The sequence below is a fragment of the Nymphaea colorata genome, chromosome 2 (genome assembly GCF_008831285.2).
Source record: "Nymphaea colorata isolate Beijing-Zhang1983 chromosome 2, ASM883128v2, whole genome shotgun sequence".
Taxonomy (NCBI): Eukaryota; Viridiplantae; Streptophyta; class Magnoliopsida; order Nymphaeales; family Nymphaeaceae; genus Nymphaea; species Nymphaea colorata.
The window spans coordinates 22,151,943-22,224,031 of record NC_045139.1 but is presented as its reverse complement, the minus strand read 5'-3'; the positions used below and the strand labels follow the sequence as shown (position 1 = coordinate 22,224,031).

At 39.5% G+C, this 72,089-nt stretch overlaps 2 protein-coding genes across 2 annotated transcripts; both read right to left on the bottom strand.

Annotated features, from left to right (window-relative positions):
• Positions 1-16,056: 16,056 nt before the first annotated feature.
• LOC116247276 (acetyl-coenzyme A synthetase, chloroplastic/glyoxysomal-like) lies at positions 16,057-35,128 on the bottom strand. Its single transcript, XM_031619343.2, has 18 exons — positions 34,579-35,128; positions 34,305-34,448; positions 32,979-33,134; positions 32,685-32,807; positions 31,988-32,156; positions 31,259-31,341; positions 28,273-28,374; positions 28,105-28,193; positions 24,181-24,271; positions 23,666-23,779; positions 18,688-18,764; positions 18,489-18,567; positions 17,743-17,811; positions 17,478-17,653; positions 17,258-17,314; positions 17,060-17,150; positions 16,879-16,977; positions 16,057-16,374 (listed from the first exon to the last, which is right to left on the bottom strand). The coding sequence occupies exons 1-18, from the start codon at positions 34,945-34,947 to the stop codon at positions 16,189-16,191; spliced, it is 2,274 nt and encodes a 757-aa protein (XP_031475203.1). The 5' UTR covers positions 34,948-35,128; the 3' UTR covers positions 16,057-16,188.
• Positions 35,129-48,173: 13,045 nt separating this feature from the next.
• LOC116246719 (NADH dehydrogenase [ubiquinone] 1 alpha subcomplex subunit 2) lies at positions 48,174-52,124 on the bottom strand. Its single transcript, XM_031618549.2, has 3 exons — positions 51,921-52,124; positions 51,557-51,663; positions 48,174-48,423 (listed from the first exon to the last, which is right to left on the bottom strand). The coding sequence occupies exons 1-3, from the start codon at positions 52,004-52,006 to the stop codon at positions 48,323-48,325; spliced, it is 294 nt and encodes a 97-aa protein (XP_031474409.1). The 5' UTR covers positions 52,007-52,124; the 3' UTR covers positions 48,174-48,322.
• Positions 52,125-72,089: the final 19,965 nt, after the last annotated feature.

Sequence of the window (72,089 nt, the reverse complement as noted above, 5' to 3'; positions counted from 1 at the left end):
CTGACCTAGCAATCTCGATACCCAGAAAATATCTTAGTTTGCCAAGGTCCTTGAGATCAAATTCGGCAGCCAGTAAACCCTTTAACTGTGTTATATCTTCTTCATCATCACATGTAACAATCATATCAACAATATAGACTAACAAAAGAGTAACTTTGCCCTCCTTCCTTTTTACAAACAGAGTATGATATCTGTTTCCTTGATTGTAGCCATGTTGTCTCATCACAAATCTAAGACGTCCAAACCATGCTCAGAGCGATTACTTGAGCCCATATAAAGCTTTCTTCAGTTTACAACATTTTCTCGGTTCCTCAAATCCTGGGGGCATATACATGTACACTTCCTCTTCAAGGTCACCATTGAGAAAAACATTCTTAACGTCAAGTTGGTACATCTTCCACTCCTTCAACAATGCTAGAGAAATGATAACTCTAACATTCTTCATCTTTGCAACAGGAGCGAAGGTCTCCAAGTAGTCAATATCATACTTTTGACTAAACCCCTTAGCGACAAGGTGAGCTTTGTACCTCTCAACATTCTCATCTGGTTTGTACTTAATAGCATAGACCCACTTGGATCCAACTAGACGAGCACCTTCATGGATCACTACCACTTCCCACGTCTAGTTTCTACTCAAGGCTTCCATCTCTTCTTGCATGGCATGAGTCCACTTGGGATCACTTTGAGCCTCTGAAACAGTCCTAGGAATCATAGCCAAAGAAAGAGATGATACAAAGCATTTGTAATTCTTGCTCAATCTAGAATACGAAGTTACCAATCGGGTATTGAGTACATGACCTGACACCCTTTCTCAGGGCAATGGGCAGCTCTTCAAGTACAAGTCCCAGTAGAGCACCCTTCATCCTTCTCATGCTCAAACACATATGCAACAATATGATTTTCTTCCCACTTATAATCCAAAAAATCTGTGAATTGAATCTCTTGACTTTGAGAATACTCTTCCCTTGACATAGACTTCTCTCCCTGAAGAGGATTCTCACATAAGCAAGAGACATGTTTCAAGAAAGTAACATCCTTGGTAACATAATCTCGACCAGTGATAGGATCAAAGCACTTATACACCTTTTGAGTAGGAGAGTACCCAACAAAAACATCCTTAATAGACATTGGATCAATTTTTTTAATATGAGGACTATAATAATGAATCAAGCAAACACACCCAAAGATACGCGGTGGGAGAAAAAAGGGTTGACGACTCTCTGGAAGCATAGAGTGGGGAGTCCCGCCCATTTAGCACACGACTGGGCATACGATTGATCAGATATGCACTAGTGAGAACAACATTACCCCAATATTGTTTTGGAAGATTCCTTTGAAACAAGAGGGCCCTGGTGACATTGAGTAACTGATGATTTTTCTTCTTAGCTACACCATTTTTGTGGAGAGTTATAACTGCAGGATGTCTCATCAACAATCTCCCTTTCTCGAATGAAATCTTCAACAGATTGACACACATACTCACGAGCATTATCAGACCGAAAGGTCTTAACAGAACTGTCATATTATGTCTCCACAAGAAGAATGAAGGTCTCTATGACATGAGGCACTTCACTACGGTCTTTTAACAAATATAGAAAGGTGCTTATGGAGAAATCATCTATAAAGGTTATAAAGTATTGAAAACCTTGACGGGTATGAATTCTCGAAGGCCCTCACACATCAGAATGAATCAAAGAGAAAACTTCATTGGCACGACTAGTGGAAATAGGGTATGAAGCCCTAACATGTTTAGCAAATTGACATACATCACAAGATATAATAGACATGTCCAAACTGGAACATAAATAAGGAAATAACTGTTTCAAAATTCCAAAAGAAAGATATCCAAGGCGTTCATGCCAATACAAAAACAACTGAAGACAATCCCTTTCCTTTCCTTTGTTCTGTTGACAGCTGTCATAAGAGCGGAGGCCACACAGATGGGTAATCGATATAAGCCTTCAGACACCAAACCAATCACAATCCTCTTCTCTGTCACCAAATCCTGCAACACACAACAATTTGTAGAAAATATGAGTTCACAGTTCAGTTCTTTTGTAATTTTGCTGACAGACAAGAGATTCAAGGGAAGATGAGGAACATATAAGGCACCATGCACTAAGAATTTGTTTAACAAAGAAAGAATTCCTTTTCCTGCCATCGGCAAGAGAAACCCGTTCCTTTCCTGATGAGAGCTTATACTCATGGAAGTGCTTAGGATTGCCAGTCATATGGTGGGTAGCACCACTGTCAACAATTCATTCTCCCACACAATAATTACCTTTTTCTCCAGAGATGGCAAGAGCATGGTTAACCATCACATCATCTGACACTTTGGCCTAACCAACATCAATCCGACTCAGATAAGCACGGAGCACATGAATCTGTTCAGTAGAGATAGAAGTTTTCCCTCCACTAGAGTTGGTCGCATCAGAAACAAGTTTCTTCCTACTAGAAGACCTCCCTCTACTGTTCTTCTTTTTAGGATGCAGATCCAAATAAAACTCCATGGTGTGACCTGTTTTCTTGCAATACGTACATTTTCGAGGAGGTCGAGCAGCTCCTATAGGGCATGGCTAACCAGAGCAGACCTTTCATTATATGAGGTATGATCCCCCTTTATTCAACTTATGACTAGACGTCTTTGCTCTTCAGCTTCAACATGGGAGTAGACATCTTCAACAGTCTGCTTCATACGACCAATATGAGGATCTGATCACGCCTTCCACATAGCGTGATCAGGTCCTCCTCCACGCGGCACGCCCAACTCCTATTCCCTCACCGTCTCCTTATTGGGTGATAAGAGGGAATAAAGAGTAGCGATGACAAGAGAGAGGATGATAAAAAAAAGAAGCAACTCACTTGGCTGTTCGTCGAAAAGATGGTCGTCGGAGATGTGGTCGCCGAAGAAGGTCATCGGAAAACGCACCTTGCCGTCGATGCCAACTCCTGCTCTGATACCATGTTGTGAGAGAGAGAGAGAGGCAGAAAAGATTGCTTCATTACGTGACCCTAATCTCTATTAAGAGATTAGGGTTAGGGAAATTACAAAAGAAGTCCAATAAAAATAACAAAACATTTAAAGAAATCCTCCCTAACTTCCTAATATTTCAGAAAACCCCTTTTGTATCTTTAACAATATATATATAAATATATATGCATCTATATATAAGGTACGCATATAGATCTGCAGTATATACTTATACATACTTATATGTAGCTGTGAATTCAATTTGCGGGACATATGTTGCAGTAGCTGGACTGAATACAAATGTGCTTGCATGTTGAAATGATATGGGTGGTAAGTTCCTTCGTGAATGGGTCTGGTGATGATAGGAAACTGTAGATGTATATCACCAAAAGTACATAGGAGTAGGATATATCAACCATGTCTCTTAGCTATTATGTTTATATCATATCCTTCTAAGGATCTCATGCATTATGTTAGTGTTTAAATCATAACAAAACACAGGAAAGAAAAAGAGAGACAGTCTTGCATCAACATTAACTAGACCTATGCAAAACATAACACGATTGATACAAGGCCTACTTTGCAGGGGACTGCTTCGTACTCTATGATTGTCACTCAGTTGAAGTTAGTAATACTAGATATGTAGGGGAATATTTAATCGTAATATAAGCACGCAGCTCTTATACATTGGTATGTTTATATAATAACACATAAAAGAACTCAATCTGATTTGGGTGAGGAAATTCTGAAATACTCAGTCATCCCTTGATGACATGCTGAGCAACAGTGAATAGCTGCACATGCTTAGAAAGGTTGGAAATAAAAATTATTTAGTAAACCTGTAGATTTGATTCAAGAACAGTAAGATTCTTATGTTATCTACGAATTAACCAGAAGAGATCAATGGGATGAATCTAAAGAGATAGAATCGCCTTTTTGAGTAAGGTTAGCCTAGGAATGTCATCAAAGGAATGATTGTTTTGCCTAATACAGAAAATTCATTCAAGAAGCAAAACTAACAAGAACAGGGGAACCAGAAATAGAATCAGGATAAAAAATTTACAGAAATTTTCAGGTCAGGAAATGAGAATACACCAAATGGAAACTAGTAGAAGTCGACAATCAAACTTCTAAAATATCTGGTTGAAACTGTTGGCTGAAACCACCAAGCTCCAGAAGAGTTAAGCTATTATTGTAGGGTGTGTGTAGTGTGGGGCTGAATGGAGAAAAACTATAAAAAATGTGGTTTCAGAGATCGGTGTAGCTGACTTGGACATGTGGTTCTTCCTACTAAAAGTGATAAACATGAATACGAAGGTAAAATGTTGAGAGCAACTACTGAGAACAAAGAAATTTCTGTAGAGGAGGAAACAAAAAAAAAGCTAGAGATGTAATATACAATTGTATATGAACGCTACAGTTCTTTAACACAGAGCTGAGGTAACTCAAACGTTGCTATCTCATGTGCTTAAATTAAGTTGGTTGTGCCCTCAAATATGAACAAATTGTGAGGGGACGATAGCCTGAATCGTTAGTATAAAGCCATAGGGTGGTTCAGCCATAAACATAGATATGGATAAGAGGGTATGTACGTGTGTGTATATGTGTGTGTGTGTGTGTGTGTGTGTGTGTGTGTCTATATATATAGATATACATATATATGAATTGATAAAGGACCATAAATAAACAAAGTTTGGTAGTGTATTCCTGATACTTGTGTTATAGTGGTTGTCCCTAATTCTTGAGAATTTAAATTGGCTAAACTGGTTTTGTTTTGGGATTGAGGCCCAAAGTTGGCTTTCAGGGGAGTTAATAAACTATGTCTAGTAAGGATAACCCCCACATTTGAATGCATAGAACAAGGCGTGGACTATGTTTTATACAATGGTACATACGAGTGCGAGCATGAGCTTTGGTCTAGTAGTTGGTTTTGTCAAGGGAGATGGTGATGTGCACGAGCTTACTTTAGTCACACACTCCTTCGTCTACACTGGATGACCCACAGGGTATTGGGCAGCATAAGGGCTCGGGATTTTGTTATGCTTTTGGTTGGAGAGCAGGGTGTCTCCTGATCCCTCAACCTGAGTCCCTAGAGGGGCCGGTCTACCACTTTGGGTAACACAAGTGGTTGGACCTTGCTGCTACAGCGGCGATCTGGGATATCTCAGGAGGTTTGATCGCATGGTGAAAATATAATCCGTGCTACCCGTGAGTTGTGCCCACACGGTTTTTTGTTGTTGGTTCGTCACGATGACCATGATCATTGTTAATGGACCACGGTTGTAGTTCTACAAACATATGGAGGTCAGGTACACCTCATTCATAATGATAAGATCTAACCCTAAGGTGCATTATGGATTGATGACATACGGACGTCGACCATAAAGTCCCGATATGTATTGTTTGACATAATTCTAAACTTATTTTATCAGACCATGTTCCATGAATGGCTGGATGTTTCCATACTCAGAGGAAATCTTACCCTTCTTTCTATCCCTATAGGTAGTTCTTAAGAGATCGTGGTTACAGGAGTGACATCCTCATTCTTTGTGATGGACCGACATTGGCAATCTGGACACTACGTCGAGTGTGGCTTTAGTTGTTTGAGTTTCAGTGTTCTATGTGGAGTCAAAAAGGGTGTCTCTTTTGTTGGCATTTGATTTGTTTTCTGTTTTGGTCATTGCTCAAGTTTGTTTGGAATAAGACTCAATGTTGCTTTCGTTATTATCTATAAAAAAAATGGTGTCAAAAAGCTTGGGTCATGACAACCCAAAGCTACCTATATAGACTACCCAACAAGCCCTTGGAAGGGAGGCAAACAGCTAGATTTTCTTTCTCCAATTAATAGTTGTACTCTTTCTTTGAATCCTCTCCCAAATCTGGCTTTTGGATGTGATTGGAGGGCTGTTGTTACACCAACACAAGGTGTCATGACCCTAGATCAGTTGAATATTACACCTTTCTCCGATAGAAGCAAAAGATCTTCCTGCCAATTAACGAGATTGTGTAACTCTAAAGGAAAGAGAGAACTTCTATTTTTCTATTTGTGCTTTTCTGTCGCACTACTTTACAATGAGCACATCTATGCTTTGTATACTAAAAACAAAAGAATATTCTTAAAAAGATATTTTCTGTTATAACAAATAGTTGTTGCTCTGCTCCACCACGAGTTCCAGCATGCCTAGCCACTTCTAATCTTTCACGCAAGGCCTGATATCAAAAATATTTCATAATACATCTAATGTATACTGATTTTCTTCGGACTGTATTTTAGCCGAGTTAATATTCCCCGTCAAACTGGACTGGGTGTTGTAGCTTAGTCCAAGTTTGTTCCTTAAATAAAGAAATCGAGCTCGTCCCAATGGTTTTGTGAAGATATCAGCCACCTGTTCTGCTGAAGGGATATATCTGGTTTCAAGGAGTTTGGATGCAACTCTTTCTCTGATATAATGGTAGTCCAATTCGATGTGTTTGGACCTGCTGTGCATTATTGGGTTAATGGTCATGTGTAATGCAGACATATTATCACAGTATAATATTGGTGTCTTGGATAGACTAACCCCAATATCGTGCAATATATAAGTGATCCAAGTTATCTCTGTTGTTGTCGAGGCTAATGCACGGTACTCAGCTTCTGAGCTTGAACGTGCTATTGTCAATTGTTTCTTAGCAGACCATGAGATGCAGTTTAGCCCAAGATAAATGCCATATCCAGTTGTTGAACGTCGGGTGATTTGACACCCAGCCCAATCAGCGTCAGAGTACCCTTGAAGAAGCATGCAACAGTTGGTTGTATCCGTAGTCCATGTTCTATAGTGGCCTTCACATATCTAAGAATTTTCTTAACTAATTGAAAATTGAATTGAGATGGTGACTGCATATACTGTGACACAAAATTGACATTGTATGCCAAGTCTAGACGAGTGAAGGTAAGATATTGCAAACAACCTACTATGCTTCGAAAAAATGTGGCGTCTTGGAAACATGAGCTTGGCTAATTGCAATAAGGAGTTTCTGCCATAAGTGTGTTGCTAGGCTTACAATCACTGAAGTTTGCACGTTGAAGAATTTTCCTTTGCATATCTTGTTTGATTTAAGAATATGGCATCTTCTTCTTGTTGTACTTGTATGCCTAGGAATGATGGACATCTCCTAGATCTTTCATAGCAAAAGCTGAACTGATATATGCAATAAAACTTGTGATTGTATCTTGTCTATCACCATTAATTAGAATATCATCAACGTATAAAAGCAGCCATATGGTTCCATGCTCACCTTTGTAAATGAACAGCGATGAGTCTGCTCGTCCTGATTTAAGGTGTGAACATCTATACCCTTTATGCAAAGCGTTGTAACCCAAAAATATACAAGGTAATGATCTTGGTTCTAGCTTATGTCTGGCATAATCTCTCAAGTATGGGTAGCATAAGCGCCCGAATGTTCTCATGTAATCATACTCAGGCCTAACACCAAACAACTTCTCATAAGGCGATTTCATATTCAATTGTGTTGTAGGAATTCTGTTCTGAACCAAAACAGTAGTGTTAAATGCATCCACCCAATACTTTGGGGGTAAATTTGCATAGAATAACATCGCTAGACCCAACTCAGTAACAATTCGATGTCTTCTTTCAGCCTGCTCATTCTGCTGTGGTGTGTATGGGCAAGACATTGTATGACGAATTCCATTGTCATCAAAAAAAAAATTCATTCTATTATTATCAAATTTTGTTCCCCCGTTTGAATGAATGATCTTGATCATTTTATTGAACTGATTCTTTATTTATACAATAAACTTCTCAAAACAAGACACAAAATCCGATTTCTCTCTTAGAGAAAAAATCCAGCAATATTTTGTGGAATCATCAACAAAAATTGCATAATATCTCATCCCTTGTACTGAAACTATTAGTGATGGCCCCACAAATCATAGTGGAGCATATCAAAAGGTTGTGTCTCTTGTTTATCTATAGTATAGAATGGTAAACTAGAAGATTTTGCCATAGAACATCCAACACATATATTTTTCTCTTTAACGTTCAAACTACATATTTGTTTTTTCTCTATTTAGAAATTTCAAAACACCATAGTTAACATGAGCTAGCCTTCTGTGCCATATCTCCAAACTGAATACATTTTGACGGTTTGAAAAACACGCCTCCTTTATTCCTGCTTCAAGCATGTAAAGATCACCATGATGACGTCCTTCAGCTAACACTCGCTTTGTTTCCATGAACTTAATTTGGAAATGGTCATGCGAAAAACAGAAATCCACTGGTAAGTCCCTTGTTAGTTGACTTACTGAAATCAAATTTCTTCTAATTTCAGGAACAACTAAAACATTCTTCAACTCTAACCTATTTTGGTTAGAGCTGATTTTTGCTTCTCCAACATGTGTAATCTTAAGAGACTGTCCATTTCCCACTATAACTCTTTTTGTACCTCTATATTCGGTTGTGTTCAGAAGCATAGCTAAGTATGATGCTATGTACGAAGTCACTCCAGAGTTTGGAAACCAGGCGTGATCCTGGTTATCAGCCATAGTTATTGTTGCTAAAGCTTCTGTAGCTTTTTCTACCTTATATGCATTATCAAATCTGTGCCAGATCTAAGAGCAGAGTGATTCAGTTTAAAGCAAATCTGGCATACCATACCTTTTGCTTTGTTCGTTGTGGTGTTTCTTTTGGCATCTGTAAATTTCTTGTGATTTGTTGAAGCCTTGGCAATGTTTCTTTGATTATCTTGTTGCCCACGGTTATATGGATAAAACTCCCTGCCTTGAGAAGAGAAGTATTGTCTTCATCTTCCTCCATGTTTACCATAGAACGTCTGACTTTGGGCACAAAATGCAGATTGGTGCTAGATTTCTCCTTCATATTGATTGAGTGACTTCAATGTTTCGCGGCTTTGTAGCAATGGTATAACGTTCTTATAAATAGGAATTGGGGGCTTTAGCATTGACGTCACAAACGACCCATATTCAAGAGAATAAAGACCTTTGTATAGTCATTCACCAGTCTTCCAATGGCCTGCAATTCATCACAGGTACTTTTGAAAATCCGTATGTAATCAGCCATAATCATATTCTTCTTTTTGTGTGTCTGCAATTTTTGCAGCAGACAACATTCTCTTTCTTGAGAATCCAAAGCGTATGCCTCCTCGAGTGCCCTCCATACCTGTTCTGATGTTTTCAAACCAACAACGAGCCCTAGGACTTCTTCAGATAGGGTGCCCATGATCCACCCATGCAGGAGTCGGTCTGATTTCTTCCATTGCAAGTAGTCTAGGTTAATCTCTCGTTTATCTCCATTGATAATGTACTAATCAAGAACAGAGACTTCGCTGTTGATAAATCCTTGTAAATCTTGATTCTCGATCAAACCAAGAACCTGGGTCTTCCAGAGAAGGAAATTCAATTGGGAAAGTTTTATGGACACGAAGTTTGCCACATTCAGCATGGACGGGTAGGAGTACTTCTGGTTTGTGACTGCTGCTGCAATGGGAGACGCCATGGATGCTGCTCTCTCGAGCTCTGATACCATAAAGGAAAGAGAGAACTTCTATTTTTCTATTTGTGCTTTTCTGTCGCACTACTTTACAATGAGCACAACTGTGATTTATATACTAAAAACAAAAGAATATTCTTAAAAAGATCTTTTTTGTTATAACAAATAGTTGTTGCTCTGCTCCACCACGAATTCCAGCATTGCTCTGCTCCACTACAAGTTCCAGCATGCCTAGCCACTTCTAATCTTTCACGCAAGGCCTGATATCAAAAATATTTCATAATACATCTAATGTATACTGATTTTCTTTGGAGTGTATTTCAGCTGAGTTAATAAACTCTATGCATTCCAATAGAATTCCATTATTCCATGGATAAAAAATTAGCTTTCTTCTCATCTTTCACCTGCCAACAAATATTGTTTCAAACCCTCTTCCATATTTTCATATGTCCTTCCAAATTAGAGACTCTTTGCTTCCAATCCTGCAAGTCCAAGCACTCATAAGACTAAGATACATTTTGTCTATAGGTGTTTTGCCCATGTATTATCCTCAGTTAATGCCTTATATAAAAAAAAAACAAGATTAGCCACATTCTTATCTTTTAATCTGCAAAAAACCAGCTCCTCCCTCCAAGTGAGGTCTAGCCAAAACCTCCAAAGCAACCAAATGGGACCTATGGCCAACTTCTGAATTATCTCACAAAAACCCAGACATGAGCATCTTTAAATTTTTAACTATGGCATCCGGGCAAATGTCTTAGCAATTTATCATTAGCCTTCATGAAGAACAACACATCATCAACATACGGAATAGAGCCATACCTAGGAACACCTCTTCCTAGAATAGGAATATCATTTTTCCACCTCTTGATCTTAGCTTGGAGGTTCCTTGAAAAATTCTCCATCAAATCAAAAAAAGAAAAGGTAATAAAAGACTGCATTGCTGAAGACCTCTACCACTTTTCATGAGCTCCCCTTGTTTTCCATGAATGACCAATGCATAGGAAGCATTAGCCACACATATCATAATTTTTTCAATCCTTTGGGAGAAAAATACCAAATAGCTCATAGCATGACGTAGAAAGCTCCAATTCACTCAATCATAGGCCTTGGATAAGTCAGCCTTGATGCAAACATTACAGCCCTATTGAATGACAATGCAAACAGCATCTCATGAGCTAACAAGTAGGAGTTATGAATTACCTTACCCCACAAAAAAGTTCCTTGATTGCTAGAGATAATCATCCCTAAAATTTCCTTCTTTCGAATAACCATGATATGGGAAATGAACTTCAATATGTTGTTTTCTAAGGCAATTGACTGTAAATCATTTATACAAGAAAATTTTCCTTCTTCAGAATGAGAATTAAATGACTTTGTCCCACCCTTCTAACGATCTTCCCTTTTAGGAAAAAAATCCTCAATAGAAAGCTCACCAAATCTCCTACTATTTCCCAATGTTTTTGAAAAAATCCATCGGGAAAGCCTTCATGCCCCAAAAAGCTATCCACCTTCGAGCCTATTACAGCCTGTCTGATCTCCTCCTCTGTCACTGGTTTAAGGAGATACTCATTGTCCTTATCAGAAACTAATACGCCAGGCCATACATCTTCAGGCAGGGATCCTTTTGAGTCATCTGTACAGATTTTTTTTTTAATGGTTTTTTCAACTGATTTGAATTTGCATGGTGTCATTAAATGAGCCCTCATCAATTGAAGTTTCAGCAAGCCTTCTCTTCTGAACCATCCTTTTCACCATAGAAAGGAAAAATCTATTATTTCCATCTCTTGTCCAGTTGTTCTTAACCACTACATGTGGGACCTCTGCTTCCAATAGATCTCTTTTTCTTCTAGGGTCTTATTCAGCTCAGATCTGATTTTTTCTTCCTTCTCAAACCATTGGTTTGAACCCTATCATCACAAAAATGAATATCATCCAGCGCTTTCTGCAAACGATCAACTTTTAGATCTATTTTTTCTAAAGCATTCCTGCTCCAACAGCATAGACCCTTTCTTACTTTGTCCAGCTTCGCACATGGCTGCATCATAGGGCATCCCTTGTCTTCAACCTGCCATAATCTAGATATAATATTTTGGCAACTTAGGTGTTTGTCCCAATAAAAGGAACATTTGAACATCTTCTTGCCAAAGTCATGTTGAATCTGTGAAACAGAAAAATCCACCAACGTCGCATGATCAGGAGAGGCTCTAAATCTCACCTTCAACTTCAACGATTCACCAAACATCTCAGCCCAAGTTTTATTGCAGAAGCATCGTTGCTTTTACTCATACCTAGCTCCGCGGATTTACAATGATTCAACCAAGTGAAAGAATCTTTCCCATCAATTAATTCTTCTACACCAACACATTGGATGAAAGAATTGAAGGTCATGCAGCCCTGCAATGTTGGTGCCCTACCAACTTCTCAAAAGATTTTCTGACTGCATTAAAATCCCCCAAGATCAGCGTTGGACTCTGCCTGCCCGTCAACATAGCTGCCAACATAATTCACTGGCCATGTCTGACCCTAAAATCAGTATGCAAATAGACCCCAGTCACATCGATCCTCTTCCCTCTTCTTGTCTTTTCCATGAAGATACAATCCATTCAATAGAAATTAAACTGACAACTCAGAAATTCGAACTCATTTTTCTTCTAGGCACAACTAATCCTTGCCCAATTACCTTCTACTTCCAGTATGAGATTCCATATCAAAATTTTGAAATCGCCTAAAAAAGCTTAACAGACACTCTTCAGTCAGCATCAAATCAAAGAAGAAAATAGTATTAAGATTCTCATGACTAACCAGATTTAGTCAGTCTGTTTGTGCAGCCTTACTAGACAATGCCCTGACATTCCATAATACCCCTTTCATCCCTGATTAGACTAGAGATTAAAAGTTTGTCCCCTAGTGGGTTAGATAACCCTGTGATATTCCCCTCCTCTCCTGCTAGGTTGAATTTCATATTTTTTTCCTCAGGCCAAACATTCACCTCTGAATTTTCTTTGAGAATATAATTAGGATTCTTAGCATTTCCTTTCTTCTTTAACAGACTCAACTCCTTGTTACTGCTTGCTTTAGAATTCTTACTTTTGGAGAATTCTTACTTTCGAAACTCTTATCCTGCACAACATGTACAACCATGTTTGAACTCTGTGTTTGATCCTCTGTGTTCTTATCTGACCGAGTCTGATCCTCACCATAGAAAATCTCCATCCCCACCATTAGGATTCAAGCCCGCATCTGATTCTCCCTCAAAGTCTTATTTCATAGATGATATTCCACCCATCTCCACACCCCTTTTACTTCCTCCTTTTCTCTCTTTGGTTGTTCCCTATCAAGATCAGTTTTTTGCGTGTCTTGATCCTTATTACCAAGCATTGACAACATATTCCCCCTCTGATTGCTTCCTTTAATATGAGACCAACCAGATTTTGATTTACGTCACACCACTTTGACATGGGTCCACTTATCAATTAGTGGAGGAACTGCTGGTGGAAGTACTTCCAAGGAAGCTGCCTGTAACTGAGGGCAAGCCCCTTCACCATGTGAAGAAATCCCACATCTATTACAGAACCTAATTCTTGCCTCGTATTCTTCCAATTGCTCAAGAACACAATCACCATCTACTATGCACACAGAATTAACAGGAGAAAAATTGAGAGGAACTGAGATTCAGATTCGAGCAAATCAATTCCTTGCAATTTATCTAGTTAAATTGTCTTCAGCCACCTAGTGGCTGCCAATCATTTTTTACTATTTTGTCCTCTGCTTCTTAGTCAACTATTAGGAAACCATAGAAACCAACCAGTTTAGGACAATTCCACCATAATTAGGAAGGCTCTAAGCCCAATTTAGCTTGAAAAATAGTTATTTTCAGCTCATGACTCCCCAATTCAGTCTGAATTACCTTAATTGAGCTGAAAAAGTTCTACTTTAGAAAAAATGATCCAATTATGGCTCAACTCTGCCTCCTTATTCCTAATTAAAACATCAAATCAAACTTATTACAGCCAGCTTAATTTGCACTTACTTCCTCTTGAGTAATCGGCACCTAGTATTGGCTTAAAGCTAGTAAAACCATATTAGTATGATTCTCATTTTAGTAAGTGAAACCCTAATTTCATTTCCAACTCAACCTAGTATGATCAACTTAGGTTGTATTTTTCAATTAGTTTCACCAAGTTTAGATTGAGCTTAAATGCTTCAGAAGCAGCTCAATCCACTATTATTGAATCACTAGGCTCATCCATCTTATTCTTTTAGTCACTTGTGTCACTTTTGACAATTCCTTCAGCTTACTAGAAGAAACTCCACCAGAAACCTTTTCAGAGTCCAATTTCCTTAGTTTTCTATACGACTCTATTAGTTTACTATTGTTTTAGTACCACTAAGGCTGCTCAATTTAGAAGATTGAATTTTTTACCACACCAGAAGGAAAGGAAACAAATCTGTGATACACCACACGGCCTAGTTTCCAAGAATAAATATTTCAAATTTTAAAAATGTGTGAAGAGCAAAGTGGTGATTTTACATGGACAGTTTGGAACTTGTTCCAGATGTCATATTTTAGCACTTATTATATGAGAGTTAAGTTTTCTTGAAACATTGAAGTTTTAAAAAAACTGAGCAAGCTCTGCTACCCAACTCAGCTATCTGAACAGGCCTGGCTCATCCAAAATTGGGCTCAAACTTAGGGCATACCCCTGAGGACCCAAAATTAAAACATCTAATTCTACTTTCTTCTAGGTCTGAACCTATTGAACCCAATTTGAGTCAACTGAGCTCAGTTGAACCCAGTTCTAACAAACTAAGCCCATCTGGTAAGAGCTTAGTTCGCTCGTGTTGAACCCAGTCATGGCTAAACCCACTACAACCAGTCTCATTGCACCTACTAGACAATTTGGTCTAAACCTACTGAGCCCAGAGGGACCTAGGTAAGGCACACCTCATTCCATTCAATTTTAGATCTTTTTATCCAAATCTTCAATCTGGACTGTCTATGAAATCTGATTCACAATCCCTCGGGATTTTGGATTTTAATCCAAGTGCATGATTCCAATATAGGACCTATGATCCACAATCTATTAAATCTGAATATTCATTTCAGATCTCAATCTAAATCCAAATTCATATTTCAATATGCTATCTATAATAGAATGCTCTCTAAATTTCAACACTGGATCAAATTTTCAATCCAGACCAGGATATGAGATCCAGCTTCTAGAAAGCATACATGTTCACCAAGAAGGAAAGTCGCAGTTCAAGTTGATGATATGTTAAAAGTGCAAGCTAATGACCCTAGCCTTGGATGATATCCATCTACCACGTGAGGGGCTTACAAAAAGTGTAGAGATAAGTTTTCATTTTTCTGGTAGGCTGGAGTCCATTGTCTCAGTGATGTCATGGTAAGAACAACTATAGTAGAAGGGGCCCAGTCTCCTCCTTTTAACCATGTGAGGAGCTTGCAATAATGGTAGAGGCAAGTTTTCAATTTTTTTTTTCTAGGCTAGTGTCCATTGTTTCAGTGTCTTTGGGGACCCTCCAATTAGGCATTGAGGCCCCATGATTTCCTCTTGGTGGCTTTATGTATCCTTATAATGTTTTTTGTCTCCTGCCATGAATGGCTAGATGCTAACAATGAATGGAAGAGGAGAAGAAAAAGGAAATAACTAATGAAATAGGGTTCTTATTTCAATTTTTCTTGATTAACTCAAGCTAAACAAATGTGAAACTTTGGCGGTGAAATGAAAGTCTTCAAGACTTGCATGTATCTTGGTTTATATGCACATTTATTGGGCATCTCTTTGTAAAACTTTTAGTTGCAGAATGTGTATCTAACCTAATACAGAAAAGTTAGTACCACCTTTTACTTCAATTCATTTACTTGAGTTCATAAATTCAGTGGTTTTCTGATTGCTACTTTTAACATGAAGGCTGACAGTCCGTATTAGAAGTAGAGGTCTATGAGACTCTGCCTACAAGCATGCATAATGTTTGATGAATTTACAACCGCACCTAATATTTGAGAGGTGATGTTTGGTTACTTGGTCAATAAATCATTTCTTGAACTACCACTTTACTTGGGTTACCGAAATCTGACTAGGTAGTAGGTAAGCACAATTACTCGATTAAGCTTATTGCTCAGCTTTCCATTTTGAACTTGTCACTTTTAACGTCCACCCTATTCATGAAACTGCAAATTATTTGCCAATGAACCTTATTTTCATCAATCTCTTTCATCATAGTTCACTACATCTAAAAAAAAAAGCAGTAAAAAAAACAGAAATTTTAAGCAAAAGGCATTAATATATAGTAAAATGAAATTTATAAAGAATTAGGACTTGACTTGTTTAAAAGAAATCAAATACCTATTGCTATCAAATCAGTCCCGTCTTTCTTTTTTTTCTGAAAAAAATCATGATCAACTCATCACTAATATTATCAAATATGTCCGGATGTAAGTAACTACATGCGTCATTCAATTATTAAACTGTCCTTCTATTACCCAAATAAAGTTTCGACATTCTTTTATAGCTGAAAATGCCCTCTCAGGACTTTTTATTGCAACTGGCAAAGTTATGCTAAAGTAAATACATTGAACTTTTAGTCCTTATTACAAGCTCAGCGAGCATAAAACTCCACATTGTTCGGCACATCTAAAAATGAATATAAACACGAAGCAGATACAGAAAAAATGCACAAGTTGATTCAATGGTCGATAAGTGCAATTAACTGCTCTACGATACCCGGGTCGGCAAGCGTGCTGGTGTCACCAAGATCTTCTAGTTGCCTCGATGCTATCTTCCTAAGGATCCTTCTCATTATCTTCCCACTTCGTGTCTTCGGTAAACCTGGAGCCCAATGAATTGCATCCGGAGCAGCGAACGCTCCAATCTGCATCACCAACTCGTTGGTTCAGAAAATGTGTGTATTTTGCGTTCCATGTGCCTTCATTTACGCGCACTTTTTATAGCCCGAAAAAGGTACAGGATGAGCTATGGTATTCAGACATCATCAGTTTCTCCACCCCCCAACTTTTTCTTTTTTCTGAATTTTACGCTAAATATGTTGCACAGTGAAGTTATTCTAATGATTTCACCAATCTTGTTGCCTCGTTGTACCGTCTGAAAATGTTTTGAGGTCATCAAACCCGTCGTAAATGGTGTACTTCATTCGTTTTTTTCCTTTTTTGAGAATAGGCTCAGGTGCAACAACCTATTTGACTCCTGTAAGAATTATTATAAAAAAAGAGGATTGACCGCAGGAAAAAACTGTTGTCCCACGAGGCAACCATTCTAAGGAAATGTTTTAGTTCCTGGTCAGAGGTTTGAATGCGGGAAGAGATGAAACCTGACTGCACTAAGAAAGGGGAAGCCCAGCATGTATGAAAAACCAAACCTGACTTCTGACGGTCATAATTAAGCTTTTCCGTAGCTCTTCGCTATATTGAACACCATCCACTAAGGTAACAAAAGCATAAATTCCCTGGCCTTTGACCTGAAATGCAAGCAAAAAAGAATAAGCCATAGCAAGAAGCGAGACCAGGAATCGTTAACATTGATTCAGTTATGGTTAATACTTCATGCTCAACTCCAACCACGGCAGCTTCTGCGCATTGTGGGTGTGAAACAAGAGCAGATTCTACTTCTGCTGTGCCGATACGATGTCCACTATACAAGAAACCAAAATTCAGTAGGATGCCTGATAAACATCGTGCTAGGATGTCTGGCATTAAGAGATCTTGGCATCACAACAAACAGAAGGCACCAGAATTTACCTCACGTTAATGACATCATCAACCCTACCAGTCAGCCAGTAATAACCATCCTTGTCCCTATCAAACAGTCAGGTAACAAAACTCAGTGACAGCCTTAAAGATTATTCTGATCCACCACCCTTACAGGAAGCAACAGATTTCAGTTCAACATCTCAGTGTGGACAGAATGACGGTGAAAAGAGATCTAAAAATGGTGACCCCACAAGGCGGAAAGGCTTACCTACTACAACCATCACCAGTGAAATAATATCCCTGGAAAGGCTTAAAATAAGTTGTTTCGTATCTTTCATGATCACCATATAGAGTTCTGAAAGCACCAGGCCATGACCTCTTTATGCACAGATAACCATTGCATTCTCCTTCAATTTCATTTCCCTTCTCATCCACTATCACAGGCTGAAACAGCGTGAAACATCCATTTGATAAAGCAAAACAAATAGGGAAAGGTATGCTAGAGACAGTTTCCAGCGTAAAAACCAATCTACCTGTACACCGAAAAATGGAAATGTTGCAGAACCTGGCTTTTGAGGCCATGCACCAGGCAACGGCAATATCTGCAGGCCACCACTGCAAATGTGAAAACTCATTTTTTGTATATTTAAAGTACAAGTAAAAAAAAAAAAAAAAAAAACATTGTACTTCTATTCATATTTCATATATAACATAATATTTATTATGCATTGAGAGAAGTTTCTAATAAGAAAAGCTTAACAGAACTGAAGTTCATAACGTTTTTGTCATTGACATATTTAAATGAATAGTTTAAACATCAGTAATCAACTCCATGGACACCAAAAAAAAATTCTGTGAGATGAAAAAGATACATTTCTTAAATTCACAGAATGCCTTGGGAATTAACTAACGCATGAAACCACATAGAATTTCTGAAGTTTCCTCCCGTTTCTCCTCAAACTCAAAGAAAAAGGCAACTGTAAATTGTTTGACTTCTTAATGTCTACCAGCGACATGAGAGACAATATAGGCATATACCGTGCCATTTCTCAATACAAGATAAACTACAAAAAGAATATTTGAATGAATTTCTTGAACAATATATTAGCACAATCAGTAATAAAATGTCCAATAAAACATTTCTTGGTCACATATGTCCTTAAGTTACCCTCTACAATTATTGCAGCATCCTTGATCATAATGTGAACAATTGAAATTAATGGGAATTCATACTTGCTTTTACATCTAACCATGCATAAAGGATTCGACAGCTAGTTACCATAAAGCCCCCAGTTTCTGTTTGCCACCAGGTATCTGATATTGGGCACCGTGCATCACCAACAACATTGAAAAACCACCTGAAAGGTCAGAGCAAAGTTGCTTTTAGCTAAAACCTTAACATGCATGATTCTGGTTTATATGCAAAGTAAGGTGAATAAGATGATCCCGTTTGAAAGGGAAAAGATGAAAAATTTTACCTCCATGCACTTGGATTAATTGGCTCTCCAACACTTCCAAGAACTCTCAAGGATTTGCGAGAATACTGATTTACAAACTGCACGCAAATACTTGAATGAGTTTGTGTACCAGCAGCCATTCATAACCATATTTACAAATTTAAGGTTTTGATTTGTTCTTCTGTGCATCAACAAAAAAAAAAAAAAAAAGCCAATATGCAAAGATTCAGGTGACTAGGCAACTTGGTGATAGGAATTCAACGATAAACAGCCTATTTTTGAAAAACAAAAATAGACGAATATTAAAAAGGAAACAATGAAACATTTTGAATTATTTGGAAAACCTAATGCAACTTATTTGAAAGAATAAAAAGGAAAATCTTCTGATGTCCTACCTACATGCATGAGAGAAGAGAAAGAAGTGTAGCATTTCAGCCTCCAGAAGTGGATCTTCAGTGCTGAAAACATGAATTCAATTTAGGTATGGAACTATGTATTCTTCTTCATCTCCCAGCATGCAGCATGCATTAGCAATTTGTTAAATATATGCATAGGACCTTTTGTGCTTCTAAACAATCAATGCATTGTTTTGGTATTATTTAATGTGTTATTGTAAACAACCTGTGCATGTAGATATATGCCTTAATTAAACAATCTGTATGCATTTGCATGACCTGCACATTATTGACAGACAAATACTCAAAAGTTTAAAGGATACACATACACCTGGCACCCTGTCCCTTTCATTTTACTCATTCTTACCCTCCTGTTCAAGGTACAGCCACCTCATCAAACTTTATGGTCAACAATCTATGCCTGTAATTGAACAATTGGAGCAGGTATTTGTTTGTCGAGTACCATCTAATGTATAGATTATATTTCGTAATAAACACCTATGTGGCCACGATTGTATGACCAGTTGTATATGACATTTATTATTTGTTCTAAGTGAATTCTAATTTTAGAATCTATTTTAGGAAATGAATTAATTAACTACAAATTTTGTCGATCTGAATCGACAATCTGAATCGACAGACCCATATAGAACAGATGCTATAATTCGAAAGTAGGCTATACTAAATGAATAAAATGCATTCGTCAAGAATTTATACCAGGAGCTCAAAAGCAGAGATGTTGGGGTAAGTCAATGCCAATTCGATGTGCCGTAATTAGAAAGTAATTAGGGGCAATGGAGAACAGAAAGAGAGAGTTCTGGTTCACTGAATGAACGAGGGCCTTTCAAACACGCTTTCATGGGGATGGGATCAAAATGGGGGAAAGGCTCTCAAAAAACCCTCTCGCGTGTATGCTACCAGCTGCTGCTCTCTCCGCTCGGGTGCTGCTGCTTGGTGTCACGAGCAAAACCTTATGCTTTCAAGTGTGTGCTTTGACTCTTAAAGGAATTCGTAAAGGAAGCAATGTCATGTCATTTTGTTAAGCAAAGCCCTAATGCAATTCAAAGCATAGCCCAATGTCATGTCACAAGCAAAGCCCCCAGCGAACGAAGCCCTAATGGTTCGCTTTGCGAGTGCTTCCTATGAAGTATTATTGTAACGCGTCATAGAAAACTCAATCTTCTTGTTTATCAGTATTCTTATGTGCAATCCTTTGTATCATATAATTAAAGGTTGAAAAATATATGAAGAAAGGAAAGGGGTGATGTCCTTGTTCTCATTATAATAAAAGATATTGAAGAACATAATGAATGGCCAGTTCATAATAATATAGTTATGAGAATTGGCCTTTCTCTTTCACACAACGTTGTTGACAAAGCAAGCAGAGCTTTTAAAGGCAATGCAAACCCAAGTATTCATTCAAGGAAGAAGACAGATAAACAAAAAACCATACAAAGGGAAAGAGGAAAAATGGCGAAATAGAAGAAGAAGAGGAAGAAAAAACCAATTCTAAAGAAACGGATGAAGGTGTATCACTCCATTTACACAACTCAGAAGTTGATAATGGACTTGCATCTACTTCTTCACATGAATAGGCTTTCTTATCTATTTATTTTGGCAAATATCATTTTAGATTATTTTATTTTAAAAAAACTTAACAATATTTTGAATATCTATGCCATTTAAACGTTTCTAGCTTGCTTCCTATAATATTATTTTCGTAGGTCGAATAATTGTCACCATGATTTTTCAACAATTGATACATTACATTGTTAAATTCGTAATGCATTTCCTTTATATAACAATAAATTAAAAAGGAAATGACTTACCTGGTTGTATTTGCAAAGTGCATGATGTTAACCAAAGCACATTGAGGTGTTCTTATGAAAATGTATAATTCTTGGTGGAAGGAGGAATTTCAGGTCCCATGTGGTACGTTGTAGGTGTCCTTTTGAGCTTTTGTGGTAACATGTCTTCCACTGCCTTAGGTACGTAAACAAATTGTTGCACTTTCAATGACATTGACTAGGTAATTCCAGACTATCAGGATGAGGATGAAGCTGAACTAGTGCCTAAACACACCACTACGCAGCTATGCTAGATATGATAACCACAATTTCCATGAAGCACACTACTAAAATATCATGAACAAAAACCAAGTGAAGTTGTGTTGAAGATTTATGTTCTGGATAGGTAATGAGCTTGTTTGGGCTTTGGAGAAAACATTTTGACAAGTTATCATTGAATATAATTGTGTTGTGATATTATAAATTGATTGTTGAATTATTTTTACAGAGAAATGACTCGATTTGCTTGTTCATTTAGCACTACAATTTATTAGTTTCTAATTTTCTTTCCTACTACTTAAAGTACTTGATCCTGCCTAGGCTTTAGGCACTACTCAACACCTAGCCTATACCTAACACTTTTAACAACATAACTTGTCAAATGCTTTATCACAGTTGTCTAAATAAAGAGGAGGAATAGTTTATGGACACAAAAAATGTTTTTCATTTAAGAATGAAGAGATTTATACAGGTGTTCCTTTAAGAAGGAATGTTCCCAAAGATAGGGGCACTTCACTTGAGTAAGACATTTATGGCATAAAGCAAGCACCAAAAGCCTTGTTAATACATATAACGTGGACATGATAGAAGATGGTTTCAAGTGTTGTATCTGGTACAACTTTTACTTGTTAGAACTCAAATACAGACATTATTATTTATTATTATATATTGATGACATGTTGATTAGAGGAGATGATTACAAATTAATTAAACATATTAAATCATATTATAGAAAAGAAATTTGAAATGCCAGATTTGGTTCTCTAACATATTTATAAAGCTATGGGAACTAAGTTGAAGGTAAATTGAGTTATTTCAATGATGTCACTCCATACAACACCTGTTGGATCATTGATGTATTTGAGTGTTGCCAAACCAGACATAGCTCATGCAATACCTGTAGCAAGTTAGTCTCCACATGCACTTAAGTGATGCACATGGCGCCATCCTTTGGATCATAACATACATGAAAGGATCAATCACTCCATTTTCATCCTTAAATGTAACTTCTTATGCTAATTCTGATGCAGGAGGTGAGCTAAGTAGCTGTTACTCAAAAATGACTTTGTATACTATTAGGAGTCACTTATTTAATTGAGGAGCAAGAAACAGCAAAAGGTGTTGCCTCATCTATGAAGCTGAATATAGAGCTATGGTGACAACAAAATATTTAGCTTAAGAAACTATTAGGTAAAACAAACACATTTAAAGAAATCTACCAAGTTATGTTGCAACAATAAGAGTGTACCACCTATATTGCTTGCAATCATGCATTTTCTTCTCAATGTTTTTATCAAGTATAGACCTTGACCAAGACTGAGCTAACTATTAGGCTAATATCTAGCTGTATCAGCCCTCTTTTGTATATATTGGGGGGATGACTCCCCTTATAGGTATGATGCATTTCTAAGCATATTTTGATTATCAATAGAGTCTTCTTTTCTTAGCTGTGCACCTTTTTGCATATTCAGAGAAGGGCTTTGTGCCTTAGATATTTGAGATTGCTTGTATAAGCCTTATCCTATAGCTTGTTGAGTGATTCTGTTAACCTACATCTCATTTTTTTGTGGAAACTTTCAGTCATGGTACTGTGTATATATGTGTGTGTGTTATGGTCACGACTCACAAATGTCTATATAAGCATCCTAAAACTCTTTATCCCTTGTTTATCTTAATTTATTTCGTTTTTATTAGTGCCTTGTTTCTTCCTTTAACTTCAGGAATTTTTGTTCTCCCTTATCCATTTTTGCGAGCTCCATCTTGGGCACAAGTATGGTACCCTTGATATAGCCCCAGAACCATTGATCCTGGACGTAGCTTCTAGGTTGCTGACCCACACAAGGATAGTTGGATCCATTAGCTTCAATCCAATTGAAAAATGTCCTTTTTAATCCATGAGATGAACGATTATCACATTTTGAAACTTCAAAAAGCAGACCTCCAATCAAGATTGTTACTGCTTCAATTGTTCTTCACAAGGCTCTACAATCAGGCGCTATGATAGCTGGCTCTGATTTCATATAAAACTTACGCTCTCAGGTAGACACAAGCCACTACATAAGACTTGTATATGCACAATAGAGATCACTCGGTCATTCTAGCACAAGGCCCACACAATCGTTGAAGTACAAAGGGAGTTATCCCTTCAATATATGCAGCAAAAATGGAACTGAGCTGGTCATTAAACTAGCTCCAAACATCCAACAGCTAGAAATCCACTCATTGGAGCTAGCCGATGGTACCTCAGTCTTGGTCAAAGTCTGAATTTCACCAGAACTACAGAGGAAAAACAGAAAAGGGAGAATAAAAAGACAAAAGGAGAAAAGGAAAAAGTTATAGAAATATATACGTACACATATACATATACATACGTATGTGTGTGTGTTATATATATATATATATATATATATATATATATATATATTAACAATGTTAACAATATAATATATGTGTGTGTGTGTGTGTGTGTGTGTGCATTAACAATGTTAACAATAATTGCATACAACAATCTAAAGAGTAGATCAAGCAGTCTCTTGCCTCATCACCCTCCCTCATAAGGGACCGCACTAAAGTTGGGGCAGTGTAGAATATTGTCACCCCATATTTATCAACAATTTCCCAACAACGTCCAGCATTTGGATAATTTGGTGCCTGCAAATAATGTATACTCTGTCAAGAGAAGGAACATAACCTAAACTGGGAAAAGGGAAATAAGCAAGACATTTGAGACCTAGAGTCAGAGATAAAAGAACATCTTCACTATATAATTTATGCAACATCAGTGGAAAAATAGTATGCTAGTCAACAGCATAGTGTGAAAAGAAAAAGAAAAAAACAGAAGACCAGACTGTAAAACCTCAGGAAAACATTGTAGGAAACATGTTGCAATATTCTTAAAAATTGGATAGGTGAAAGTATGCTGGTTCAGCAGAGAAGCACACATCAGCATATGAACTATAACCGATTCTCTCTAGCATAAAGCACCCTTAAAATTTTGCACATTAAATTGAATGTGATCAATGCATAATTGGTACAAAACGTGAATGTGTTACCCCTTCATATACAAGTACAGTTGCCCCATTCAATAAAGGACCATATGTAACATAGCTGTGTCCAGTGATCCATCCACAGTCAGCAGTGCACCTAGAAAGAGGAAAAATGAATAAAGAACCAAGTTGAACATCAAAACACTGCTATGGTATCACTAGAATCATATCAAAATAACAGAGACTTAGCATAGGCCATCATATATTAATGGATAATTCAAAAACACATTCCTAACCGCAGGTAATCATACTTAATATAAAGTTGCAGCTAATGTTTTCATTTCAATATACAAAAGCTAGAAACTAAAAACCACAAGATGCTAGCTGCCCTGTATGTTAAATTGTTAATTACTGTAACATTCAAGAAAACAAAAAGGAAAGTATTAGCTTAGCACAAGGTTTGAATCATAGTTAAACCAATCACTCATACTTTTTTCTTAAACCAGATATGAAAAAACCCTTCATCCTTGGATGGGTACAAAGGCAAACAGCTCCATTAAGAGTTTGTATTTTTGCCATGTGAACAGTTTCTTCAATTGGAATCATGTCAAAAAAAGTCTCTGTAACAAAGAAAAGGTAGGGACAGGCTTGTACGTAATGTACCATATCATATGACAGATTGCATAATGTATGTATGGGGGAAACTCATACAACACATCCCAGAAACTAGCTTTGAATGTGTATCATATGACACATATGACAAAAAATAAAAGGGGTTTATAACACTCTGTTGATGTTGCCATGTTGGGCTCCAAAAGCCTCTCACACCTGACCCCAGCACACTGTGGTTGCATGTGATAGTGCTGGATCTTAGATCTGGGCTGATTTTACATCCTCGAATCTTACATACAATGATCTTAAAACTGTCACTTTTGAAACTGCAGCTCTCTCTCTCTCTCTCTCTCTTTCTCTCTCTCTCTCTCCAGTTGAGGCTTTCACCGGTAGAAACCCTCAGCTGGTATTCTCTCTCTCTTGCCAGCTGGAGATTTCATCGGTTAAAAGTTGAAACCCTCGACTGGCCCCTCTCTCTCTCTTTTCTCAGCCGAGGATTTCACCGGTCGAAACCTTCAACCCGGTCTCCTTCTCTCCAGCTGTGGGAGGTCTCCCACCAATGCTTCCCATGCGGAAGAGAAATCCACACAAAAGATTGGACCACCACCACCCCCTCCTCCCGATTTGGTCTCCATAAATTTCAGCCCTTTTGAGAATTAGAAATCTGTGGATTTGAGATTCACTGCTTGTTAAAAGTGAAAATCTCATGGGGAGATCTGACCTCGGATATGAGATCCGAGGTCATCAAACACACCCGTTAGGAGTTCAGCGTGGGGGAGATATTGCATATTTGACAATAAAAAACACCAATTGGGGTTCAATTTCATGCTTGGGACATCAAATTGCTTGAAGACAGTTTTTCAACTTTTCACCATTAGAGGTATAACATTTTGACTTATAAATTAGATATTTTTTCCAGAAGGTACTAGTTAAACAACTGTGAAACTTACTTTTGATCTCAAGGTTTAAAAATTTGGTCAACTAAGGGGACTCCATGAGTCAGTGCACAACCTGGTTATAGAATGCGAAAGTCAGGAAATGTCAAAACTCATCAGAGTCATGGCATGACCAAGTTGATGAGTTTTTGCTCAGTCGACAAGTTTTGGCTGACTCGCCCAAGTCGCAGGTGAGTTACTCATGTATATAGTGTGTGTGTATTACACAAAATACTATGTAAATGATATAAAAATTGTTTGTATATGTGTCTATACACTCTATCAAACTTCAACTATCACATAAAAGATGGATATTTTATACTTATATTAATGATGTAATTGTAACAAATAATGAATATGTTACTAACTTTTCCATTTTATATATACACATAATTACTATATATATATATATATATATATATATATATATATATATATATGTATGTATATATATATATATATAAGAACAATTGAAATCTGCCGACTGCTAGATGTTGCTGGATGACAAATAATTTAAAAAACGGTCGCTAAAAAGCAGTTGCTAGGGAGTGTTACTGATGGTTTATAGTATAGCGACAGTTTATGGTGGTTTTAGCAATATCCTTTTCAGCTACAGTTTTTAAATGTTTTGCCATCCTCTACATTTGGCAACATGCAGATTTCAATTCTCCTTTATACATACAATTATACATACATACATACATACATATCTATATCTACGTATGTAGAGATATATATAAGTATGGCTATGGGCTCAAGGTTTGAGTGTGGTGCCATCTGAGTATACAATACTTTTCTTGCTTAAAATTGACCCTCAGAAAAGTTAAAACAAAGAGAAGAGGGGACCATTCCCTCCCTTCTCGTCTCTCCCCCCCCCCCCCCCTTCCCTCCCTCTCACTCTCTCCCTTCTCCTCCTTTTTCATCTTCTTTTGTCTCCTTTTGTTGCCACAAGCATGCATGCATGTGTGTAAGAGAGATAAAGAGAGCAAAAGAGAGAGAGAGAGAGATTTGTAGAAAGTTAGAAACACTGCAGAAGTTCATGCTTTTTTTCTCAATTTTTTACATCTGAATTTTGGAGGCGCCATGGCCCTTGACCAAGTTATTTGACCAACCGGTCTGCTGACTGCCCCCAACTTGTTGATCACATCTGCACCCTTGCTACATGAGCGCAGCTGTGGTACCTTTATTGGTGTGTCCATGTTTCTTACATTCCCTCTTCGGTTAGTCTAAGGAATTTGTTATTAGGGGGGTTTGATTTTTAGAATATTTACTTAAAGTTTTACTCTTAGAGTAATATAGTAGGGATTTTGTCCTTATAGTCATCAGTAGAGGCACTTTAATTGCTATATTTCTTTAAACTGGTGTCTCCTGTTTGTTGCTATTTCCTTTTGTAACTTATATTTATGGAATTCATGCTTTTCGTAGGAAACATTCTTTTTGTTTTGCCCTTGTTTTTTGTAAATTTTTCTTATGTTGTTAAGGTCTCGCCTAAGCCTTGCCTAGGCATGGACTAACATGAGTCCACACCCTTCGCCTAAGTGGTGACTTAGGTAACAGGATATGTGTTGGCACCTAAATTCGCCTAGGCTGGCCTAGGCTCCAACACGCCTAGTCCATTGGGACGTGAAAAGTCACATTCCCTTTCAACTAAGGTTTCTTAATTGAGTATATATTGCTATGTACGTTATGTCGCATTGATTACGTATTTTTATGTATTGTTATGTTGATTATGTTGTGATATGTATACTTTTTTATATGTATATACTGTTAGTCACTTAATCTGTTATACAGTATCGGGATACCTCATGCATGTTATATGTATACATTAGTATGGTTATGTCTTTCCTTAAGTACAAATGGATTAAAGCCTTCTTGTGGATTTGTGTTCCTTCTTCTAGAGATTAGATCTAGTTTTTTTTTTTTTTAACAATTAAATTTTGATTGTTTAAGTTGATTATGCTTGTTATATTACTACTCTCCATATTTCAAACATTAGTAATAGTTAATTAAAATAACTTGACATATTAACGTAACTAAAAAAAAATTGTCGCCTTTTTTGCCTAGGCCTCGCCAACGTCTGCCTAGGCGCTCGCCGCTGCCTGGCGCCTTGACAACATAGAATTTTTCATGATTTTTTGTAATTTTTCATGATTTTCGGATGTTAAAAGTGTACTTTTTTATGTTACATTGCTTACTAAATTTGGCCCCGACAAGTATAGGTTAAGTTACACTCTTTGAAACACTGTATGCAGGGTACCTGTATTTCTACTTCTAAAGATAAGTGACAGGTAGGTTGATCGAGTTATATGAGGCATTAACTTGCACAAGGAAAAATATTTCTGCAGAATAATCTATTTTCATGATTATGGCTGTTGAGCAAAGATGCTAAGAATCTAGGATAGTAAATGCACATGGATGTATACACAAGTTATTGCTGACTTACCAGTATATATCTGTTGGCTTGTAGTCAAATGCATACTTAAATGTTGCTGCTGTATATATCATATACCCTCCAGTTGTATGTAGAACACCCTTCAATAGGAACAAAAGAATTAGCATATAACTGCAGAACCAAAAAGGAACAACTGACGTTTGGAAGGACAGGGTTCACCTTTGGCTTTCCAGTGCTTCCACTGGTATATAACAGAAAGAGTGGATCTTCTGCATCAACCCACTCGACAGCACATTCAGTTGAGTACTGTGGGATCGTATCCTGAAGGACAGCCATTTTAAAGAGTTTTCTCAACAAAATATCAAGAGTACAGCAACTAGATATTTTGGAATTCAATTATAAAGAATAAAGTGAAGAAAAGAAAAAAGAGAACACAAAATAAAAACTTTGCAAGCCAAAGGACTCGTCCTTTACATATAGGCCTTTCATTATCAAGAAGCATACAGTAGCTAAGTCACAGTGTGCCAACTATGGTGGCGCACCCCCACCGATGCAGGTGCGGGTGCAGTGTCAAAAAATGTTTTGGCCGAGTTTTCATTGACATATCGATTCAAGGTAACCTTGAAGAAAAAAAAGTTTAAAAATATAGACAAATAAAATTACTTATATAACAAATAACATATATATATATATATATATATATATATATATATATATATATATATATATATATATGCTATCGCCGCACCTGCACCCTTTTTTTTTTTGGAACTTACCGCATCTCACACTGGCACCAGCACCCACACCCCACACCCATGTGATGTGACAGTATAGTAGCTTGTTCCACACTTTGGTGGATAAAAGACTATAAAGGGAGAGCACCAAATGTGATGCAAAGAAAATCCAAATATTTAACCATAGGTGTCAAATAAAGAGGCAAGAGTGGTGGCGCACTTGATATTGCATCTATTGGCGGTTGGTGGACGGTGGACCATAAAGCATGCAATCACTTATCTTTGAAGCATTGTGACAAATTTCACTGTCTTTTTCAACATATAGTATTAAAAATAGGAAAATAACATCAAACAAAAGAAAAATGAGGAAAATACAATATTTTGAAAGCATCTCTAAAATGAAATTATCACATCATTATCACGATATTTTGACATTCTACCAAAAAAAGATATTCTTTTTGAGTTTCCTCTAACATTTTAATAGCTAAATTGTATTTTTTCATTGTTTTCACTTTTCATTGCTTTTAAAGAAAACTAATAGAAAACCTGAATTCTAATAACTTTTGTTATTTTTTACATTTTAAATTTTTTGAATTCCCATGATTTTCCTGGGACTTTCTCAAGAAATACAAATTTTCTAATTAATACCCAAGGAAAATGTTGCTAATAAAATCCTGAGAACAATATGAAGTAAGATTGCTATAGGCTTAGAGGTCACATAACCTAGAGTAGCCAAAGGCTCAGACATGGGAAAATATTTTGAAACATTCCTCTCTAAGCTGACATAACCCTGGCTTCAAAATTCAACATGAACCCGTGGACTGGGAGAGGTTACTTTTAACTATGTGACACAGGCAAGCCTAACAGGCAAACCTGTTTTGGCAATGACACCAGAGTTGATGTTTTAGGATACAGATGCAGACATGGATGCAGTCTTGGAGACAGTGAAATTCTGTCCAGTGTGATCAACACACTCTATGCCCTTTTCCCAACTTTAATTGTGACCAAGTCTGATTATGTCTTTCTTAAACAGGCATTATTTACAATTCATTCAATTTGTTTAATTGCATTAGCATCTTCTCTTCAAAGTCTTTTAATTATAAATATCTTCAGGGTGTATTGCTTATCGACCAAGTCCTGTCATAAACATGCATGAATGTACTTGCACATGTGCACACACATATACACAAACATATAGCTGCATCCCTGCAGCTAAGTTTTCCGAAAGTGTTATGTGCCTTATGTCACATAGGTGCGAGGTGCGGATGTAGGTGCGGGTGCTGGTGCGGCACATCCCCAAAAATTTAGGTGCGGTGGTGTGACGAAAATATTTATTTGTTATTATTAATTTATTATTATAATATATATAGATTGTTATTATTAATTTATTATAATATATATATATATATACACACATACACATATAAGAATTAAGAAATTTAGAGTATACACTATAGTCTATACACTCTACACTACACACTTTATGGATAAATTATATATGAATATTATGTATTAGATACTTCTAACTTATAAGGTATAATGTATTGTGTATATGAATGTAACACATTAAGCATTAACATGCTTACAAAGTATAAACATTAAACAAGTAAACAACAAACAACAAAATCAGGACAGAACATAAAAATGGAAAAAAAAATGCTAAACTCTCTTTTAAACGTTAAAATTTTTTAAATAAAAAATATCAAAAAAGGACAAAAACAGGCTTGACGTGGTTTGACCGCACCCGACTCGAATCAAACGCAAGTCGGGTGCGTGTCCAAAATGGACGAAAATGATCGGGTGCGGTCAGCCACACCCGACTCTTGTTGACTCGAGTCGGGTGCGAATCCGAGACGCACCCGCACCTGAGTCGTGTCGACACGGGTGCGACAGTCTTTTTGCAGCGTCCATGTGACTTAGTATGTGCCATGCCAATGTGATGTACGGCCAAGCAACATGCACTCAAACACCTGCGCGTATGTGTGTATCTGGCCATATCTAGAGAGTAAGAGCCTAATTGATGGGCCCTTACCTGCCCATTTGGCCGTTAGCCATCCTAAACTAGGTGTATGCCTGAAGGCATATAAACATATACAGAATAGGACACCCTGCTCACTTTAAGGAAGTTATTTCCATATAGATATTTGGCACTTAGTGGCCCATGACACACTTGATACCATCCTACATCATGTGAGCACATGAAGTTTTATGTCTCTTCTCAAGTACAGGTTCTTTTTTTTTTCTACTTTAAAAGAATCCCTCAAATTGTTTCCAGAATGTTGAACTAGTGACTAGAAGTTGCGGAGCTTTTGAAATTTTTGATTTAGAAATTTATAGGGGATTACAAATGAAAAGGCACACACTTAATTGACCGTCTGAACTCATTCACACTTTTAACTCCACATAAACAGCCCGCTAGCTGGAAAGGGAGAGAGAGAGGGAGAGGGAGGGAGTATTTGAACTTGAATAACCTGCCACCACATATCTCTTTCCTCTTGCCATTTGGTTGCTTCTCTCTTCAATGCAGATTTATTCTCATATACCAAGCAAACATCTAGCAATGAACATCAAATTAGTTAACTCTTAATTTTAACACATAAACTGACAAAAAATAATGAAACAACAAAAAAATGGTCACCAGAAGATGCAAAGTTGCAAACTATAATCACACTTGTCCAATCAAAAGTTCATCAGATTACTAGTTCAGTCATGATTTCTCCACCTATAACTTTCTTCCTACATATCAACTGAGAAACTGAACAAAGGGAATAAAAAAAATAAGAGAAACAAAAAAAAAGAAGAAAAATCAGACAAAAGAATTTTGGATGATTTAGAGTTCAAAGTTGAAAAGACTTTTGCATAGAATTTTCCTCAAAGGTTCGGTTCATCAATTGGTGAGGCAATGAAAAAATTGATCCATACATTGAAAAGGCTGAAAGGAGGAGAGGAAGAAAAAAAAGCCCTAAACAAGAATGGTAACTGCAGTTGCATTAAGTGCTGATTGACATTCAAAATACTATGCCAATAGAAACACAAACTGACTGTAAAAGCATATCTTACTTGAGTTCACAAACAAAATGAAAAAGGAGATTTGAATTTAGAGAGCAGATGAAAGATGAGCAAGACCAGCAGGGAACTTTTACCATAACTGCTTCCAAAATGATCAGACCATCAAATGCTGAATTATGCAGTTGACCTACCTATGGATGCACCACTTTTTGTTGATTCAGCAAGAGCAGAATCTACTATATCTTTCAAATATATAGTTTTAGGGCCACGCCGTACAGCATTACAGGTTATCACAACTTTAGGTTTGCAGTCGATTATCCTTTGGGCAAGAGATTCTGCAGAAAATCCAGCAAATACAACCTACAGAAAACCAACAGTTGCCAGCTTAAATTCCTTAAAAAAGTCAAGTATAAACATCATCCCTCTATGTGTCAGTGTATTTGTTAGATATCCAGAGATGGGTTATAAGATTTCTTATCTAATTCAAATCGTAAACAAGTGCAATGGCTACTTCTTATAATGTAAAGGTGAATGTGAACAGATTCAGTGGACCTGGATTTGAACCCAACAAAGCTTGAATCATTTATGCTCAAGATTGATTACGGAACCTCTCATGTAAATTAAAAAATCAAGATGCAGATCCAGCAAGCCATGAGGAAATCCAACATCACAATCTTAATCCTTTGGAAAGTCTCATCTTTCTAATTGCGAAATAGATCTGACCTCTGGTCCTACCATCTGATGCTCAATTTTCCAAGTTGTTGCACATATGGCAAGACCTTGTCTGTTAACTTAGCAGACCAAGCTGACAGGCAGGTCCATGGTGCAAGGTAGAAGGATAAGATGATTAAATATCAAAGTAGACAAGAAAAATAATTTGGCACATACAGAGTGAACAGCTCCAATTCGAGCACATGCAAGCATTGCTGCTGGAAGCTCCATAAGCATAGGCAAATAAATTACAACTGCATCTCCCTTTTGAACTCCAACATCTTTCAAGAAGTTTGACAACTGTTGACACAAGAAACAAAAGCACATCAGACCAGTCGAGACAAAAACTAGTGCAGTGTACAAAACATTAGGTGAACCATGTGCTGGTCTTAGTTACAAAGAAAAACACACAGAAGGCAAGTGTTATCTAGTTAAAAAACTCTGTTGCAGATGAATAGCAGACCAATCTACCTGGCAAACGTTCTGCAGTAGTTCATTGTATGTCATTTTCCCATCTTCACCAGGTTCATTGCCTTCCCAGTATAATGCAATTTTGTCACCGTTTCCAGATTCAATCTGCCGATCCAGAGCATTGTAGCATATGTTTGTCTTACCTCCTTTGAACCACTGTTGGAGAGATGCCAAAGCAATTTTGTTATCTTTCAGTTGATATTGAGCGATTAAAATGTCTTGCCTTACAAACTTACGTTTAAGTCCTCAAATATAGCCCAAAGTGGTGCAACAATTTTGTAGTAAATAATTTGATTTCCATATATGTTTCTTCATGAATCATGAAAAAGCAGGCAAGATGCATAAGTGCATTTGTGCAAAAGCATGTCAGTTTCGGCTCACTCACAGATCACACATGGCTCAAATGAAGACCTATATCATAGAAACGAGCAATCTCATGAAATTTTAGCACTTCCATATCTAGACACATGGTTCAGTAGGAAATCTGCAGTAGAAATAGAAGATCTGCTAGTTCATTCAAAATTGACTCTCTTGTTTGGCCTTTCACTCTATTAAAGGGAGAGGGAACCTAGGTATAAATTCAGAGTCATCAGTTAATGAAGAATCAAATTGTGCCATTGTATAGTGGAAAGACGTTTCAGGTGCCATCAAACAGAACCCCGTATGGACTAATGAGTGATATGACATTTTTTGTTTTCCCCTTAGCCGTTTTGCTAACCTCCAGCTCAGCATATACTTTCATCTTATGAGAAAGCTTTGCTTAACTTCTCATTTCAAGATATTTGTTCAGAAAATAAGATAAACTCTTCCAATAAACTTCAACTAAAACAATGAATGCCAAGATGCATGTATTGCACTTCCGGGAAAACATAACAAATTTGACTCACTCGTAGCTGACACATGGTTCAAATGAAAATCTACAATGGAAACAGACAATCTCTCACAATCCTGGCTCATCCTTATCTGGATACATGGTTCAGTTTGATGTCTGCAGTAGAAATAGATGATCGGTAGTTCATTGAAAAAATGTCTTCCTTTTTTTGGCATTCCTACTCTAAAAGAGGAAGAGGGGACATGGTTATAAATTGAGCGTCATCAGTCATTAAGGAATAAATTGAGTGCCATCTTTCCTTTATGGTCACGAACCAAAATCAAACTTCCGTTAAACCATGAATCTCTGAAACACTTTAAGAAATTTAGACCATGAGCGAAAGCAGGACAAGAAAGGCGATACTATACAAGAAAAGAAAAGAGCATGAGACTAGATCTCATCCAGCGAAAAGTAATGAAGTATGAACAAGCAGAGCAAGGCTGATTTGACTTTACCTCGATGCTCACTCTGCCTTTCCGCACATCCAAATTCTCCGAGAACACCTCCATCCCCCACCTTTCTTTCCAGTAGAACTCCGACGCCATCTCCGACCAGAAGCCAGAAGGGTCCTCGATCGACCTCGCGTACATTCTCATGTACTAAACCCCCGGAACATAAACGAGAAAAGAGTAAAGGAGTGATTCACGAACGTAATTTGCCGGGAAGAGCAGAAAAACACAGACGGAAAAGAGTGAGAGCGGCGTAAAACGTGGAAGTCAGCCGGATTACCTGCTCGGGGGACGAGACGAGTGCCTGCTTGGTAAAATCGGGGCTAGGGAAGACAAGGTCATCCTCCTCGGAGGCGAGCGACTCGCCGAGGATGACCGCGTTGAGGCGGGAGATCGTGCCGGCGCCGGACGGCAATACCGACATGGACTCGACATGTCGCAGGTGGTGCTCGGAGAAAATGCGAGCCCTCTTGCCGTTCGAATTGCCACTAGCCATGGGCGATCTCAGTGTCCGGGCAGAAGCAGTAGCGGGGGAAGAAGGGAAGGGAGTGACGGAACGGGGGTTGGCGGAACCGTTAGTGGGCGGAGTCGGGAAACCGGGGACCCCCCCTCGTATTAATAGGCGGAACTGGAAGGCGGAGAGGCCCATGTGGGAAAGGGGCGGAGGCCGGGACGTGGTTTTCGAGAATCAACGGACCGGTGGCGGGTCGGCCAGCCAATGGCAGCCCTGTCTCCGGTCACTGTACTTTGTTTATTGCGGTGGCCTCCCTCGCTGGCTGCTCCCCACAAAATTGGGAAGCTACAGCCTTGTTCTTTTTCTGTCTCCGGATTTGTTTTCCATAAATTTGTGCCTTCTTTTTCTAAATTTCTCTGTTAACATCCTGTTCCGTTGACTTGCGATAGGATGCTTTTCTTTTCTAAACTAGCAGCGGTTTTCCCGGGATAATCTTTGCGAGACAAATATTTACGATAACGCTTAACGATTACAAAATCGCCCCTGGACTTGACTTTGGTTGCCTTTTCTTTTAATTTCTTTCCTGTCGCGCGCAAGGGATAAGGTGGAGGAGGCCATGATGAAGGTCCAGGAGGAGAAAAAGTCGTCCCCGTCCTTTGTTTGCTTAGTTTTCGACCTGACTCGGCCAACGAGGCAGGAACGGACGCTTTTCTGTTCGTGTCCTTTTTCCTTTTCTAACCTTCTCTTGCCTTGTTGGCAAAACGTATCACGTTGCTGTCGATATGGCAATGTACCATTTGCTCATCAATGCGCCATACCGGCCTATTATTTATTTCTCGTCAAACCGTATCATCTCAGGTTAAAAAATACCTTAAAATAATAATATAAATATAAAAAACTTATGTTGACCTCTTAACATAAGTTTAAAAATAATGCTTGTATTTCATGAATCTATTTCAAAAATTAGATTAGATTCATGAACAAAAAACATTATTAGTGTTCAATTAACTTGTCTTTGTCACGACTTTTGACATAAACTTAACATACTTAATTAGTATTTCATGAATCTACTGTGAAGATTAGGATAGATTCACGAACATAAACATTGTAAGTAAGGGTGGACCTGACTTTTTTTTAGGGTCAAATAATATTTTCAAAATTTATGCAGGGTCAAACAATATTTTTTACAATTTTTATATGAGCCAAATTAAAAATTAAAAATAAAATATAAGTATGAAATTTTTTATCCACTGCCAACCTGCCCCTCCCTTCCCTCCACCCACGATTGTTAGTGTTCAATGAACTTGTCTTTCATGAACCTTCTCTAACATTTAAGGCAAGTCCATGAAACACTAGTTCAATTTTCTTCTTAGCGGAAACTTTCATATTATACAATATAAAGCAATATTAAATTGTTAATAACTTTGTGTTTTCGCTCTTTGTAACATTTAAAAGAAAAAAAAAACAAACAAACAAAAAGGAACGGAGAAAAAAAAAATTACAGAATAGGTTATTTTATTAGTTAGAGCGTTCCACCTGCAATGGTGAAATGCTATGCATGTAAAATACCTTAACACAAGTTACCTTCCCTAAATTACTTGGCATTTTAAAAAATTACCAAGCTGGTTCTCGGGCATATAGAAACAAACACCAACCGGTTGGGAGAAGGTGATGCGGCCCGCCATGCATGTAAGGGCACAGCGCAAGTGTGCTCGCCCTTTCCTTTTGTGTTACTTTGTTTACTGACTTATGTGTTCAGAAGGAATTTTTTTTGCCTCAACAAACAAGATCCATTCATTTCAGATTCATCCTTCGCCAATTTTGATTTATGACACCCAATCTAATCAGATGTTAAGTATTACCAAATGTTGTCGGTGGCGAGACATCGAGGCCGAGGGCCCGGACCTTCTCTACCCCTTCTCCCCACTAGCTGAGCCAACAATTTTTAAGAGAGAGAAAAAAAAAATCCTTCACAAAAGCCTAGGGTAGTTTTCAAAATTTTTAGAAACATTGAACTGTAAAACTTCATTTGTCAGAATTTTAGAAGGGTCGATCGCCCTTGCCATCCCCCGGGTTCGGGTTCTTTGTAGGCCTGGGCATCGGGCCGGCCCAACACCCGAAAAGGAAGTCCAGGTTCGGCCAGATACCTGAAATCCGAGCTCGGGCCCAGGTCTTGTCCAGGTTAAAATAAAAATATATTTTTAAATGTAAAATAAAAATTTTAAATATAAAATATATTTTAAATAATATATATATTATTATTAAATAAAAATAATATAAAAAATAAATCGAACTGAATCGGGCCCGTCAAGCCGGCCCGAGCTGATTTTTTCAGACTTGGGCTCAGGCCCAATCAAACCAAGTAATACCCGTCGAATACCCGAGCCCGATGCCCACGCAACCACACTTAGTTCTTTATATTGTTTCAATTTTATTTGGATGCGCCCCTACGCCTCCCACAACCTGGGTAGGACCAAACAAAACAAGCGGATTTTTTTCTTTTTTAATTGGTGCGGCTTTGTTTGCAGGCCTTAACGACAATCTGGGGGTGGATGGACGTGTTCTTTGAGCTGCCCTTCTTTTCTTCTCTTGGTTTGGTTTGGTTGCGAAGAAGGGTGGTTGTGCTTGCCCTCGAGGAGACCTGATTTTGGGTGGGCCACTGACCACTGTCCTGTGCATAAAAGAAGACAAAATCAAAAGGGGATAAAAATAAAGTAAAATACTTAACAAAAGGAAACTGCCTCATCCCCATTTCCTATATTAAGAGCTTATTTATTTTTTTAAGATTTAATATTTACGTCGTATTTTTTTCCAAATAGTATACATATAATGTAAGACCTTATCAATTTTTCCTTTGGTACTGTTCAGCTGTTGCTGCTAACATGGGTGCCTGAAAAAACCAAAGGCTCCCCAAAATGCTTTCAAAATTTTTCCCTTTGGTACTACTGTTCAGCTTGTGCGTTTACATGCTTTGTGACTCTATGTGTTAACATATTGCACGGTTTGTTGGTTATCAACTGTCATTTTGCTTCTCTCTTTATTTATGTCTCCTTTATCTTCATACGGTGCAAACTATATCGACAAACGGAGACGGCCGGAACTTTAGCCAGTGCAATGCCCCTCCATGCGCCGACGATAAGAGCCGCAAAAAGAAGGTTTTTGTGAGTATTTGAAACAACTTGTAGTAAGTGAAAAACATTTTAAGAAGTAGATAAAAATCGTGGCATTTCATCCGATATTCGGTTTTTTTCCCGCTGCTCTGCCTCCTCCTCCACTTCGATCTGCCACTTTGCAGCACAGAGGTCTTCCAATCTATCGCCTCATTTTTTTTTTCTTGATTGCTAAAAGGTAATGTTTTTCTTGAGTATAATGTGAAGAGATTGAAAAATATAAAAAAAAGTATTTTTAAATTAAAAAATAAAAAATAAGTGAGAAAATAATAACACAAATATCAAAAGATAAAGTAGATTTGGAACAAATAAAAAAATAAAAAAACGGTTTGGCATTAAAAAAATAAAAAAATAAAAAAATAAAAAAAACCTTAAAATGCATTTTTTTGTTTTTAACGTTTTTTAAAAAAAAATGCTTTTTTTAGTTTTAATCGGCATTTCATGTCCTCATGCTTTTTTCAAAAATAACGCGTCTTTTGTGACTATTAACTAGGGATGGGTGCTGGGCGGGGCCGTCGGTGGGGGCCTGGTACCCGGCCCGGTATAGGCCCAGGCACGATGGGTCGGCTTGGGGTCTGATCCGGCTGATTAATTTTTAAAACTATTTTATTATTAATAATATATATTTTATTATTAAAAAATATTTTATATTTTATATCTTTAAAAATAATTTTTAATTATAACCAAACCGAGTCAATCCGAGCCCAGTTTTCGGGTATCGAGGCTGAGCTCAAGCCCCACTTTCCGACACTGGATCGGCCCCATGCCCACCCCTACTTCTAACTCATCAGTGGTGCTACGGGAAGGCCCCTGTGCCATTGAAGAGCCCTGGATTGTGTGAAGTCACTGTCGTCCAACTTTTGGCACTTGCCTAAAAAGCTCCACATTGGATTGTGGACATGGATGGCCACCACACGCCACTGGAGAGGCCAAAACACGTGTAGCGACTCACGGATGCCATTGAAGAACTGGCATTGGGAATGGGATTTAGCGTGCTTCCTCCTTTGTGGCTTCTTGTCAAGTCTAGCCCCATCACAGATCAGCTACATAAGATTAACTTTTTTCACAAAATGTATACAGCTTTTTACAAGTAGTCCAATGCATACCAATTGCTGGCTCAGTGTGTTCCCGACAGGTTCTTGACATGCATTGGTCATGTAACAGAATAGTGTGGAGGTATTAAGACTTGCAACCTATTCAGTTTTAAGGCAAGAGCCTAGCTGTGGCATGATAGAAGTTGCAGAGACTCCATGCTCAGCACTACAAAAAGCAGACTGCATGTAGAATCTGAATGATGTAGCAATACAAAAAAAGTAGACTGCTAAAACAAAGCACTTTGTAATGAGGAAAAACTTGAAAAAGGAAAACTTGCTAATGCGCTATATTTTTATTTCTTGGTGTTGCAATATTTTTCTTTCTCTTGGTATATATAAAAGTCATCTTTACATACTGGCAAAGATGAAAATCTTAATAAGAAAAATTAGTTACAGAGACTTCTACGAAATGAGAAAAAAAATTGTATAATTTTTTCAAGGAGTCCCACATGATAATTTAGAATTCAATATTAGGGCATAGCGATAGAAGCAATACTGCTTATAAATTATTTAACACATCTCATCACCATGCTTCATGAAACCAAAATTAAGCTCCAAGTTGTCTTTCAGTAGGTTTCATTGGCATACATAGACCGTTGGCTTTCCATTCGTCCGGCTCAAGCTACGAGCAAGAAAGTTTCCAATGAAGCCGGTCAATTGGAGCTCCCAGTTCACTAACAAAAAATAATGGAAATCAAATAAGAAGATTAAAAAAAAAAAGATGAAAGGACAGTAAAATGAAATTTATTAGGAAGACCAACAAAATAAAATAAAAAAAAATGAGACCACACCTACTGCCATATCTGTATATATAATTTGAATGACACAACAGGTGCGGAAAAACATAAGGTTGTGGGTGATTATGAGAAGAAATGAGATGAATAGGAGGCTGGTCATCACAAACTTATTATATGGATTCTAACTTGTGTGGACAATGCAACCCGTGGACAAATCTTTAACCTCAACTATGTTAATGAAGCTTTAGAAATTTTGAACAAACCCCACACAATGAAGGATGTGGCATATATGTACAATATTCAAGTTAAAATTGCTAACCCTCAATAAGGAGAGCACACTATTAAGAAGTATGTTGCCAAAATAGATTACTTGTATATGAGATGGCAATGTTGACCCACATGACATTGTTTTAAGGGAAAAACAAGTTCAAAGAAAAAAAAATTCTACAAACAGATTGTTAGTTTGAAACTGAGATGTGATGGAATGAAGACTTCTTTGCTCCACTGATCTAAGGTGTCTTTGATGAATGAAGCCATTGCTGAGTTGCAAATAGAGGAAATCTGTCCGAACTTTTCTGAAAAAAGTAATAATGCTCTCGTAATTTCACGTCCCAAGTCTCATATTAGATCATACGGACTATCTAAAAAAGGCATTTGCTTCCATTGCTAAGAACAGGGACACTCAAAACCAAATGTTGAAGAAGTTTGAAAAGGGCGAACGGTTGAAGTCCAAAATCAATAAAGCATCATCATTTTCAAACTTGACAAGTTGGTGAGTGCCCTTCAGCAAAAAGTCTTGGATGTACTTTAGAGGTTCTATCTCTTTTGAAATGAGGAAAATAATCAATATCGAGAGCTATGGTTGCATCTGTATCAAGTAAGTATTTATGGAATAACTTCTTTTTTTTTTTATTCAGAAGCTTCTTTTCATATGTCCCCTAATGGTTCCTTGCATGCTAAATGCACCAATGAGAAGTCTTGTCCTTTCGTAAAAACCACAGATTGAACACCTATTTATATTGATTTTGGTGGAAATGTTGATGCAAAAATTGATTTAAAAATTTTTGAAGTACTACTAGTAAGATGTATTTCCAAGTTAAACATAAATCTTTTATCTATTTCTCAAATTGCTGATCATGGAGGACAATTGGAGAAGGTTTTAGAAAAATAATTTATATTACATGGACTATTTGGACATATGCAAACCTTTTTGTAATCTAGTCAAGAAGAATGATGTACATCTTCAACATCAAAAATTGTGATTTTTCAAGTTTTGGAAAATTATCATGTATTCTCTTCTTGAAGGACATGTACCAAAATCTTATATGTGCTGATTGTATCAAGCCTAAAATGAGTTTCATACCTTTCAATGAATTTTATTTCACAAACTCCTTTTGAATTGGTGCATTCAGTTGTATGATGGCTTACTTTCATCATGTCAAAAAAGTGATATTTTTTTATTATGTGATATTTACAAAAGAATTTTTTGATACACTTGGATTTACATTCTTAAACATACATATCAAGTTTTTCTTCATTTAAAAAAAAATCTGCAATATGATCCAAATCAAATTTGATGCTAATATAAAAATATTGAGAAATTACTCCATATGAGAGTATCTTTCAAATAATTTCATAAAATTTTTGAAGGAAAAAATATTATACATAAAAAATTGCATTCTAAAACCCATCAACAAAATGAGAATACTTGAAAGAAAGCATCAACATATATTCAGACCACAAGAGTATTGCTTATTTCAAAAAAAAATGTCTCAAAAATTTTTGAGCTGAAGCAACCTTTACTATTGTTTATTTGATAAATAGAATGCACTTTAGAACTTTAAATAAGATTTTTCTTTCAAAAAATTTCATTATTTAGAACCTAATTGTGATTGGTTAAAATTTTTGGATGTAAATGTTTCTTTTTAGTTGATAAAAGATAAACTCTTTCCAGAACAATTAAGTGCATTTTTATTGGGTATTTTGAAACTTATGAAAGATATAAATGTTATGATCCTGAAAGAGATAAAGTTTATGTAACATGAAATGTTGTTTTTATTGAAAATGAAAATGGTTTGGAAAAAGTTGAATCCAAGAGTGATGACTTTGTTTTTCTTTTTGAATTATTAGATTATGATAAATGTTCAAAAAGTGATGATCACATTTTCACAATGAGGGTGATATTCTCTGTGAACAAAATGACATTTCATCTGAAATGAACCAACTATGAAAAAAAAATTCCCACCTATAGATGAATAAATCAAATTGTTGAGCAAAGTCATCCTTGAGAACCGCAACTAACACTTAAGAGATCTCACAAAACTGTGGAGTAGGATAGCTTCAAAATTCTGTTTCTTATGATTCATTTACACCAAAACATAAGGTTTGTGTTTTAGCTGTTCGCTCATTTGAATAGGTTTCTATGGTATGATCATTTTAGTAAGGTAATGATTCACAAGGTTTTAGATTTTGTTATTACAACACAGCTATGTTGCTTCAAGAATACCCCTATGAGCATAATTATAATATTATTACATGTTGATTTTATAATTGACATCGAAAGTGATGATAAATCTACTAAATAGGTTTAATGTTTTTTGAAAAATGAGTTTGAAATGACTGACTTGGATTTTCTTACTTACCTATTTGGTATTGAAGTTGTTTAGAGCAAACAAGAATATTTGTTTTATCAAATTAAATTTGTCAATATTTTAATAAATAGGTCTAGACTAACATATAATAAAGTTGTTGAAAGTACCTGAAGCGCTAGGAATTAAGATGAAATCATGTGATAGAGAATTTTGGAAAATTCTATTCCATATTGACAAATGTTTAGAGCCTTAGAATGTTTGACAATCATTGGGTATGACATATCTCATGTTGTTTACGTAGCTAGTCAACTCCAACAAGCACCAATATCCATACATATGAGAGTTTATGAGAAACATCACACATATCAAGAATACTACAAATAAAGGCTATTTTTATCTTCTTCTTTCTCCTTAAATATGAATGCATATGTTGATGTTGATTGGGATGATTATTCAAATAACAGACACTCCACTGCTAGTTTTGTATATGTTGATGTTGATTGAGATGATTATTCAAATAACTGCTAGTTTTGTTGTGTTTTTAGGCAAATCAATAAAGTTTTACTAATCTTTCACTAAAGCTGAGACTGTGTGGTTGAAGAGCTTATTGAAGGATACGGAGAGTAGCTCTGGTTCCAATGCAAAAACAATTAGTAACCAGGACAACTCATCATTTAACAATCCTCTTTATAAGTCACCCAGGATTCTTCACAAACTTAGATACATGAATAAGGTTTTCAGGTATTATAATCCGACTCCCTTAAAGCATACACCGCGCATGTAGGAACCCAAGTCTAAGTATTGAATTGGTTCTGATACCAAATGTCACAACTTGATTTGGTTGATCCCAACCTATTCCCTAAAAACTTTGATGTCAACCTAAACCAAAAGCTAGCATTTAACAACATCATTTATAAGCCCCTCAAGATTCTTCACAATTTTAGATATGGGACTACACTTTTAGAGTGTTACAAGAACCACTAGATTATGTTGTGACAACAAAAGTGCCACTTACAATACTTAATTATGCATTTTATAGGAGAGCAAATTATGTTAAGATGGTTTGTCACTTTGTTTGGGAAGAATATATGTGAAAGAGTATTGAGTCATCCCTCATTTGCTTATAATATCAAATTGTGTATCCCTTTGCCAAGGCAATGATAACAAATAGATTTTGATTTTTTCTTGGCAAAACTTTTGGGGGCATCCCTATAAGTTTGAGGAGGGCGTTAATTTATATGGAATCATATATATAACATCTATTTGTTTATGTGTGAGTGTGTCTTTATATATATATATATATATATATATATATATATATATATATATATATATATATATTGGCTGCGATTATTATTTATTTTTGTTGTATTATTCCTTTTTCTATTTTAATGTTTATCTTTTTCTTTTTTTATAAGTGTTTCTAGCTATTGGACAGTTCCAACGGCTAGCTTTCTAGCCATTTGAACTAATTCAACAACTAGCTTCTCTTTTCTTTTGCTATACTTCATAAATATTGTAACATTCTAGGTTCTTAGTTATGGCTTTTGAAGCCAATTTTGTAAGGTTGCTTCATTGATAAGAGTCAGTTTTCTTTGTAAGAGACATGTCTCTAATTCTCTTAATTGAATCTAATTATTTTTTAAGACTATACTATTGTTTCTACTTCCTTCCTTCCAAATGGTGGCAACATAATTGTTGGAAAGAAAGACATTAGGAGTGAAGAGGGGGAATGGACAAAGGAGAGAGAGTTTAACTCTGCCATGGAATATGAGGATGGTATATTTGGTGATTAGTGGGAAAGTGTGAAGTTAAGAGAGAGATTAAGATGAAGAAGAGGACGATGTTGGTGATGACTTTAGGGCAAAAAGATGAAAAGATCATATATGGGAAGGAATGGAGGTTGTCAACAAGGAAGAAGGAAACATAGGTAAAAGTTTTGATGCCCTAACCATTCTTTTTCGACACCTCTAGATCTTCTCTTAATGTGCTACTTTCGTTGACAATAATAAGAAACTTTGTAGTGTCAACAGTTCCCCAATTCATGTATGCAAGTGTTTTTTCCTGATGACAATCGTCGTTAATAGCAGTCTACTCTTTGCCCAAAGTCTACCTCTCGTCAACTATGTAACTTTTTTAGCATAATGATAAAACCATGTACATATCATATAACATTACGAGAATTGTTACATTTGGTGTGTTAACTTACTAATGGTACACAAATATCACAAAGTGCATCACTGAAGATTGCAACATTGTAACGGGAAGCTTACCGATGATACCATTATGTAACACAATTGAGCACATGAAAAATTATGTCTTCTGACATGGGGGGAGAATCATACAAGGTACCTTCTATGTGAAAATTTGCAAAAATAACAAACACATTAAATTTGGAGACAAAAGATGTCTTCTTCATGTCAATCTACAAAAATAAGAAATACATTAATATGCAGCATAAATGATGACAAATTCAGAAGCAATCAAACATATGCCACCATTACCAAAATAGTACCTCTTCTAGTTTGCTAAGTTACTAGATTTGTAGAAGTCAAGGGAAATCAAAAAAAGAAATCAAACAGCTAAATGCTTGGTCCAAAATTGATTTCACCTAGCAAGAAATCTAGAAATCTATGTTAAATTTCTAAGAACCTATAGATCTCCCTTCTGAAAAATAAAAATGTAGTGTTTTCATAATTTTCACCTCTTGCAAGACTCATGTTTCTTCTTGCTATGGGATCCTTTTCTTCTTGGTACAAGAGGCTTCACATAAGAAATGCACTGTAGCAAGAAAATGTTTGTATTTGGGAGTAAAACACAAAATAAAAACCAGCTAGTTGGGATCAATGTTCCATTTGAACAAAAGTTATTGTGTGGACAAGGTTTGATTGCATTTCTTAAAAACCACATTCATTGGATGCTTATTTGAAGCAGATTGGAATTGATTATCTTGATTCATTAGGTATTATTGTCACATCGAGTTATGAGGATAGCCCATGATTTATGTCATTTTTCTTTTTCTACATGTCCTTGGGGTATGGAGTATTCACCAATGTGAATATAGTTTTTAATTACAAACAATTATTTTAACAAATTAGATGACATTTGAATTCTTTTTTTGTTAGCATGTCAAGAAATATCAAATAAGAATAAGAAGCATCATGTATTGTCTTCAGGAATCAAAATTAACAAGCTAGATCAAGAGCAACTAGTTATGTGAAATATGGGGTAATCCAGTAGAGTTATATTTCCATCTGGAGCAAAAACTGTACATGTATTTTTATTGAGATAATTTATGACTTATCTTTACTAAATTTCTTCAAACATGATTAAAAAGAAAGTTGTGATTTATTGATTTTCATGTTTAACAATAAGACTATGTTTGGGTACTAGGACATGATCTTCATTGAGTAATTCCATAGAACTAAAAACACTTTCAAATTATTTAAAACTTGTCAGTGAAAATGTAGTTCAACACCTTCCACATTAATTATGGTATATTTATATTTCATGTTTTCCAAAATTGTAAAGTATTTTTCTTAGCATGCTTTTACTTGGATAAATTATTTTTTCCTATGTTAATACTCTATGGATGGTTCCGTGACATATTGGATTAGGCATACTACTTTTAAAGTTATGCTTTATAAGAAAACAACCAACTTGGGTGGTCATGTTACTGGTTTATCAACAATATAATACGATGCTGGACCAGTAACAGATGGACTAATATCTTCATTTGTTAAATGTTCATTGCTGAGACCTGTTAAATTTCAGGATTGCATCATAAGTTCTCATGATTATGGTACTCACTCACCCAATGCTCTGCCATGGTGTGTTATGCATCTTTTGATCCTGAAGGACCTTTAAGATACTGACAATTTTCTCAGTTGTACTCAATGGCTTTAATATATCTTTCATGTTTCACTGATTTGCAAAATGCTACTACTTGACCTATGATCTATTTTTGGAAGACCACTCTGCAAGGGCGGAGCCACTCTCAATTAAAAACTTACGTAACTTCTGCCACTGAGCATTTGTATATTACATTGAACTGCTACTGTATCCAAACCTATTCTTTGTATTGGATCTTACAAGCCCATAAATGCATGAATTTTCATTCAGTTAAAATTCCAAAAAAGCTACCTTCTCTTCTCTTGCGTGATCTACGGTGCAATGGTGGTAATTGTAACATGCTTGATTGGTTTGCATTGGCCATATTCTTGTGGACTATTAGATAATTAGCTTGGCACTGTACCACAAAGCTTGTTTTTGTGCAACTCTTACAGCCTTTCTGCCGATATTTTTCTCTGCTTTTCCTGTTTTCCTTATACATGCAACAAAATTTTTCTTTTAGTTGTAAATTCCGCATTTTATCTATATTTCGTACTCGGTTTCAACATTTCTTGTCCAAATCAGCTTCTGCTGGAAACATTGAGTCATTGTTTCCAGTTTTCTTTCTGGTCTAAGATGAACCTTCTATTATTTAGCATTTTAATATTTGTTCCTGTAACTTATAGGATCATAAGGAAAAAATTTTGCAGTGGATGATCCCACCTTTTTGCCTTGTGCTGCTTGAATTTTCCTTAGATTTTTATGGTAACTGATTTTGTCTTGGTAATGTTTCTCTATATTTCTTGATCTTTTTCAACATTGCTCGTCCAAATAACCCTAAACCCTAAACCCTAAACCCTAAACAGCTTTTACTGAAAACATTGAGTCACAATTTCCAGTTTTCTTTCTGGTCTAAGATGAACCGTCTTTTCTTGTGTTTTAAAATTTGTTCCTGTAACTTGTAGGATCATAAGAAAAAGATTTTGCGGTGGATGATCCCACCTTTTTGCCTTGTGCTGCTTGAATTTTCCTTAGATTTTGAGGTAACCGATTTTGTCTTGGTTCACTTGCACCAAAGATGATTAGCCTGTGGTACTTGTCTAACCCTCTTTCTTTCACGTTTTTTCTTCATGATGGTAGGAATGCATTTGAATAAAAATGCTACATTTTTTCAGTTATATGTATTGCTACTGCCGCTGCTGCAGGAATCCTGTAAACTGGAAAATTATGTTCTGGTCAATCCTCTCTTGTATTTCTATACCTTTCAGTAAACTAGTTTCTTGTTTCTCATTTTCTGCTAAAACCTGCTTGTAAGAATTTTATACTGACAAAAATTCTGTATGCTTTTTTTACTGTAGGGAGAACATTTCTGCTGTAATAGCCACAAAAGGATCATCTTTAAACTTGATATCGACGGAAAGAAAAGCAGGAAATTCTTGAATTGGTGAGAAATTTTGCAGGTTCACGTGTACGGTAATCGGAGATCAACCAAGCTGGTTGAGTCTATGGGGGAGAACGCACTTTCAATATTCAGTTTGGTAGCCTGCAACAATGTTTCTGTGATAATACTTCAGGGTTCATATTGGGAAACCCCACAAAGAACTCCTTTTTGTACCATATAGGCAACATGATACCTGGACCCAAATAAAACCATGAAGTTGCTTTCATTTTAGTTGAATACGATCACCGCGAAACGTTCGGAACCACCACAAATTGCTATGGTTTATGATATTGACCTGAGTCCTAATTTTTCAGGTTCTTGGTCAAGTCGTGGTTAAGCAAATCTATTACCATGCAACTTTTCAAGTACTATCATTGGGTTGCTTTCTCTTTCAAAATTCCGTTATGTTTCATGTCCCTTTGGGGCTTAGTCTCACTGTTTGGGTGCAGTTTTTATGTGCGAGGAAAAAGAGCCATAATGTAAACAACTTCATTATGTCCAAATGTTGGATGTTGGAGCTAATGAAATAGCAGTCACCAGCAAAAATGAAACGTCAATGAATCCAATCCAGCTTGAACTAGTTTCACCTTTTTGACGTCAAAACAAGAAACCGTTCCAACATGGTAGAAGAAAATGCTCCAAACCATACAAAGTACATTATTTCCAAGTGAAAACGAGAACAGAACTACATTGAAGCACAACAGAATCACGGCATGGGTTCCCCGGCCTTGACAAGTTCTTCCAGCTTCTTTACAATTTGTGGTTCTGTCAGACCTTTCAACCTAACCAGTCTTTCAACGCCCATGTCTGCATCAAGCAACAAGTATAAGCACATTTGCATATTTTTCAACCCAAAAGCAAAGAATGAGAAATTGTAGCGAACCATGATATAGAAAGGCATGTACATGAGCTGGCTTGAGGTGCTGGGCCAGCCAGGTCCCAGCTCGACTTGTATACACCACAAGTTCGAGCACGAGTCGAGCATGACATGCCAAGCTTGAGCACATCTTGATTAAGGTCATAAACAGAGAACAGAAAACAAGCATAAAACTGACCTAATTGAAAAAGTTTGGGGGAAAAGGGAAAAAAAACTAAGAAACCTTTGGGGAGTGAGAGAGAGAGAGAGAGATGGCTAATTTTTTTAAACAGTAAAAAAGTCCACAAATATTGAACAGGAACCAACCAGAATACAACTAAGTAATGGATGATGAGAGCCAAGCTCTCAAGTCCTAGACAGAATTGATGTTCTTCAAGCACGAGAAAATAGTGCTGTTTATTTGGTGATGGTTGAATGATTGATGTGGCTGTCCCAGAGAGAGAGAAAGAGAGCTTAGCCTCTATCACGGTGAGAGAAGGGGCATTCTTGCTTCTTCTCCACCTTTGGAAGAAAAGGCATTGGTACTCCTCAGTCCCACACACACACAGAGCTCAGCATCAGTCAAGGAGAAAGAATTGAAGCAAAGGCATTGGAGCTCCGTCTCAGTCATACAGAGAGAGAGAGAGAGAGACCTATCAAGCAGGTTGAAACTTGAAAGTGATGGAAAAGGGGCATCGTTGCCAGACAGATTTATAAATTCATGAGAGAAGAGACACACCATGGACACATGCACAAACAGCTTGATCAAGTCGAGTTCACTCGACTCGACTGACAACTCGAGCTCAAGTTTTCACTCAAGCTAAAATAATCGAGTACATGTGCTCAACATTGTGCACTTAGATATAGGAAGCAAAACCACCATGTGCATATTACTGTTCACCCAAAATGATCAAAACAAGAAATTATTGTCTGCAAATGGACATTGCATTGAAAAATCGAGTCACTGTCAATAGTCACAATTACATGAATCAGACAAATCACCTTCTGAAGAAGCAATTAATACCATTTGGAGAGAAAGAAAACAGAACTAACAAGGCAACAACCTCACTCACAGTGCCGGAGCCAAGATTTTCGCCTTGGGTGCCAAGAAAAATTTGCAAGGGGTCTATCATGTTTTCCAGCCATGGGTGCACTTGAGCCAACATGCACGCACATGGTAATGCATGCACACACATGATATGCTACTGAAACTTAGTATTCTAGATACATTTGTCTCCACATCATTAGTGAGTAGAACAAAACAAACTACAAAATAAATCTCAATCAAAGTGGACTTGACTAAATAACCCTGAAATGATCAACTGATATGATCAGAGTGAAAGCCAAAGAATTCCAGCAAAATACTAAGAACAAAAATCAAATATCCAGAACATATAGTTAGTTGACAACTTCCATAAATTCACCAAAAACTTTGCATAAGTTTATGAATAAGATGACTCAACAAAGCAGGATATGAAACTTGTTTTGTGAAGAAAGGAGGAAAGGTTAAAACAAAAAAGTTCAGACAACACCAACATGCAAAATGGTCTTTCCATCTCTAACAGGACTAGCAGCTTGCCACATCATGCTGCTCAATGTTTCTGTCTACTGGACAAATGCCTTGTAGCGCCAACACTAAATAGGTGACAGTGTAGAGGGTTACACAAGGACCAAATAGGAACACAGATAATATAGTTGGAGCGACATAGATCAAATAACTATGAGGAGCATCAAGATTTTCTGCCAAAAAAGGATAAACTCAAAGCTGCTTCCCACTACCAAGTTTACTTTACAGCAGGTACAGATCTTGCATATGGGAGCAGAAAGTATACGTTTCACACCACACAGAGACAACAGCGGCTTGAATTGCAAAGTCTTTCACCAAAGGCTTCCCATGGATGAATCAACGTCCCCTAGGAAGCTGCCAATCATAGATTTAGGATCTAAAAAGTTTCTCTAGCCCCTTCATTTTTAAGACTTCTGTTTTCTGGCCCATATTGAAATGCAAAACATTTCAAAGTTTCTCTAGCCCCTTCATTTTTTAAGACTTCTGTTTTCTGGCCTCATAGAGAACCTTTGATCCTTTCTAGTTCCTACGGATATACTTTTGACATAATAGATTGTGGGAAGACCAAATGGTTGGGACAGTAAAGAGATCGTTGAAACTGTTGCTGCAGTTAGAGAACAGCCGTTGGAATTTTTCTACTTCCAATAAGCCCACAATTTAGCTGCTGCGGGTGCATGTTTGCGAGTCAGGGTCACAGGCCGCAGCATTCTTGGTGTCATATTCTTACATACGAAGGTAGAACTAAGGACCTAAGAGCAGAGAACCCCATTTTTTTGTTGTGTACAGTTGTTGTTCCCAAACGCCAATGAAGAACCCAGAAGGATACCCTAAATGCCATCCGTAGTGCGTCAAAGGTAATTTCTGTGCTGTGAAAACATTGAAGGGACCCTTAGTCGATCTGGGCCTACCTCTTTTATCAACAAGCAACTCGATGGGTGTTTGTTGGTGATTCCTTACTAACTTGTAATTGTCCTCTATTACGACATTGGCTCGTATTGGTGGCGCAGGTTTTAAGATTTTCTCTTCATCTCAGCTTTTAAAAAAGTTCTTATTCCAGACGACGCACATATTGCAAACAAGACGAGATGGCTTTTATCATGGTTCAGAGGGTTGCCTGGTATGCATTTTTGGGATTCAATGATTGCCAACGACCGGTGACAGGGATAGAAACAGTAGCACTCTCAAGGACGAGCTCTGTTAGCTGCAGTCGTTCCAGAATAGGGATAACGCATCTCTACAAAAGGGTAGCCAAGATTTGGCCCACGACTTGAGATTGAAGATGCTTTCTGCCCCCAACAAACAGATAAAATTGAGGATCACAACACAGACTAACACATCTAATCTACTGGGAGAAAAGTAGCGTGCCCAATTAGGCAGAAGGCCGGATACAAAGCCCTCGTGCAGCCGGGGGCACCATCAGGAGCCCCCTTGAGATAGATATGGTAAGCAGGAGGAAGTCCAATAGCATAAAAGCTTAAGCAACACGAGAGAGAGAGAGAGAGAGAGAGAGAGAGAACCATATCTAGCCCACAATTGGGGCTCAGCTCCGCTGCATTCTCTGATGAGGATGGGAAAGGTCGGGTTAAGGGTCTTCAAGTCCTTGTAATTCCGAAGCACAAACTCCCTGCATAAAACGCCAACAAACTTTGGGGTTTAGACCAGAACGACAACATTCACACACACACAAAGAGAGAGATGGAAGAAATGGCCCTCGATCCCACTAGGCCAAGAACATCCCATGAGACGAGGCGTTGCCACGGAACATCATCACATATGAAATCAAGGACGTGGGCAGTTCAAAAATGATATTCGATTGAATGAAGGAATGAAAGGGGAAGGGGGAGAAGGGGAGGATCGCGTAAGCAGAATTGAGATTTTCACCTGGCAGAATCGCTGGCAGGAGAAGTCTGGCAGAAATGGAGACGGAGCTCCTTCAGGTTCCGAGACAGATGCCCTCTCCACGCCATCGCCCTCCACTGTTTGCGCGCTCTCTCTCTCTGAAGTAGTCGCCTCGCCTCGAATTCGATGATCTAAGCACAATTTCACGAAAGCTCACAGGGACACATAATTGGTGTAGTTCACGCAGGCAGACATCAACTTAATAAACGGCTTATTAATTTCTAAAAAATAACTTTTATTGGGTTAAATAATATATTCCGGAATTTCAGTTTATCAAAAAAATTGCAACTCGATCGGTGGGGTAAAGCCCATAATGATGTTCACGCATCTGTAAAAGTACATTCAAGTAAAAATTTCAAGTAGCACAAGCCACATTCGATAGAGGCCAAGGAAAATTATACAAATTATGTTAACCTACACACAAAAGCGCACAATCTCATTAGTCAATATTCAGGCTTCTTTAAAGGATATCATGTTTGACGCAGCTTTCGATTCGAAAGCAAGGGAAGGAAAGGGCTTTCGGCCTTAGGGTTCGTTTCCTACTTAAGATCTGCAAAACCGCCTTATAGTCCCGTTTGATCTCAGATCGGATCACTGCAGATACCGGATCCGTGACCCATCAGATCTTAAATCCACGGTTTTTACACTATAGCCATTCACATTTTGATAAACCTATGGATTTCATATCCCTTCGGATCTGATATCTGTAGGGAATCAAACGCAACCTAAGAAATTTTGAATCAGTCACTGTCTCAAATCCAATGCTGATTTGAAGTCCACATCACATGAGACCAATGTTTAAACAAACAACAGATATCAGTAGTGGAGAGCTGCTAAATATACAGGCGCCGATACCCGCGGTGTCATCAACATTGGTGCACAGCATGGCCCAGGTAAGCCAATGCAGCAACCAAGGATTCTTACATATAGGATGAAATGGAGCCGAGTTAGGATACCTCGTGATTTAAACAATACGTCCCTTCGTAGTCTAAGATCAATGATATATACAAATTAAAGTTGCATAACATGAACAATAGAATGATTGTATATGCTCTTAGTGATTGTTATCTTTCAATACAATAAAATGCTCACTTAAATACACAAATTACTTCCTCTTTTTCAATATTCTAGGTGTACCATACTTCGTCTATAGTATTCCTTTATTAAGTTGATCCTTAAAAAGACGAGTTAGAAAGCGTTCTCTGATATCTTGGCAAAATGGATCATACTGCAAACGATTTGTCTATACATACTACAACATAAATCAAATGCGACGCTAGAAAGGCCTAAGTGATGAGCACTAACTTTACTCAAGCTCGTGAAAAAGGCAAACCTTATATTCAATCTTCACAGTTCCATTTGGACCGCAGCATAATCATATTCATTCTTCATGCTTCAATTTGGACCACGGCAAAATCATACTAGTCACTTCATTTTCACATATTCATGAGACATTACTTTAAAACATAAGGCACTTTATACATCTTGACATCGAAATGACACAAGCACAAATGTAAGTGCGCCTGAAAAACCGTTTGATATGTTTTCTACCTAATGTTTTCGCCAAATTCATTTTAATAGTCATGCACCTAATTATATATATATATATATATATATATATATATATATATATATATATATATATATATATATATATATATATATATATATATATATATATATATAGAGAGAGAGAGAGAGAGAGAGAGAGAGAGCATCGGTCTCCACAAACGAGGTGATACAGCCCTTCCTGAGGCGGCCAGACAAAGGGCCATCCTTGACACCGGCAGGGCTACTGACGAAGGGCACTTGTCGACCTGGGAGGTTGATACGAAGGAATGCGGGGATGACGACCCCGAGTCGACGCCAAGGGAGGTTCACGGAAGGAGGCGCAAGCTGAGGACCACCCTGATGCATTCGAGGGAGGTTACCCCCGCTGCCCAACGAGGAGAGCAAACCGCGAGGGAGGTTACTTCGGGAGGCCTGACCGCCGTCGACCAAACCAGGGTGAGGGCAGAGAAAGCCAGGGGAGGCTGCAGTGCTGCTGATTGCCGCCAGACTGACTAGCGACCAGGAAAGGGCGCAGCCCAGGCGTCGGCCATCCTGGCCGACGCCCCCATGCCCTGCCGACCTGGAGGCCAGACGATGCCTGGCCGAGCTCGGCCAGAGGGAGCACAGGCGGGACACGAGAATCCATCTGACGGGATTCGTCCCGTAGGTGACGCGGGACACACCGAGCCGGATGGGACACTGTAAAGGGGGACACTCAGGGAATAACCGGACATGGGTCCGGACTTGTATGGCGGGTTGGGCCGCCTCTTTTGTAGACCCGGATCCAGGCGCAGCCTTATGGATCCGGGCGCAGACTTTTTGGGGGTTCCTGGACTGAGGTCCGGACCCATTCTTACCGTCTCGGTTTTTGGACCCGGGTCTCACTGACGACCCGAGCTGGTTCACCACACCGACCCGGTTCGACAAGACTGTCGAACCGGTTCAGTGGTCGGCCATCTCCCACGGCTCGCGTGGGAGGGCCGTTGCCATCGTCTCCTTCACTTAAGAAGGAGCTTGGCATCCATGGAGGTCTTGTGCTTGAACTGGAACCCTGAGAGGGCTGATTCCTGGACACCATTCCCAGAAGGTCGCCGGATGATCTCCCCGACGACAGCTCCTCAAGATTCCGGCGCATTCACCATGAATGAGTACGATGATCCTTCTTCCCCGTCTTCTCTCTGTTAACCTCCTTCTCTGCCTCGTCTGAGCTTCCACCGACGCCTTAGCCGAGCTCTCTCCCGCCTGACGTCGATTCCGGGTTGGGGAGGCTTCGTTCGTCGCCACTGGTACCTCCGGCGTCTTCACTTCCACGCCATTCGCAAGCATCTTCCCACCCGCGCACGCCGTTCTCCCCTTCATCTTCACCCTGCTCGTCCTGCGCACGCCTGCAACCCGAGCTGAGAGTTACTGTTCCATTGCCTCCCACTCCCACCGAGCGAGATCCTGGTGGATTTGGACCGTGGTCGGCTGCCTCCGGCATCCTCCCGACCACGGGCTCCACCAAGTTGGTATCAAACCGATCGTTCGGCCAGGAGGATCGGATTTACATGAAGACTGTTGCGGCTGAACCAGAAACAAGAACGCCGGAAAAGAACCAGACATTCAGATTCCCGGCGCTGTTTTCTGTGGATGTTTCAACTGTCGAGCACTGGACCATTGTGATCGTCTGCGTCTCTGGAGTGCTTAGGAATTTTTCTAGGATTTTAGAAGCTTCACTGGACGAGAAATGGATTTTTGAATCAACCCCACCGTTTCAAGCGTAGCTTCTCCTTTCCGGCAGGTTCCTCACGATTTCAATCCGTAAGAGGAGGGATTTCACGCGTTTCAACGGCTGATCAATCCCGGATGATTGATCTTTGCTCGGTTAGTGCATTCCTTAAGGATTTCCTTCTTTTAATCGAGCCTTTCATCTGCATTTGATTCATGTTTTTCCATTTTCCCCTTTTACGGTGACACCCGAGCATTCTGGCATCGATTCCGGCCATCCCTTGATCCAAAACGTGTGGATGAGGATACCGGTGGATTCCTGACTAATTTCCGAGCAGATCGAGCCCAGGATCGCCTGATTTGGTCCAGAAACGATGGCGGAATGGCGTTTTGAAGTTTGTCGGCGTTTTCTGAAGGTTTTCCGGCGCGGAAGAGGAATTCTAGCGAAATCGATATTTCCAGCGGAATATTCCGCCGGGATTCCACCGTGTTCTTCGGTCCCCGGTGACGTGTCGCGGTCTCGTGTCAGGATCATTGGCAGTACGCAGTGACATACGAATCCCGTCGAATCCGGCATCACCGTTCGTCGTTCGAATCCCACCGTGTCCCACCACGAGTCTCGCTCTACATCGACTCCAACGGACACCGTGTCCCGCACAACACGTTTCCCCGCACTTTAAATAGGAGCGACGACGTGTCCCCCGTGTCCTGAGCCTCCTTGCACGTGTCAGGACCCCGGACACCATCCGAACGTTGCTCTTTCGTCGTTCTCAATCGTCAAACTTTCCAGAATCAACATCGACTTTCAACAGCCGGCGTTGTCAGCTCAAAGGTCGGAATTTAACGAGTCTAGGTGCGTTGGAACCGCCTAGATTTCTACTTTCAGCCCTCCAAATTTGGGAATTTTTGGAGCCAAGACCAGAGCGTGGCGGATTTTTGAGTGAAGACTGGTTGGAGGACAATTCTGAGACTGAGAACAACATGAATCACGTCTGACGAGTGTGGTGGAGGCGTCACTTCATCTCACTCCAAATTTTCTGTGATCGGAGTTGGTCAGTGATCCTAGTGTCATTGGAAAGCCCCAATGTCTAGTATTTTTCAGTCTTGGTTTGAGGACTTTTGGACATCGGGACAGAGAGATACAGAATTTTGACTGGACGAAGGTTTCTGAAGTACACAGCCACCTGGTTTCTGCTACACCAAGGCTTCAAAGAGAATACGCGTTCGCCGGCGTTTTTGGCGACTGTCTCACCCCATTCTCATCTTCTCCTGGGGTTTACACGAACATCTGGTGACATTTCCAAGCATCAACCCTTATTTGCTTTTGCTTAAGTTTTACTCCTTGACTGTTTGTTGGTTTTCCCCTGCTGAGCTGAACCGCGCTGCCGAGGAGCAGCCGCCTGAACGTGGTGAAACCGGAAGCTGGTTGGTGCCCCAGGGAGCTGTATTCAAACGTCTTGAGCCTGTTAGAAGTCATAGCTTACGCCGGGCTAAGCGACGCTTGCTTCCCATTCAGATTCGTCTATCAACAGGGGTAAAAATACATCACGGTGACGACTTCTAACATCTCTGGAAATACTCTGTTTCCATTCATTTCTAAACGGTGACTCTCGGTTGCTTTATTCGAGCTTTCCCTAGCCGAGAGGAGGTCCAACCAGCGGCCGTGACTGAGCTGAACCCGGGAGAAGGAAGGGTGTTCGCTGGCACCATTCCAGCGATTGCTTCTCCCTACACACATCAACACATAGGGGTTCTCAAGGCCACGGTGAAGTGCATTCCCTTCTCCCCTAAGTTACTATCCATGTAACTACCTCTGTTCACGTTTTGATAAGGAGAGGAGGCTGTGAACACCCCCAAGGAGCCGCCCCAAGTGGAGAATGCAACAGCCGGTAGCCGACCGTTGGTGGCGAGGCTGCTGAATACGGAGGAGCAGTACACACTGCTGGCACTCATCCTCCGTGATAAGGTTCTAATCGGCTCACCCTATAGCAGCGTGGGAAATGGTGCATTTCTGTTTAAAACCCACCACCCCCGGCGCCCCTGTTGGGCTCCTCCTTGTGCACCTTGCACGGGACACAGCAGAGGGAGGACTTACCTACGGGCTTGGGGATTGGTTTGTTGCGATCCTAGGCATGGTTGTTGAGTGAGATGGAAGTGGTTTATGCTATGTATCATGCACTCTTGTAAACATTAAAGCGTCCTCATTTTGACACTTGAGAGCTATCGTTGTGAGGATTGGGTTTGGGGCCATTGTACTCATCCTTGGGAAGGTTATGGCCTTTGTTCAGGCCGGGAGCCCTTGTAACAGCCGACCTTGAGTGGTAGGATCAGCCACGATTGAGGATCGAGGACTGACTAGGGCATAAGAGTGGGCAGATTGCAGCATTAAGGGCAAGCAGCTCTGAGCTTAGTGTTTTCGGTTGGACGAACCGAAGAGACTATTCTAGCGTTCAGCGTACTATCCATGGCCAAGGGTGGGAAAGATAAGGCGCCCATGGTGGTCGATACCTCAGAAATACCGGAGGAATGCATGACAGTCCAAGGGGGAGCCGAGCGTGTAGTTTGGGGGGAAACTAACCCCACCCGGATGCCAAACCAGGACGCAAACCTATTAATATCGGAGCTCAACCAACGATTTGAGGCTTTCGGGTTGATGTTCCAAGAAAATTTAAATCAGATGATGAATCGGCTAGGATTGGATGTGGGAGCAGCCCTAAGGCAAGTAAGGGAAAGGATGGATAATTTTGAAGCAACTAGTCATTGGGATAGAGACAACCACAACTTTGAAGGTAGAGGGGTCAATATGAACTTGGAGAACCCTCTCAAAGGGACCCAAATCCGGGATCAAGGGGACCCCATGTCCCCTCCCGAGCCCAAGAGAGGCCGGCTGACTACTCTCTTGGGTGGCCAGCGGAAAGCCGGGGGAGCCACCACTTGACTCCACCCGATCCCAAAAGTTGGGCCAACACCGACACCCCCGCCGACAAGGAAGGAAGAGGGAGGTAACTGGGAGCTAGGAGTAATGAAACTTATCAGACCGGAGGGATTCTAGCTAGGGTATTCGATAGGGGTGAGCTCACACAAAGGGACCAAGGCTATTTCGAGCAGGCTCCACCTGAGAGACAGCCACATCGTTACCGGCAGCACCTTGAGAGAGGGGAATTGAGAGGACACAGACAGGCCAGGGCAGAAAGGTGGAGGCAAGGCATGAGGCATCACGATGAGCCACCACTACGTTTCGGGATGGGAGCTCCACCCAACCTAATTCCAGACTACCACGGTGATATGGTAGGGCTAGACTCGCCTTGAGAGGCCCCTCCTCACCTAGGGCACAGAAGGCAGCCTCTCTACGGACGTGTCAACCTTAACCCCTTCCGAGATGACCCTCGAGAAGACCGACTTCAGGCTATGCCATGGATGAGACTCGACTTCCCTAGGTTTGGTGGGCAAGAAGCGCAAGAGTGGTCCTACAAGACCCATCAGTATTTCCTTTGCCAGTAAGTCCCTAAGGACTTATGGGTTGCCATTGCGGTATTCCACTTCGAGGGAGAGGCAATGAGGTGGTACAATTGGAACTACCGAGGACTTCCGAAACCCACCTGGAAGGAGCTCGTGCAAGAAGTATTAGACCGGTTCGGGGAGTCGGCCTTTCACGATTATGAGATTAAGCTTAAGGCACTATATCAAAGAGGGACCGTGAAGAACTATCAGGCCAAGTTCGAAGATCTTTCCAGCATGGTCCACGCGTGGCCCGAAGGGGCCCTCATTTCGAGTTTTATAGGAGGATTACGGGAGGACATCAAGCTCGTGCTGATGGCAGACCGACCACAAAGGTTGAGGGAATGTTATAAGAGGGCCAACAAAATTGAAGAAAAAATAAGATGATTGGCGGCATACCACCGGCCGGCCAGCCCGAGGGACTACCTAAGGCCGGCAGTCGCTCTCTCCACCCCGAAGGTACCCACCGAGAGCAAGAACGCCCGAGCGACTACCCCCGGCCAACTCCCCACGTAAGCCAACCCCTCGCATGTTAAGTTCATCACCCCGCAAAAGAGGGAGGAGAGGATCAAGCAAGGGATGTGCTTCTACTGTCCCGAGAAGTATTTCAAAGGGCATAAGTGCCAAACCAACATGATATACCAAGTTCTGGACGAAAAAGATGACATCACCGGCCATGAGGGGGACGCCCTACCCGAAGGGGACAGTGATGAGAAGGGGGAGCCCTCCGACCGACAGGCCATTGTGCCTCAAGCATATTTCTCCATATCCCAATCCCCCACCCCGAACTCTATGAGGATAGAGGGGTTAATCGGAGGCCTGAGGGTGCTGATCCTAGTTGACACCGGCGCCACCCACGACTTCATAAGCCAGCCAGTTGCCCTCTCAGCCGGGTGCATATCCAAGCCTTATCTGCCGTTTGAAGTTATGGTAGGGGACGGCGCCCGCATTCTTTGTCGAGAAATTTGTGAAGGGGTGGACCTCCAAATCCAAGGCACGAGCTTTCGAGTAGATTTATTTGTGTTGACCCACTGTGGCACCGATATTATTCTAGGGGTCCAATGGATAAAGACCCTAGAAGAGATTACCTTCAACTTCAAGGAGATGACCTTGAAGTTCCCGCAAGCGGGCGAGCGGCATTCAACGTTGAAGGCCCTGGATGGGCCAGTTCCACCGAGGGAGGCCCTACGAGCCCTGCAGGCTCAAGAACCGGCTTACTTGTTGCTGTCCTATGTGGAGGAGAAGACCCCCAGCGAGGAAGACACGCTTGTGCCCATCTCCCTCCTCTTGGGTGAGTATACAGACGTATTCCAGGAGCCCAAAGGACTGCCTCCCCCACGAGCTCACGACCATCACATCCAGCTCTTGCCCGGCACGGCAGCGATATGCAAGCGGCCGTATAGGTACGCCCACGCCGCTCAAAAGAGGAAATTGGAAAGACAAGTGAAAGAGAAGTTAAAAGAGGGTCTAAACCGGCCCTCAGTTAGTGCCTTTTCCTCCCCGGTTCTCCTAGTCAAGAAACATGACGGGACTTGGAGATTCTGTGTTGATTACCGGGCTCTCAACGAAGCCACCCTCAAGGACAAGCATCCAATCCCCGTGATAGACGAGCTATTGGATGAGCTTTCTGGCGCCCGATTCTTCTCCAATATTGACTTAAGGTCCGGGTATTTTCAGATTCAAATGGCCCCCGAAGACATCCATAAAACTGCCTTCCGCACCCACGACGAGCACTTCGAGTTTATGGTCATGCCATTCGGGTTGACCAATGCACCGGCCACCTTCCAACAGTGCATGAATCATGTATTTCGCGCCCATCTTCACAAGGGAGTCCTAGTTTTTTTCGACGACGTGCTAGTTTACAGCGCCACACTTGAGGACCACGTCGAGCACCTCCAGACAGTTCTAGGGCTACTCCGAGAGCACAATCTATACGCCAAGCAGACTAAATGCAGCTTCGGTCAGTCAGAGGTTGTGTACTTGGGGCACATAGTCACCGCCGAAGGGGTCAAGGCCGACCATTCGAAGACTGAGGCCATGGTTGATTGGACGGTTCCGAAATGTCCTCGAGAAATGAGAGGATTCCTCGGACTCACTAGGTACTATTGCATATTCGTCAAGCATTATGGGCACATCGCCTCCCCTCTCAGTCGGATGCTCCAAAAGGGGGGCTGAAACTGGATAGAAGAAGCTAGGGACGCGTTTGAGAAGCTCAAGGTGGCCATGACCTCGGCGCCCGTATTATCGTTGCCGGATTTCACCAAAACCTTCGTAGTAGAGACCGACGCGTGTGAGGTTGGAATAGGAGCAGTCCTCAGCCAAGACAAGCACCCCATCGCCTATACTAGCAAGGCTCTCAACAGGCGGGCAACCCGGTTTTTCACGTATGAACGCAAGATGTTGGCCATCGTCGTCGCCGTGGAGAAATGGCGGCCCTACTTGATCGGGCAATGCTTCACGGTGAGTACTGATCACGTGAGCTTGAAGTATCTTTTGGCCCAACGGATTTCTACCCCCACTTAGCAGAGGTGGATTGCACGACTCCTATGCTACGTCTTCGCCATCAAATATAAATGGGGGTGGAAAACTCAGCAGCCGACGTCTTCTCACGGGTTCCCGAGGCCCTCCTCGCTATTTCAGCCCCAATAACCGGCCTGTGGAATCGCATACGGGAAGTGCAAGAGAATGATGATGCCCTTCGGCTCCTCTTGTCCTCGATTCAGTCCAACCCCGGAAGCATTCCCCTATATACAGCTAAGGGAGGGCTCATCTATAAGGACAATAAGATTGTCATTCCCCAAGGACACCCATTGTGCAAGGAAATCATACGGCACTACCACGACTTGCCCTCCATGGGCCACGAAGGGCGAGACAAGACACAGGCAAGGGTGGCCGCCGACTGTTGGTGGAAGGGGCTCAAAACCGACGTGACCCAATATGTCAGGAGTTGCTGTATATGCCAGCGAGAGAAGTACGAGACTGTGAAGACCCCGGGCCACCTCTGCCCCTTGCCGATTCCCGACCGGCCGTGGGAGGACGTCTCCAAGGACTTCTAGACGCCCTGCCACGTTCCGACGGGAAGGAGGCCATTTTGGTCGTGGTGGACAAGCTCACCAAACATGGCCACTTCGCAGCCTTGCTTTGCTTGTACTTAGCCTGATTGGTCGCCGAAACTTATGAGGAGTGGGTTGATAGGCACCACGGAATGCCATGCACCATGGTATGCGACAGGGACTGCATCTTCGTGAGCGATTTTTGGAAGGAGTACACCCGGCTTGTTGGTACAAAGGTACTCTTCAGCTCAGCACACCACCCCCAAACCGATGGGCAGACAGAAGTGGTGAACCGCACCATCAAAACATACCTACGGAGCTTTTCCAGGCATAGGCCCTCATCGTGGGTCAAATACCTCTCTTGGTGCGAGTGAGCTTACAACACTAGCCCCCACTCGTTAATCGGGATGACTCCCTTTCAGGCGGTATATGGGCGACCACCGCCCACACTGAGGAGCTACGAACCCGGCCTGGCTGGTGAAGAGAACCTAGAATGTGCTCTGCTTGACCGCGATGAGGTTTTGCGGGTTCTTCGCACCAACCTCGAAAGAGCCAAGAGTCGGATGCAACTGCAGCATAACAGGGGAAGAGCCGAGCGACAATTTTCTGTAGGGGATTGGGTGTGGCTCAAAAGATTACGGAGAGGGCAAAAAACACTGTTCGGGAGACCTTACTCCAAACTCCTACCCCGGTACTATGGGCCTTACCGGATAGAAGCGCGCCACGGCAAGGCCGCCTACAGGCTGGAGTTACCTACCCACGCCCGCGTTCATCTAGTTTTTCATGTGGGGAGACTCAAGCCATACCGGGGAGCCCCGCCGACTTCCAGCGAGGAAGCCCCGGATGAGCCTCCCATGCCACGGAGGTTAGTGCGCAGTCGCAAGGTGCGAAGGGACGGGGAGACCCGACGTGAGTACCTGGTCAAGTGGGACGGCCAGGAAGGGGGCCTGACATGGGAAGACGCCAACGACCTTGCCGGGAGGTTTCCCACAATAGGAGCCTGGGGACAGGCTCCATCTAAGAGGGGTGGATCTGATACAACCATTCCAGAGGCGGCCAAACAAAGGGCCACCCCTGACACCGGCAGGGCTACTAACGAAGAGCACTTGTCGACATGGGAGGCTGATACGAAGGAATGCGGGGATGACGACCCCGAGTCGACTCCAAGGGAGGTTCACGGAAGGAGGCGCAAGCTGAGGACCGCCTTGATGCATTCGAGGGAGGTTACCCCCGCCACCCAATGAGGAGAGCAAACCGCGAGGGAGGTTACTTCGGGAGGCCTGACCGCCGTCGACCAAACCGGGGGGAGGGCAGAGAAAGCCGAGGGAGGCTGCAGTGCTGCTGATTGCCGCCAGACCGACCAGCGACCAGGAAAGGGCGCAGCCCAGGCGTCGGCCATCCTGGCCGATGCCCCCATGCCCTGCCGACCTGGAGGCCAGACGACGCCTGGCCGAGCTCGGCCAGAGGGAGCACAGGCGGGATACGAGAATCCATCTGACGGGATTCGTCCCGTAGGTGACGTGGGACACGCCGAGCTGGACGGGACACTGTAAAGGGGGACACTCAGGGAATAACCGGACACGGGTCCGGACTTGTATGGCAGGTTGGGCCGCCTCTTTTGTAGACCCGGATCCAGGCTCAGCCTTATGGATCCGGTCGTGGACTTTTTGGGGGTTCCTGGACTGGGGTCCGGACCCATTCTTACCGTCACGGTTTTTGGACTCGGGTCTCACTGACGACCCGGGCTGGTTCACCACACCGACCCGGTTCGACAAAACTGTCGAACCGGTTCGGTGGTCGGCCATCTCCCACGGCTCGCGTGGGAGGGCCGTTGCCATCGTCTCCTTCCCTTAAGAAGGAGCTTGGCATCCATGGAGGTCTTGTGCTTGAACTGGAACCCTGAGAGGGCTGATTCCTGGACGCCATTCCTAGAAGGTCGCCGGATGATCTCCAAGGCGGCAGCTCCTCAAGATTTCGGCGCATTCACCATGAATGAGTACGATGATCCTTCTTCCCCGTCTTCTCTCTGTTAACCTCCTTCTCTGCCTCGTCTGAGCTTCCACCGACGCCTTAGCCGAGCTCTCTCCCACCTGACGCCGATTCCGGGTTGGAGAGGCTCTGTTCGTCGCCGTTGGTACCTCCGACCTCTTCGCTTCCAGGCCATTCGCAAGCATCTTCCCACCCGCGCACGCCGTTCTCCCCTTCGTCTTCACCCTGCTCGTTCTGCGCACGCTTGCAACCCGAGCTGAGAGTTACTGTTCCATTGCCTCCCACTCCCACCGAGTGAGATCCTGGTGGATTTGGACCGTGGTCGGCTGCCTCTGGCATCCCTCCCGGCCACGGGCTCCACCACGGGGAGACTAACGTATCTCACTCATGAGGTGCGGCCCGCCTGATTTCTACTTATCAGATGGCCACGATTGAACTACAAAGCTCGATGGTGTTGAGCCCGTAGGGTTCCCTCGTTTCATCTTCTACACACTCTCTCTCTCCTCCAACCCTCGCTGCTGCCCCTATGCTTCCTGACCAGTCTCCCTACACCAATATGGTTTCCTGCATTGGCAGCGAAAAGTTCATGATAGGCGGCGAGGAAGAGCAGAGCCATCGGCGTCTGGCTCTGCTCCCCTTCTCCTGGTATGCTTTCTTGTCGCCTTTCACTCTCTCAATCTCTCTCTTGATTCTGACCTAGGGCTTGGATGTTTGAAGGGGCTATATGGAGCAGTCCCAATGCTTTTTGGTCACCTTTCACTCTATCAAACTCTCTCTCTCATTTATGGCATTCGGGTTGTGATGTTTGAGGGGGCTACGGTGGAGCAGCCCCAATGTTTGTGATGTTTGCAATGTCACTTATTAAACTAAAGTTGGAATTCTTCTTTGATACGTAGTAATAAATTAAGGAGCAGTTTATTCCAAACTTATATGTGGTTATTTTACACTTCTATGCTCTATACATGTCATGTCTTAGTTACCAGAAATCATAAATTCTGCCATTTCCTTCAAATGTTCATGAAGAAGGAATATGTGTTGCTCTTTCCATGTTAAATTGTGAAAATAGTAACATTACAAGCCTGCTCTTTAGGCTTATTTCTTATAACATTGACAACTTGGGAAAAGAAAATCCACCACAACCCTGAGCCAGCTTGCATGTCATTTCAAAGCAAGGACAACACGACCGAGCTCCATATTCTCTTGCCTTCCTTTTCACATTCTTTTCAAATGAAAAATTTTATTCCCCTACATGCTATGATGATCAACAAGTCATTCAATCTTGTTCAAGTAACAAATTCTTTTGTTGACTTAATATGACAAGGGTAATTAACCAATTTGTTTTTTGACCGAATACAACAATTTTTTATTAGCTAAATATGACAAGGGTAATTAACCAATGTTGCTATCTCGTTTTGCTGCATATATATTTTCTTCTTTAATGTTTGTCACTGACAGTGGCAAAGCCTTTACTGTGACATGCTCACTTGCTGCCTCACCTCATCATCAACTTGAGTAACCAAGCATTGTTCTCTTAATATGGTCACTCAAATTTGAAGAGCGTTAATGCTTATGCCAGAGATCTTGGATTTATATGTTCTTATATTTTGCCTTGAATTGTTGAGCAGTGTATAATGGCAAACTCCTGTAACCACCATAGTTGTCAATGTAAACGTGGAATGTCAGCAGTCATTGGTATTGTGAATATATATATATATATATATTGATACTACCTACATTAGTTTGTTTACATCATATAAAAGTTTAGTATGACCTTTAACTTCCTCTTTTGTCATCATTGTAGGGAACAAAGAAATTTTATCAGTTCTTTTAATAGTGTTATGACAAAAAGAAGATAGTGTTCAGTTCTTGTTCGACAAATTGGATAATGCTGAAAAAGAGATACTATATTTGAATGCAAAACCTAAAGAAGTAGGTCAAAGTTTACATGAAAATGTAGTCAAATATGGATGAAGAACGCAAGAAGAAATAACATAATGCATGGTTTTAGTATTAGCAACGTTGCCAACATGAATGTAACTGACATTGGTACTTCATATTGTGATGGATGAAAATCGGTCGCTAACAATGTTGATTGTAATAGTTGAACACACATGAAAGTGTTTGCTTGTTTGTGACTTATGAAATGTTTAATTGTATGTGCTTTCCATTATTGAGGACCTATAACAGACACAATTAATATTTTTTACAAATAGTTGAACACATATCTATGTCAGATGAGTGCGGGGTGTCGGTGCAACGTATTCCAAAAAATTTGGGTGCGAGGTTGCGGCGAGGGTGTATATATATACTATATTTATTATATATATAAATGTATGTATTCATAATATATATAATTTTAGCTTGTTTCTTAGCTTAATATGTCATTTCTTTTTACTTTTATTACTATACATAAAGAAAGAAAGGGACAGGAAAAAAAATGGAAAATATTTTGAACTTGTATAAAAAAGGATGTGGTTGGGGTGCATGTCGGAGCAGCAATAGCACCAACACCAGTGCTGTGTCGACACGGGTGCGGCCCCTTTTTTGAAGAGTCCGTGTGACATAGACGCATATGAACTAATGAAATTGTAGGATCTTGTCACCTATAAGGAACACAAATTAAGATGTGTAACTTATCAGTTTATGTCATCTTTCTTCAAATTCTTCTATTGTCTCTAATTTCAAAACACACATATCCCACCAAGTTTGAACTTTGAAGCCACTATTTTGTTTATACAAGTTGCCTAAGTACATTGGCACTTATTACATTATATGACAATTGCGACATATATGAACAGTTTATGAAAAGACACCCTTTACAACTTTTGTCAATCTTGATCAGTCACTATTGAAATAGGAATTTGACTGCCCATCGTGTTTAGCAGTTTTCAAAAAACCTGGTCTCATCTACTTGAACGGCAAAATTTGGATTTTCAAATGCCCTTTTTTAAAATAATTCAACATAGTATGACAGTCTTTACCATGGTAGTTGTCTTCATTTTTCGAATGTGTTCATATAGTTGCTTTTTATTAAACGTCACCTTCTCCATCCTTCTATTGATGTGTAAATATATTCATAATCTATGATGTTTTCAGTCCAAACCCAATCCTTGTTTCTACAATGCGTTTTTAGGAGATTTCATCTTCTTTTCCATCTTATGGAAATTCACATTGGATGGTGAATGCAAATAATAATTGTGTATATATTGTATATTGTGCACATACCATTTATCTGTCTTTGGATTGAATTCGATAGACATCCATGTTTGCAGCCATATTTTGTTATTGCTTGTTCGCTTGTCTTGTTGCCTTTATGATTTTTTCAAATCATTCTTGTTGCAACAAAATTGCATCCAATGTAGAATACCTTTTTTCTTCTTCGAGTCATGTATAATTGTATCAAAACCACTTCGTCATGCATATATGTACTCTTCACACTACAAACTTTCATTCTAATCTCTTGTGTAAATTCTTTAGCAACTGTTGCATGTTTATCTCATTAATACATAGTCTATCTGCAGGATGATAATGGTCAACGCGATGGAGTGGGTGGATGAAGTCATTTCACATGCTCCTTATGCGATAACGGAAGAATTCATGAATAAGCTTTTTGATGAATATAGGATTGACTACGTAATTTACCTAGACGACTACATAATTCACCTAGACGACCCCTGCCTTCTCCTTGATGGATCCGATGCGTATGCCCTTGCCAAGAAGGCTGACCAGTACAAGTAGATCAAGCGGACTGAAGGAGTTTCAAGCACGGACATGGTTGGTACCGTCCACTTCTCCTCCTCTTATGCTTTTGCTATTGTTATTATTTTTGCCTTCCTGCTTGTTCCTGTTAATTGGTGGCTTTTATGGTCAGCATTTGTTCTCGACTAGTTTCTCTTGCTTGCAGCAGCATTTCGTGCATCATTAAGCTTCCCCGTCTTGCTGTGTAGACAGGCTGTATGCTTCTTTGTTTGATCACCTAGTGATGGCCATAACCATGCATCTTTGTAACGGTAACTCAGCCAATTATCACAGCCATAAGATTGAAGATGTTGGGTTAACTGCAAGTTCGACACGGAGATCACGTTTCCTGCCTACATCTCAAGGATTTTACAATTCTCCAACGGCAAGGTAGTTATTTCGCTTGTACCTTGTTAGAATTTCAATTACTTATATGCATTTGCTATTTGGTACATTTTTTTTGGTTGCTAGTCCGTGATAAAGGTGTGGATGTCCATATCTATTTCACGTACAGCAATAGCAACTAGATAGTCTTCACGGTAAACTCGTGGTGTTAGCCTCGGGATGGGAGGAAGGAAACCGGAGAAATCATAATTTGATGCTTGAACTATTCTTTTTTGGGTTCTTGTTGTTTTGAGACTTAATCTGTGGTCCACGGATGTTTCTTATTAAACTGACATACTAATGAATGCTGACCAATTTTTCTCATATTCGAGCAACTATTGTTAATATACAGTTGTATTAATTATTTTAGACCTTGAAAAATTACTTCTTGTTGTTTCGCATTATGTGAATTCGTGGTAGCTTGGTTTCCTGATATATTTTTTGCTGAAATTGCTTCTTCAATTTGTGGCTTATTATCATAAGGTCATCAAGAGCACATATACAGAACTTTCAATCTCCAGGATATGATGAAATTCTGGTTTTTGATCATTGTGCTGTCCATCCGATTGATGGACAAACTAGTTTTTTCATGAAATCCAAAAGTTGCTCGACATTATTATTTCATCAGGTCTTACTTCCAAAATACATACTTTTTTCATGCTGTAAATGCTAGCGTGGAACATGCCATGAATAAAATGTTTAGCTAAGTACGTGGTGATGATTTTGTGAACTTACTGAACCTGAACGTATATATAGATATCTAGTAAAACTGTTACATTTAAATGCTCAAAAAACTGTTGAGTGCCAAGGAGAATGAAAACGATAGAATTTTCATATGTTTTTAAGTTTCTGGTAGTGAGACCAAGTTCTCAGGCTTTGCTAAGAGAGTCTCTTTTATCAGGACTTTCAGGATAATCTCTCTCTCTCTCTCTCTCTCTCTCTCTCTCTCTCTCTATATATATATATATATATATATATATATATATATATATATATATATATATATATATATATATATGGGTGTGTGTGTGTGTGTGTGTGTTATGTACTAATTTTAACAATCTTCACAACTTGATTGCTTGAAGAAAATGTTCATGATGACAATTTAGGTCACTGATATGAAAAACATTATGCCGTACAGGTCATTTAGCAGACATGAGCAAGCCCAGACCTGCTATATCATTTATCAAATTATCAGAGACACATATAACTTTCTAAGACATGTATATCCTTTTCCATAAGATACTTTTGTTAACTTTACATGTATGTGTATATGTAATATATATACAGTAACTAAACCTCCATGAGTAATGCATGTAATGTACACATAAAAATCCATATGCATATACACACACACACACACACACACACACACATGCACACACACATATATATGATATATGCATTTGAATATATATGTGTGCATGTTGTGGCCAACTTTAATAGTTAACCTCATTAATTTTGGGGTTACTGCTGCTGGTTCTTTGAGGTTTATAAATTGAGCTGACGAATGTGGGCCCCTTTGTTTTTAGTTTAGCATGATTCCAAAATTGTGCTTTTATGGTGTGTTTTCCTCAAACCTTGCAACTTTGCAAATGTGTTGGATGAGTCGCTGTTAGCCACCGGTAACAAGGGTCACCCCTTTTCAAGAGAAACCCAGTAACATACTCACACTCAGCCCTAATCCCTGATTAGGGTTCTTCCTCGCCATAGGGCCAGACACACAATATTCGTGATGATTCCCTTTTCAGGTCCTTCAACCATATATATAAGCACTACTGGATCAATCTCTTGGAGATATGATCCAATCTTATACCCAATGCCTAACAATCGCATGAAATATTAGAAAGAGTTTCTTCTTGATGTTGTATTTAGTACCTGAACTTTTCCTATTGCTGTGTTTTTTTGACTGTGGATGTGTTGGATTCAGGGGCCAGGGCCAGATGCACACATAATATATATAGATGGTGCATTTGATCTTTTCCATGCTGGACATGTAGAGGTATAATTTGTGCCCGAGCCTTTGAAAGCTTAAGATGTATATCGAGGTTGGAACTTGTGATGGCAAAGTTGCGTAGCACTATGTGTTTCCCGATAGATGTTTTGTTGCATCATTTGAAATCTGATGTTTTTATTTGTTGAACAGTAACATCTATTCTACTAAAATCACTATTGGTATCTGTGCCACAATTTTAAGGAGTGCTTGCTGAACCATGTGCTTCGTTTATCGATTTGAAATATTTCACTGAAAGGCATGTAGATTTTTACACATTTATTTTGTAGATCCCCCGTCTAAATTTGAAAGTCTTTGGGTTTCAAAGAATTTCCCTTTGCATTGCCATTCTGGTCTCTTTTATCATCCCAGGAGGTGGCAACTTGGACATTGTTAGTCTTTTAGGGGCGTAATATCTAATGAAATCAGTTAATATCTTGTATGGGCCCTTGGGTCTAGCAAGTCATCTGTTTTAACTTCCAATCAATATGTCAAAAGCCTAGGTAGTTGGAGAACTTTAGGTGCAACAATAGTTAACTTGTTAATATATACTACAATAGATGTTTCTTGTTGTATATCGTACTGATGTTCAGATCCTTCCGATTTCCTATGTATTTTTACTGATTTACATGCTTCCAGTTCCCCTTTACTTTTGCATTTAATGTTCAGGAAGCTGCCTTTAGTTTATTTTGTTATCAAGCTCATACACATTTACTACATAGTCAAAGAAGATTACAAATCTGGACTGGATTGATTCAGGAGCTTACTTTTTTGTTATTTCTAACACATTCTCTTCTTTTCTTCTCTTCATGTGCATATACATGCAATGCAAATTAAAGAGAAGAAAAATGCCTGCATCCTAGATGCAACGAGAAAAGCTTTGGGCCAAAAGTATTACCTAATGGCTATGTCACCAAGGTGCGGGGTGCCGGTGCCGGTGCAGCACATTTTTAAAAATCTAGGTACGGCGGTGTGGCAAGAGTATTTATTATTATTATTAATAATTTACTGTAACAATAATAATATGTATATAATATATATGAAAAAAAAATTGTCATAAACCACAAAATTATTAAATAACAAGATCAAAATTGCAATTTGCTAATCATGATATCATTATCAATCATCAGACTACTTCAGTTTAACATTCAACAAGAAATATACTCTAGTTTTGAGTTCACAAAATCAAGTTCATACAGTCATACTTCATAATTTATACATCAATACATAATACATTATCAATCAGAGTTGCCTTCCACTTCCACTTCCACTCTTGATTTTCTTCAATGTTTTCAACAATATCACCATCATCGAACGCCATAGAAGGAACAACAAGATCATAAAAATCAATGTTAGCAGTATATAAATTGCGTTCTCCATCGAAATCAAATTCATCTGTATTTACATCACAATATTGAGATGATCCACAACTGCATTTTATTAAAGATGAAAGTTAAACAATAAAAGTATTGACCATAAAAATATAAGAAATCTAACACAACATAAGAAATTGAGCAAAACAAAACAACATAATAAAGAAATACCTGTATTCCTTTTGTTTCCTTGAAAGAATACACAAATTATAATGCACATAAACTAAGTCTTCTGCACGTTAATTAGTGAGCTTGTTTCTTTTAATGTTGTGTATATGACCATGTGTGCTCCAATTTCTCTCAGAGCCTGATGATGTAATAGGTTGTGACAGTAACCTCAAAGCAAGTTTATGAAGCGTGAGCATTTCTGATCCATAGGATGCCCACCAATCAAAAGGACTCATGCCATCATCTTCTCTTGCTGCTGCTGCGCCTTCTTAACTAAAATTTCCTAAAAAAAACTTGTTATATTCACAAATTGCTTCTTTTCTGGTATAAGAATTTGTCAGGTTGTGATAGTAACCTCAAAACAAGTTTATGAAACGCTGACATTTCTGATCCATAGGATGCCCACCAATCAAAAGGACTCATATCATCTTCTCTTGCTATTGCTGCGCCTTCTGAACTAAAATTTCCTAAAAAAAATTGTTATATTCACAAATTGCTTGTTTTCTGGTATAAGAATCTGTAAAAAGTCTCTCCATACATTATCTAAATTTGGAGTAACACATCCAGGAGCTCATTCAATCCATTTTTTATTATAGTATTCGAGATTTAAAGAATGTGCCAGACAATGCAAGAGAGTATTGCTTTTATCACATCTTCAACTAATATTTTACTTATGCGATCAAAGAACTCTGAATTA

Coding starts and splice junctions, on each gene's coding strand:
- LOC116246719 (XM_031618549.2), bottom strand. CDS start 52,006: ATGGCGTGGAGAGGGCATCTGTCTCGGAACCTGAAGGAGCTCCGTCTC. Junction 51,664..51,920: donor CCTGCCAGCGATTCTGCCAG/GTGAAAATCTCA, acceptor CGTTTTATGCAG/GGAGTTTGTGCTTCGGAATT. Junction 48,424..51,556: donor CCAATTGTGGGCTAGATATG/GTTCTCTCTCTC, acceptor TGCTTGATGCAG/ACATGGGCGTTGAAAGACTG.
- LOC116247276 (XM_031619343.2), bottom strand. CDS start 34,947: ATGGGCCTCTCCGCCTTCCAGTTCCGCCTATTAATACGAGGGGGGGTC. Junction 33,135..34,304: donor AAGGCAGAGTGAGCATCGAG/GTAAAGTCAAAT, acceptor TCTCTCCAACAG/TGGTTCAAAGGAGGTAAGAC. Junction 16,978..17,059: donor TGGTTGGAGTTGAGCATGAA/GTATTAACCATA, acceptor CTTGCATTTCAG/GTCAAAGGCCAGGGAATTTA.